The 72,089-nt window shown below is 32.6% G+C and overlaps 5 protein-coding genes across 6 annotated transcripts in view; 4 read left to right on the top strand and 1 right to left on the bottom strand.

The window, feature by feature from the left end:
* Positions 1–16,507: 16,507 nt before the first annotated feature.
* LOC107412816 (cysteine proteinase inhibitor 12) lies at positions 16,508–18,100 on the top strand. The gene is made up of 4 exons (XM_016020637.3): positions 16,508–16,722; positions 16,813–17,035; positions 17,469–17,614; positions 17,729–18,100. Exons 1-4 carry the CDS (start codon positions 16,552–16,554, stop codon positions 17,864–17,866), a joined length of 678 nt encoding a protein of 225 aa, XP_015876123.3. The 5' UTR covers positions 16,508–16,551; the 3' UTR covers positions 17,867–18,100.
* Positions 18,101–18,966: 866 nt separating this feature from the next.
* LOC107412815 (uncharacterized) lies at positions 18,967–25,548 on the bottom strand. 2 transcript variants are annotated; one of them, XM_048469848.2, is made up of 7 exons: positions 24,967–25,548; positions 22,950–23,106; positions 21,475–21,547; positions 21,262–21,355; positions 20,412–20,534; positions 20,195–20,252; positions 18,967–19,833 (listed from the first exon to the last, which is right to left on the bottom strand). In XM_048469848.2, exons 2-7 carry the CDS (start codon positions 22,959–22,961, stop codon positions 19,312–19,314), a joined length of 882 nt encoding a protein of 293 aa, XP_048325805.1. In that variant the 5' UTR covers positions 22,962–23,106; positions 24,967–25,548; the 3' UTR covers positions 18,967–19,311. The 2 variants fall into 2 exon arrangements, with proteins under 2 accessions (XP_048325805.1, XP_015876121.1); XM_016020635.4 differs by lacking the exon at positions 22,950–23,106 and having other exon boundaries at positions 24,967–25,544.
* Positions 25,549–28,668: 3,120 nt separating this feature from the next.
* Positions 28,669–29,700, top strand: LOC107412789 (zinc finger protein 3). The gene has a single exon (XM_016020610.3). The coding sequence runs from the start codon at positions 28,669–28,671 to the stop codon at positions 29,698–29,700; it is 1,032 nt and encodes a 343-aa protein (XP_015876096.3).
* An 8,793-nt stretch (positions 29,701–38,493) lies between these two features.
* Positions 38,494–39,102, top strand: LOC132804985 (uncharacterized). Its single transcript, XM_060819569.1, has one exon. It carries the CDS (start codon positions 38,494–38,496, stop codon positions 39,100–39,102), a length of 609 nt encoding a protein of 202 aa, XP_060675552.1.
* A 32,643-nt stretch (positions 39,103–71,745) lies between these two features.
* LOC107412814 (ankyrin repeat-containing protein ITN1-like) overlaps positions 71,746–72,089 on the top strand; it is a 7,377-nt gene continuing 7,033 nt past the window's right edge. The window contains exon 1 of the mRNA XM_048470465.2: positions 71,746–72,089. This exon is cut by the window's right edge and continues 258 nt beyond it. Coding sequence (XP_048326422.2) covers positions 71,774–72,089 — 316 coding nt within the window. The 5' untranslated portion in view covers positions 71,746–71,773.

The raw sequence follows: 72,089 nt of genomic DNA, 5'->3' as shown, positions 1-72,089 counted from the left end.
TTTTTTTTTTTTTTTTTTAAATTTAGGGTTTAGGCGACGCATAATCAGTATTATGCGTCGCCTAATACCTTTTTTTTTTTATTTTTCTTCTTTGAAAAAAACCATGGTTTTTAACAATTTGATTTTCTTCCATCATCAAATAAGCAGTGAAAATATTTAAACAACATAAATGAGTTTTGTTTTTTTATTTTTTTAATCAATCTGATGTTATCTCTGCATCAAATAACCAGTTAAAAGATTTAAACTAGTTAGAGAAGGTGTTTTTCTTAAAATCTTCCTGTTTAACAATTTGATTTTCTTCCAGCATCAAATGACCAGTGAAAATGTTTAAAGATGATAAACAGAGTTTGTTTTTTTTTTTTTGAATTTTAGTAATAGGCGACGCATAACCATGATTATGCGTCGCCTAATACCCTATATATATTTTTTTTAAACCTTCATTTTTAACAATTTGATTTTGTTGGAGCATTAAATAACCAGTGAAGATATTTAAACAAGATAAAGAGAGTTTTTTTTTTTTTTTGAATTTTAGTAATAGGCGACGCATAATCATGATTATGCGTCGCCTAATACCCTATCTATATATATTTTTTTTAAACCTTCATTTTTAACAATTGGATTTTAGTTGAGCATGAAATAACCAGTGAAGATATTGAAACAATATAAAGAGTGTTTTTTTTTTTTTTTTTTTTAAATTTAGGGTTTAGGCGACGCATAAGCAGTATTATGCGTCGCCTAGTACCCCATTTTTTTTTTTCTCTCAAAAAAATCATGGTTTTTAACAATTTGATTTTCTTCCATCATCAAATAAGCAGTGAAAATATTTATATTATTTTTAATTTGATTTTCAAAACTCTTAAAATTTATATTATTTTTAATTATTATAGGCGACGTATTTTATTCTTTATACGTCGCTTTGTCTGATTTATTTTTATTTATTTATTTTTTTTGTATTTCCATTTTTTCCTTTGTAAGTGTCTTTAAATATTTTTTTTGCCCCTAAAATATTTTTAATAACATATTTTTTATTCCCCAATATTAATGAAATATTATAAATAAAATGGCACGTTAATCTATGGGCTTTCTTTTCAACCATTAACCATTAGTACGGGAACTAGAGAGTTGGAAGCAATCTAGAGGGTATGAGAAGATTTTGAAGGATCACTCTCATTATGCATTCTTGTTTCTTTCAAGGGTTTGAAGGATTTTGTGGGTTTCTTTCCTAAATACCCAAAGTTCCTTCTTCTTCCTTCTTGCCGGTGGTTGGGTTGCAAGAACTTCACCTTCTCTCCGTCGCCGTCGCCGTGGCACTGGGTGGCTGGGGTTTTTGCCGTCTCGTCGCCGGGATTTGGTTGCTGGGTTGCTGCCGTGCCGTCGCCGTCGCTGCTGTGGTGGCTTGAACTTCCTCTTGATTGCTGGATTTGTAAAGGTGTGCTGTTTTTGTGTGCTGTTTTTCATCCCTTTTGGGGTTCGGTGGTGTATGTGTGCTGTTTTTGTGTGCTGTTTTTCATCCCTTTTGGGGTTCGGTTGTGTATGTGTTTGCTGGAAAGAAAATTATGTTTGCTGGTGTTTTTGTTTTTTTTTTTTAAATATTTGTTCGTTACTGTAATTTTGGTGGGGTTTTATGTTGTCAAAATCATGGCTTGTTGTCGACAATGGGTTAGCTAAATTTTTTTTGGAAAAATAGCTATATTTATTAAGTGGGGTTCGATTGTATGTAAAGCAAAATTATATGCTATTATTTGTATTATGTGTTTATATGGTTAAATTTGCGTGGGAAATGTCAGAGGTGCTCTGTTTTGGGTCTTAAAACGACGTCGTTTGTGCGACTCAAAATCCATAGTGATTTAGTCGCCGGTTGCAAAGTTTGAAAATGTTAATGACTGTTAAAGAGGATAGATGTTAAGAGAAGATACTATTACTGCATCACTTGGTAAATAAATTACATGAATTTATCGTTTATTATTGTTATTATTGGTTTATTCATTATACTACACCCTATATTGTTAGTAATATTAATTTGTGTTTATGTTTTTTGTATGTAGAATTATGGATTCTTTTAATGAACATGTCCTCTCGGATGGGGATGGCGCTGGATCACCATCTAGTGATATGGAAAGGCCGAATACATCATCCCCAAGGCGTAGAAAACGAGGGGCCACAACAATGAAAGGCCTTAGGAAGCATTTGGCGGGAAACAAAAGCTTGGAACCTCAATATAATGAGGTTGGAGTTGCTATTAACTCTGAGGCCGTTCGACTAAACAATTTGGAGGGCTCGTTGGCTAGGAGCACAATACCAATTAATATATCTAATTGGAGAGATGTGTCCGATAGGTTAAAAGATAACCTATGGGCATCAATAAAGGTACGGAGTGCATTATTGTTAGATATTGTTTATTATAAATAATATTTAATTGATGGAGATTTTATAATTCTTTTTTTGCATTTGCAGCTTGTATATATGCATTTTACTTGCATTTCTAACTTACCGCATTTACTTGTCAATCAATGTTACTAAATATATATATATATATATATTTTAATTTTGCAGCAATATACGGGTAAGGATGATAGTTTTAGGAAGGCAACTTTAAAAGATTGTTGTGACAAATGGAGAAAATTCAAGAATTACTTGTATAGATCTTTTGTTCGACCATATATTGACACACCCGAAAAGTTGAAGCATCGACCCTCAATTTATGAATTCATAAGCCAAGAGGTGTGGGATGATTTTGTACAACAAAGGTTGTCGGATAAATTCCAGGTATAGTTTATTTAACGCACGGTACTGTTGTATTAAATTGCGCTGGCATTATTTATATAAAAATTAAAATTTGTTATGGTGACTTATGTTATTTGGGTTTTCTAATATGTTTGTTTATAACTTTTGTAGGCATTAAGTCAAAAATATTCGGAAAAACGGCAATTAAACAAGTATCCGCATAGGATGGGTGCAATGGGCTACGCGAGATTAGAAAGAGCCATTGTATGCAATTTATTTTTATTTACATTTAACCATAATAATTTTGTCATTGTTACTTGATCAGTTGCATGCATTATTAAAATTAATTTATTTGTAATTTTGAAGCAACTTGAAAGAGGCACTGAAGATTATGTAGACCGAGATGACCTGTGGATACGGGCACGTATGGGGAAGGATGGAAAATATGCAAATGAAGAAACTGAACATGTAGCGGAAAAAATTGTGAGTATTGTATTTTATATGAATATTTGTTGCATATATTATTATTTAGTTCATTATTATATAAACTGATATATTCAATCATTTCAACAATATATTGTAGAATGACTTAAAGAAGAAGGCAACAGAAGGAGAAATTGGGCCTTCACCTCCTGTGGATATCCTAACACAAGCTTTGGGAAAAGAGGAGTATGGAGGTAGGCTTAGGGGTCGAGGCAAAGGATACACGGTGAATAACTTTTTCCATACTCCTAAGCCGAGTTCACAAAAAAAGACCAAGTCGGAGGGAAGTGGAAACAATTCAATGTATGAGACGCTGCTCAAAGGTCTAATGGCGATCGTCAGAAATTCAAGCAGCAGCAGCGCTGCCCAAGTTGATGCGCTCATATCGGCATGTGGTATTCAGATTCCGTCACTCGCTCATCTAGCCGATACTGTTGCTGCTCCTGGGACCCAAGTCGATGATGTTGCTGGTCTAGGGACCCCTCCAGCCGATGATGTTAATGCTCGTGGGACCCAAGTCGATGATGTTGCTGCTCATGGGACCCCCCCAGCCGATGATGTTGATGCTCTGGGCACCCAATTCGATGATGTTGCTGCTCATCGGACCCAATCTACATCTTGGATTGATGCTCCTCGGATCTATCCTGAGGTGATTATTGATTGATTGATTTATTTATTTATTTATTTATATATATTTATGTATGCATGTTTAAGTAGGTTATTACTATCTATATAGCTCCCATGGTTGAAGGGTCTTACCTACCGCCATGAGGTCATGGGATCGAGTCTTTAAGTTGAAGGAATATTGTCATGTGAACATATATATATTATTATTTTTTTTTTTTAACTTTGCAGGGTGTAAAATGCAATCTTGCACAAGGCAATGTTGGCCATATAGTAGCATGTGGCACTTTGGTACCTTCGCTGCCAACGGATATGTGCCATGGTGTGAAGCTAGGTGCAGCAAATTATAAGGTAACTGTTGATGATGTTATTGATGGATTTGCACCTTTGCCTATTCCGTCATTTGACATCATACGTGTCGGTGATGCTGAAGGTGCATTTGTTGCATGGCCAAGAGATCTTGTTATCTTGCCATCTGAGGAGGTATTGTTCGATGCAGCTATATATATTAATGAAGTTTAAAATAATTTCATTTTTGTTCTATTTTAAATGTTGTTTGTTGATATTTTGTAGGGAAGCTCGAACAGGTCAAATGTTGAGAATGATGAAGATGATAATGTTGATCCCTTAATCGTTACCCCAACGATCCGAGAGTTGCTACGTCGGATCAAGGACGTCGATAGCGATCATTTATGGTTTTTTAATATGAAAAAAGAGATCTTTGGGGAAGAACAACAGTTGGCCATAGCGAGTAGCGATATAAACGATTTTTGTTACATGCAAGAATTATCGTCCGAATGCATCTCATTCTACATAAGGTAAACTAAATTTGGATGTCTTTATAACTAATTCTTTAATTTAATTAATTAAACACTATAATTATTGGTAATCGGATTATGTAGGCATTTATGTGAGGGATTGACGGGCTCCTTCGAAGGGAAATATTGCTTTGTTCATCCGGATATTATTGCTTCGGTTGGTCATCAAAACCCTCATGAACGGATATCAAATATATTGAGTAGATGGCAAGATGCAAGAAATAATCAACTATGGTTATTTCCCTACTGTGCAAGGTAATATTGTGTTAGTTTTATTGAATTATGTTATGAAAATATTCATTTCGAGAAACATCATATTAACTAAAATATTTATTGGTGTTTTTAGGAATCATTGGATGCTATGTGTTGTTGATTTATACAAAGCAGTAGCATGGTTTTTTGATTCTTTGAAGACTCATAAGAATATAATTGATAAGGATCTAAAATCTTTGATCGACGAGTAAGTTAATTAATAACTCTAATATTTTTACTTAATTGTTCTTATATATATTGGATTTGTACTTTTGAAGCTATTGTATAATCGTATACAATATTTATATTTCTATATAGTTCCTTCGTTGCATGGAACCAAGGAAAGACATTTGAAAAGAAACTTCGGTGGCAAAATACTAAGGTAATTATTATATATAAAAACTTAGCATTATTAGTTGTTAGTTAATTTAAATACTTGTATATATTCGTATCTAATATTACACATAATTTACTGTTTGCAAATTTAGACACCGATGCAGCCCGGGAATACGGAATGCGGTTACTATATGATGATGATAATGCGAGATATCATTAGGCGCAAAGTTCCTCCCCGGGACTTAAGAGGAATGGTAAATTATTATTAATTTAATGATTTCATCATATTTCTATTATGTAATAATTAATATTTATGATTATTTTTATATGTATTAACATAAGTTTCTCATGTTCAGTACGAAGGTGTCACTTGGTTACAAGCTGAAAATGTCAACGAATTTAGAGATGAATGGGCAACAGCGATGATCACAAGTATCTCAAACCAATGAATATATATATATGCATGGTAGTGAAATAGCTAGATTTTGTTAATAGCTTTTGTTTGTACATATAAAATATCGTAGACAAATTTGTGAAAATCGCTCATAAGGTAGTATTTGTTTTGCATGAACTTTGGTTTCAAACATACCAATTTTACAAAATTTCAAACAATATTAAAAATAATTAAAATAAACGATGAACAGGCGACGCACAATATGCTTCAGAGTCGCCTGATACAAATAATGCAGAAAAAAAAAAAAAACCATCACAGTTATGTGCTTCAATATTTTAACAGATTATATGATGCCAAAAGTAAAACAGATTGATAAATATTTTCACAAAACCAAAGGAAAAAAAATATTCACAATAATAGGCGACGCATAATGGTATTTATGCGTCGCCATAATTCAAAAAAAATTTTGCTAAAAATTTATTTAAAAAAACAAAAAAATAAAATCACTGTGAAGCAGCTATAACATTTTCACTTTTTATTTAAAGTTGAAACAAATCAGAAAAAACACAAAAACAAAATTTTCACAATAATAGGCGACGCATAATGGTATTTATGCGTCGCCATAAATCTATAACATATTTTCTAAAACTTTATTTGAAAAAACAAAAAAACAGCACTGTGAAGCAGCTATAACATTTTCACTTGTTATTTTAGTAATAGGCGACGCATAAGCATGATTATGCGTCGCCTAATACCCTATTTTTTTTTTAAACCTTCATTTTTAACAGTTGGATTTTAGTTGAGCATCAAATAACCAGTGAAGATATTTAAACAAGATCAAGAGAGTTTTTTTTTTTGTTTGAATTTTAGTAATAGGCGACGTATAACCATGCTTATGCGTCGCCTAATACCCTATATATATTTTTTTTAAACCTTCATTTTTAACAATTTGATTTTGTTGGAGCATCAAATAACCAGTGAAGATATTTAAACAAGATAAAGAGAGTTTTTTTTTTTTTGAATTTTAGTAATAGGCGACGCATAATCATGATTATGCGTCGCCTAATACCCTATCTATATATATATTTTTTTAAACCTTCATTTTTAACAATTGGATTTTAGTTGAGCATGAAATAACCAGTGAATATATTGAAACAATATAAAGAGAGGTTTTTTTTTTTTAATTTAGGGTTTAGGCGACGCATAATCAGTATTATGCGTCGCCTAATACCCCATTTTTTTTTTCTTCTTTCAAAAAAACCATGGTTTTTAACAATTTGATTTTCTTCCATCATCAAATAAGCAGTGAAAATATTTAAACAACATAAATGAGCTTTGTTTTTTTATTTTTTTAATCAATCTGATTTTATCCCTGCATCATATAACCAGTTAAAAGATTTAAACTAGTTAGAAAATGTGTTTTTTTTTAAATCTTCCTGTTTAGCAATTTGATTTTCTTCCAGCATCAAATGACCAGTGAAAATATTTAAAGATGATAAACAGAGTTTGTTTTTTTTTTTTGAATTTTAGTAATAGGCGACGCATAACCATTCTTATGCGTCGCCTAATACCCTATATATATTTTTTTTAAACCTTCATTTTTAACAATTTGATTTTGTTGGAGCATCAAATAACCAGTGAAGATATTTAAACAAGATAAAGAGAGTTTTTTTTTTTTTTTGTATTTTAGTAATAGGCGACGCATAATCATGATTATGCGTCGCCTAATACCCTATCTATATATATTTTTTTTAAACCTTCATTTTTAACAATTGGATTTTAGTTGAGCATGAAATAATCAGTGAAGATATTGAAACAATATAAAGAGAGGTTTTTTTTTTTTTTTTTTTTTTATTTTTTTTTTTATAAATTTAGGGTTTAGGCGACGCATAAGCAGTATTATGCGTCGCCTAATACCCCATTTTTTTTTCTTCTTTCAAAAAAACCATGGTTTTTAACAATTTGATTTTCTTTCATCATCAAATAAGCAGTGAAAATATTTAAACAACATAAATGAGTTTTGTTTTTTTATTTTTTTAATCAATCTGATTTTATCCCTGCATCAAATAACCAGTTAAAAGATTTAAACTAGTTAGAGAAGGTGTTTTTTTTAAAATCTTCCTGTTTAACAATTTGATTTTCTTCCAGCATCAAATGACCAGTGAAAATATTTAAAGATGATAAACAGAGTTTGTTTTTTTTTTTTTGAATTTTAGTAATAGGCGACGCATAACCATGATTATGCGTCGCCTAATACCCTATATATATATATTTTTTAAACCTTCATTTTTAACAATTGGATTTTAGCTGAGCATGAAATAACCAGTGAAGATATTGAAACAATATAAAGAGAGGTTTTTTTTTTTTTTTTTTTTTTTTTTTTTTTTTTTTTTAAATTTAGGGTTTAGGCGACGCATAAGCAGTATTATGCGTCGCCTAATACCTTTTTTTTTTTTTTCTTCTTTCAAAAAAACCATGGTTTTTAACAATTTGATTTTCTTCCATCATCAAATAAGCAGTGAAAATATTTAAACAACATAAATGAGTTTTGTTTTTTTATTTTTTTAATCAATCTGATTTTATCCCTGCATCAAATAACGAGTTAAAAGATTTAAACTAGTTAGAGAAGGTGTTTTTTTTAAAATCTTCCTGTTTAACAATTTGATTTTCTTCCAGCATCAAATGACCAGTGAAAATATTTAAAGATGATAAACAGAGTTTGTTTTTTTTTTTTTTGAATTTTAGTAATAGGCGACGCATAACCATGATTATGCGTCGCCTAATACCCTATATATATATATTTTTTAAACCTTCATTTTTAACAATTGGATTTTAGCTGAGCATGAAATAACTAGTGAAGATATTGAAATAATATAAAGAGAGGTTTTTTTTTTTTTTTTTTTTTTTTTTTTTTTTTTTTTAAATTTAGGGTTTAGGCGACGCATAAGCAGTATTATGCGTCGCCTAGTACTCTTTTTTTTTTTTTCTTTCAAAAAAACCACGGTTTTTAACAATTTGATTTTCTTACATCATCAAATAAGCAGTGAAAATATTTAAACAACATAAATGAGTTTTATTTTTTTATTTTTTTAATCAATCTGATTTTATCCCTGCATCAAATAACCAGTTAAAAGATTTAAACTAGTTAGAGAAGGTGTTTTTTTTAAAATCTTCCTGTTTCACAATACTAGACGTCGCCATATATCAAGAAACTTTTTGGTAAAAATTTATTAAAAAAATCAAAAAAATTAAATCACTGTGAAGCAGCTATAACATTTTCACTTTTTATTTAAAGTGGAAACAAATCAGAAAAACACCAAAAAAAAAGTTTTTCACAATATTAGGCGACGCATAATGGTATTTATGCGTCGCCATATATAAATAAAATATTTGCTAAAAATTTATTTGACAAAACAAAAAAAAAATCACTGTGAAGCAGCTATAACATTTTCACTTTTTATTTAAAGTTGAAACAAATCAAAAAGACACAAAAAAAAAAAACTTTCACAATAATAGGCGACGCATAATGGTATTTATGCGTCGCCATAAATCAATAACATATTTTCTATAAATTTATTTGAAAAAACAAAAAAACAGCACTGTGAAGCAGCTATAACATTTTCACTTGTTATTTAAAGTTGAAAGAAATCAGAAAAACACAAAAAAAAAAAAAAAATTTCACCATAATAGGCGACGCATAATGGTATTTATGCGTCGCCATATATCAATAACATATTTGCTAAAAATGTATTTGAGAAAACAAAAAAAAAAAAAAAATCACTGTGAAGCAGCTATAACATTTTCACTTGTTATTTAAAGTTGAAAGAAATCAACTGTTTAATACTTACTAAAAATTTCAAAAAAAATTTATGATAATAGACTAATAGGCGACCCGCAATTCTTCTTGTCTCCTGATATCATTAATAAATCTTTTAAAATATTTTTTTCAAAAAAAAAAATGTCATGCTGCTTAAACATTTTCACTTGTTATTTAAAGTTAAAAGAATATCAACTGTTTAATACTTAGAAAAAACAACAAAAAATATAAATTTTTTCCCTAATGGGCGACGCATAATAGTGTATACGTCGCCTTATATCAATAAAATATTTTCCCAAATATTTAAACATTTTCACTTGTTATTTAAATTTGAAAGAACATCAACTATTACATACTTAAAAAAACGCAAAACAAAAAAAAAAAGAAAAAAACAATGTTACACTAATAGGCGACGCATAACTATGTTTATTCAGCGACTCTAAATATTATGCGTCGTGTGTGTTTGTTTCTCGCGACTTCTCGACGACACCTTTTTTTTTATGCGTCGTCGATTGGTCGAATTTTTACTGACGTATTAACCTCAGAGTCGCGGTATTATTTTTTTAGACGCATTTTTCTCGTAGCGTCGCTAATAATGTGTCGCTAGAGCTTATTTTTCGCGTAGTGAATGTATGAAGAAACAGAAACAACATGTTATTCGAGGGATTGAATCTCTCTCTTGTCAATCTCCTTGAGAGACATGCGAAGGAAACTCAAATTTTCATTTATATAAGTGTATCCTTTCACTTGAAGGTGACAATGGCATCATGATCCATTGCTATGTTGATGCGAACTTAGATAGAGCTTGAGCTTTCAGGAAAAAAACAGGTGGGAAAAAGAAAATCTTTTATGCAATTGTTTGTTCTTAATTTTTAGTTTCAACAAACTTTTTCTTATGGAATTTCTTAGTTTTTAACGTAATTGTATTGTTCTTAATTCTTAAAAGAATCTTTTAGGATTGTTATTATACAATTATTTGATTCAAATCAGATTATTCGTGTATAGTTATTGTAACAGTCCAGACCATCCGTATGAGATATTGTCCTTTTTGGATCCAGTCCTCAAGGTTTTAAAAAGTCTCTCAAGGGATACCCACTTATACCATCCGTATGAGATATTGTCTTATTTGGAAAGGAGTGTTTCGTTCCCCTTTCCAATTGATGTGGGACTTCACAATCCTCCCTCTTCAAGGTTTTAAAAGGCCTCTCAAGGGATACCCTGTCAGGACCCGTCCAGAATTCCTTCCCCGGAACCCTAGACAAGCCCTGATCCCAGGGAAATACCACCGAACCTTCCAACGGAAAATCCGACAGTACCTCCCCTAAGGGTAGAACTAACCAAAAATTTTCTGCACTGAAAACACACTTCTATAATTGTCCCCTTATTCCTCCCACAGTACTACAAGTTGATTCCACAAATTTCAGCACTTCAAAATAAATACAGTAATCCAGTGCATAATAAATACAACAAGAGTGAAAGAAATAGTACAATTGCAATAAAAGAAGAACAGGATACTTCACGAAGTAAAACAGCGATGAAGATCAAGTCCGCTCCGAATGAACACCGACAACCTGGTACCTAGAGGAACGGAATTTAAGAGTGTGAGATGCTAATCATCTCAGTGAGCGACCCTATCTACTATACAATATAATACCACGGTAATAGGTATATAAATAATAATTATTTGGAAATAATATTTTCTCTCAAAACCCTTACAATTCTCTCAGTTGGAAAGGTTCCCCTTTTAAAACCTTTTCACAAAACCCTTTATTCATATTCCTCGAAAACCAAGACATCAAATAAATATCCGAACAGTAATAGTAATTTTAATTCCAATACAGTTTTAAAACATTTTATTCTTAAAACACAGTTCCGAAATCAGTTGATGCACCCACTATATACCAGTGGCGCCAACAGTACCCAGCGTCCCAAGGTACCGCCAGACAGGAGGTTATAGAAAGAAACCGGCATACGGTCGCGTGGCGTCCCACTGCGCCGCTGCTAACCTGGTGTCCCGGCCAAAGGGGGGTGGCCACCCTCTCCGATGGCATCCACAGGACACCCTCATAATATCACCTGCGCGCTACTCACACCCACCTGCGCGCTAATCATATCCGTGTGCACAATATCCATATCACATATACCATATCACATAATCAGAACACCAGTACGTGCACGGTGCATCTAAAAATCATAAAATCCACAATTTAATTTATAAAACAAATTTCACATTTTTCATAAGTATAGCGGGCATAATCCATCCGCTTGAACCGGGAAATTCTCCACAATTTCTTTATAATCAATACCATAAATTCCATGATTTTCAAATCCACCAACTCCCAAATCCATCAATTCAAATATCCACATTTTCCCAAGCATAAATAATTCTCGAAATATAATAATTAAATCTCATAATATTCCATGGGTATATTTTATAAAAATTGAAATCACCAACATAACCCAATATTTTCCTTGAAATATTGGAAAATCAAATCGTGCCCAATTTACCATTAAAACCACACCAATTTCAAAATCCTCAAAACCATAAAATAATTTCACAAGGCATAAGTTTGTAAAATGCGCATTTTCTTAAATCCAATAAATTCATAAATAATCCCACAATAAATCCAATAAATATTGGGCATATAAAAATTAAATTCCAAATATTTAAATCACACATAATATATTTTATTCCAAATATTTAAATCCCACATAATATATTCACCAATTAAATTCCCAAAATTAATTTGAAGGTGGGTCACTCACCTTGTGCACGTATCTCAATCAAGATCCTCCGCAGGATCGACTCCGCTACTCGCACGTGCACCTAAAACATCCACAGTACCAAAACCACAAATATTAATATTTTATTCGGGTAATCCCCAAATGGGTACCCGAGGAGCGAACACCAAACGATAACTAAAATTTACAAATTATATACCGAATCGAAGCTCGAGTGATGCTAATCACAGATCCGGTCTTAATTTCCGATGATCGTACCCGACGGGGTCGGAATTTTATCGGGAAGCTTTTCGGGTTTCGGCTCCGCAATTCTCCCAAACCGTCGCGAATTGGCGGAAACGGAAGTCGTATTTGGGTTCAGGAGGTCGAACACTGCGGACTGGAGCTGGCCGGAATTTCGGGTACTCGCCGGAACAGTATTTTCCGGCGGACCGCCGCGGTCACCGGCAACCGTCGCCGGCGGCGCGTGCGTGCGGTGGCCGTTGGCTGTGAAATTTTGCAGACTTGTAGATCGTGAGGAGAGCAATCCAACGGGACCGACGGTGAGCAAAACGGAGGTCGGACGGCGAAGAAATCACCGTTTGAAGATTTCCGACCCCTCGCCGGAAAACGCTCCGATCACGGTGACTCTCTCTCTCTCTCCTCTCTCTTTCTCTCTCCTCTCTCTCTTTCTCTCTCTTCCCCGAGTGTTTTAACAAATAAAACCCCTGCATGACACTGTTCATGCCACGTGGACCAATCAGAAGCTGACACGTGGCATTTCACTGTTCACGACCCAAAAACATTAAAATAATATGGTATCCGGTAAACTTCAAACGTCCATAACTTTTTAACCGGATATCCGTTTTGAGCGTGCCGCTAGTCTGTGAGCTCGTATCGACGAGCACTTCACAACCATGCATGAGTCAAAGCTCAATTCCCCATAAACAAAAAGTCAACTCCGGCACCCCTTGGACAGTTTGGTCCGCAACTTGTTTCGTCCATAACTTTCAAACCGTAGCTCCGTTTTCGACGTGCTACTAGTCTACGAACTCAGGGCGTCATGCACTTCGCCACAGTACTCTGGTCAACTCGAAATTCCCACCGAGTCAAAAAGTCAACTTTTGACCCCTTCGGTCAACGGTCAACGGTCAACGTGCACGGATTCCGGTGCGATTCGGGACGGGGTGTTACATACCCACTTATACCATCCGTATGAGATATTGTTCTCTTTGGATCTAGCTCTCTCAAGGGATACCCACTTATACCATCTGTATGAGATATTGTCCTCTTTGGACCCAGACCTAAGAGTGTTTCGTTCCCCTTTCCAACCGATGTGAGACTTCACAATCCTCTCAAGGGATACCCACTTATACCATCTGTATGAGATATTGTCCTCTTTGGACCCAGACCTAAGAGTGTTTCGTTCCCCTTTCCAACCGATGTGAGACTTCACAATCCTCTCCCCTCAAGGTTAGTCTCACATCCTCTCCCCTCAAGGTTTTAAAAGGCCTCTCAAGGGATACTCACTTATACTATCAGTATGAGATATTGTCTTCTTTGGACCCTTCTTTGGACCCAGCCCTCTCAAGGGATATCCACTTATACCATCCGTATGAGATATTGTCCTCTTTAGACCCAGCTCATCCGTATGAGATATTGTCCTCTTTAGACCCAGCTCTCAAGGTTTTAAAAGGCCTTTCAAGGGATACCCACTTATAAGGAATATTTCGTTCTCCTTTCTAACCGATGTGGGACTTCACAATCCTTCCCCCTTGGGGCCCAGCGTTCTCGCTGGCACACCGATCCGGATATTGGCTCTAATACCATCTGTAACAGTCCAGACCACCCGCATGAGATATTATCCTCTATGGGCCTGGAGAATCCTCTTACAACCCAGCCCTTAAGGTTTTAAAAGATCTATCAAGAGAAAGGTATCCACACCCATTTATAAAGAGTATTTCGTTTCCCTTTCTAACCGATGTGGGACTTCATAGTTATTTTTAATTTTACTCTTCCTTCCTCTAATTTAGAGATGATATGCTTGCATACAGAAACTTAAAGGTTATTTTAACCAAACAATAATAAAGAATTATGACCTTAAAAATTAAGTCAAATGCAATATATTTTTAATTAGAAAAAATACTGAACATTGGTTGCGCCTAAAAAACGCGTGAGAAGTAGGGTAGGTGAAATGTATATTCTTCTAAAATTTTAAAATTAAATATAATTTTCTTAGGTATTATAATATTTTTTAAACCAAGTTAAATATAATTGGAAATAATTTTTTTATATTTATTTGTACCAAATATGCATATGAACATATATTAGGTATCTAGATAATAATATTTTTAAAAGTTTTGTGCTCTATACGTTTTGATAGTTGATTCATATTTTTGATAAAATCATATTTGTTTTAGTTTTTTCTTACAATAATTTTGAAAAAAAAATCTTAAACACTCAAATCTAGAAATTATGAACAACGATAACGATCATTACCGATTAAACTATAAAGACATTCAAAATATGCCTTACTTTTCACGATTTTGACAATAGCACATTGTAAGGCAACTCTGAGAATATCTATTTATTATTATTATTATTATTTTTGACTAAAGAGAATATCTACCTTGTGAAGTAATGAATTTAAAGCTGTATTTTAGTTTCTTGTACATCTTTTATTTATTTATTTTACTTTAGCTCATCTTTTACCAGAAAAAAGAAAAAAAGAAATCATTGTCTCCTTTATATTTACTCTTTTTTTTTTTCTTAACAAAATATAATATTTTTGTATACTTATAATATTAATAAGGGAAAACATCACTGACCCTTCAAGTTTGCTCAAATATCGTTGACCCCTAAAGTTCAGATTCATCACTTACCATCCCAACCGTTATTTACTTCTGTTTTATTTATTTCCGTTTTATTTAACACAAAAATAGTTAAATTGATAAATATATTTATATTTGATAATAAAAAATTGTCAATGATGAATTTGGAATAAAGTGCCATAAGTTGGCTTGATATGCAAGTTTTGCACTATTCTCAATGTATTTGACAACAACTTTTTAAATATTAAAAAAAATAAAAAAATAAAACTTTATTAAGCCAAACAAATCCATCTTTGGCTTTTTTGTTTTTTTTGCTATAATCCATCTTTGGCTTGCATGATGAAGAAGAGAAACGGCTTATGAGGGCTTAAAACCTTGAGCAGGAAGCCTCTAGACATCATACAATTCCACTTTGTTTACACTTTTGGCTTCTCTTTTTATATATAAATATTTTTTTTATTTTTTATTTTGAATATATAGGGGCTCCTAAAGAATTTATCTTAGCATTTTTTAAGGAAGAACTCGGAACATAATGTTGAAGGTGAAATTTTTGAGATTTTTTTTTTTTTTTTTTTGCTTTCTAATTTCTTCCATTTGATTAAAGAGTTATCAAAATTTTCAAAATTGGCTGTAGAATATTTTTTTAATATATATATATATATATAAGGTAATATATATCATAATTTGTGATATACATTATAAAAAAAATTTTAACATAATGATAAAACTGTAAAATATTAAATTAATATTAACTTTAATCTTATACAAAATAGATTTTTTATAATTTAAATAAATTAAAATATAAAAATTGTTAACAGATATTAATATCTAAAGAGATTAATGATGAATTAAATAATTTTGAAAAGGTAAATGATGTTTTTTTTTTTTTTTTGGATTAAAAAAAACAAGGGCCTCCTGATAATTGTTCACGGTCCAGGCTTTAGGAGCTGTAGATCATTAATAATTGTAACTTTACAATTATATAAGTGCCTACACTTGGCCAATCCATCACTGTACAGCTGTCCATATCATTTTCTCCCATAATGCTTGGTACTTAAAACTTCCATCATGTTCAGATGAGATTTATTGAGAATTGAATCCGCAACTTCTGTTAAAAAACAAAAATGATGAATTCGTTGGTTTCGGAGCATCTGATCCACCCGTTTTGTGTAGGTAAATGATGTTTTATTAAGACCGGAGGGTCCATGAAATTTTCCCGAATATATGATTACTCTTTATAGGATGAAGAAAAGCTTACAGATTAAGCAAACATGCAGAAGTAAGGAAACACCGTTGATGAGTCAAAAACACAAAAAAAAAAAAAAAAAGAAGAGGAAACACCGTTGATCTCGATGTGCCACGTGGAGGGAAGGAAAGCTTACAGATTAAGCAAACATGCAGAAGTAAGGAAACACCGTAGATCTCAATATGCCACGTGGATGACACGTGTCAAGTGCATATTAGGCTCAAATGCCAAGAAAAGTATAAATTCTGAATTAGAGTCCGTACAACAAAAAACCCAAAGCTTTAGGACGTTCCTCACTTCTTCGTATGAATTTGCAATCTTTATCAATTTTCTTCTTCGTCGTCGTCGTCTTCTTCCAATTCTGTCAATCTGAAATGACAACGCCCGGAGGCCTTAAACCCTCTCATGGATGCGAGAACAGCGCCGACCTCGAGCACTTGGCTCGCTTTGCCGTTGAAGAACACAATAAAAAAGAGGTTTTTTTTTTTTTTTTTTTTTTTTTGGTTGAAAATAAACAATTCGATTTCTATTATGTGTTATAGGGTTTTGGTGGGTTTTGTTTGTAGAATGCGTTGCTTGAATTTGTGAGGGTGGTGAAGGCACAAGAACAAGTTGTTGCGGGTACTCTGCATCATCTTACTCTGGAAGCCATTGATGCCGGAAAGAAGAAGCTTTACGAAGCCAAAGTGTGGGTTAAGCCATGGATGGACTTCAAAGAGCTCCAGGAGTTCAAGCACGCTGGTGATGCCTCCCCTTCCTTTACTTCTTCAGATCTTGGCGTCAAGCAAGGTGATTTTTTTGTTTTTACTCCCTTTTCATCTCTCTCTCTCTCTCTCTCAGAGTTTTGGGATAAAGTGTTTGTTCTTGATTTTTTCTTCAATGAGGATAAAAGCATGTTATGGTTTTGAGCTCTGGATCATTGGGTCTCGAGGGCTTTTAATCAAGGGTTGAAAGTGGGGCTGATGGAAGATGCTTATAATTGTAAATGGAGTCACTGTAATGAGAGTGAAAACCTTGGATTGGTCAAAATGGGTAAAGTTACAAATAAGCTTTGTGGTTAATAAACTCTGTTTTAAAACAATAGTTGAAAGTTGAAACAGCTAAATATTAATAAGAATTGATTGGGGTAGTGATTTCTATTGCCCTTTTGCATATTTGGATTTGGCCCAAATGGGTAGGGATTGAGATTTTGTTTTTGTGGTTAATTTGGTTTGTAAAACAGATGGGCATGGCCAAGGATGGAAATCAGTGCCAGCACACGATCCACAAGTTCAGGATGCTGCAAACCATGCTATCAACACCCTCCAGCAGAGGTCTAACTCATTATTCCCTTATGTTCTTCAAGAGGTAGTTCATGCTAAGGCAGAGGTCAGTCGTTGTTGCATTCATTTCCCATATCTCAACAATTCAGTTGGATTTTTCCTTTGTTTCTCTTTTTGAGTAGTTGGATCTTTTGGATATTTTCTTCTTGTGGGGAAGCAGGTGATTGATGATTCTGCCAAGTTTGATATACTGTTGAAAGTCAAGAGGGGAGACAAAGAGGAGAAGTATAAGGCTGAAGTGCATAAGAACATTGAAGGGAACTTCCATCTCAACCAGATAGCGCCAGACCACTCTTGATTGTGGCGTTTGCTCTTAGAATGGTGAATCTTGTATTGCAGAAACGATGCCCTTGTTGGTCTACTACTTTTTTAACTTTTACTTGGTGATGTTAATTAAGACGTAGTTATGATTTCAAAACTGATATATAATATGAGTGCTTTGTTTGTAATACATCATGCTTAAAATTGCCAGCGGTTTGCTTTGTAATTTTAAAGATTCTTATATATACATAATGCTCTCCTCTTTTCGCTACTTGTGTGTGTCTTATCTGTTATGCAATTGACATTTCCTTGTTCAAATTCATATGGTGCTCAAAGGTGGCAAATGGACATTTGAGGAAAACGGTTCTTGCATATAGTATTTTCCTTGTGAAGGGAAGAAAAAGACCATTTAATTTGCAGCGAAATTGCCTAGCCGAATTTCATATTTTTTAAAATTTTTATTTTTGGGTATTTTTCAGAAACCAGGTGATAGTTGACTTTCGTTGAATCAAAACTCTCGTTTTGGGTAACGCTCGGTTGTTTTCGTCTTCCAATAATCCATGGGTGTTTTCATATCTGAAGGTTGATGGTCTTTCTGCGGTCTTAGGAAGTTGAATACGTAATTGGCACTTTGTTTAGGTGCACAATTTCGCAATACGAGTTGGCTTTCCTTTGGCAATATAAATTGTGGAACTTTCTGGAGTCTCCAAAGGTTGGTTGATGTCCCTTTGGCAAGTACGAGGTGGCTGCCTATTAAGGTATACAAATTGATACTTAATTTGCATATCCTTGTGCCAAAACCATGAGAGTCCTGGCTAAGCGATTTACGACCTTTCCCTTTTGACTCTGCGTTCTAAAAAGTTTAGTTCTTTACCCTCTTTTGGGTCACAAATCATTTTCCCAACATGAGATTAACAAAAAGAAGGTAAATTGGCCAATCATCGTGGAATTGTTTAATTGGCATAAAGTCACATGATCATTTCCATACTGTACATAATGCTTCCATGAAACTCGTTTGGCTCTTGCTAAGGGAACAAAGAAAGGAATTCTGAAGCCGTCAGGCAAGGTTTTAATCATTTTACGCTAAGCTGAAAGGCAAGGCTAGTTAATTAGGAGAATTCAGAATTAGAAGGAAAATAAAGAAAAGAAGGAACATACAATGCTACCAACAACAAGGCTACCATACTCTTCTACACTGTTTTAAGACTTAAAGATGCAGAGACAGATCTCTACGTATGTCAGGACAAGCTAGCTGATGAAATGGTCGTTTCCACTTTGCTATTTTGACAGAAACATTTAAGGGGAAAGAAGAAAAAGAACCAAAAATAAAATAAAATAAAATAAAACAGAAGGAAAGATCTGCTCGGCACAATTTCCATCTTTCTAATAAGACTCTTTTATTTGTGCATTTTCTTCGTGACCTTCCCATCAAGTTCTCTGATACCAACACACTACTCCTTTATCTCTCTACTACTTGCATAACTACCCTTCCTCGTCGTAATCTTCGTCATCCTCATCTATCCTTGTGCCAAGATGTGCAAGCTGAAGAGGGTCGATGGCCATATGATCCATCTCTGAAAGTGACCAACCAGGATATTCTTCATGTTTAGTCTCGGAAGTGGGTTCAGTTGATGGGGCTTGGGATGATGCTGCTACTGATTTTGTCGCTGCCAATGCAGCCGCTGCAGCTGCTCCCTTTGCATCCTCCTTCTCGTTTGCTGACTCATTTACATCAGCATTCAGGTCAAAATTCCGAACCGCTGGATCAGCATCATCACCAATGTTCATATCTTCCTTTAATGACTCTTTTGTATCAGAAGCATTATGTGTAGAGACTCCAGGGTTCACATTATGTTTGGTGCTGCACGGAAGAGATGTACAGGGATCAGATTCAGTTTCTGGGTGAGAGGTGTCTCTTTCTGCTGCTCGAGCACCTCGTCCACGTCCTCGTCCCCTACCCCGGCCTCTTCCTCTCCCACTGCTACTGCCATGGCTTATCTCTAGCTGTAGAAAAGAAATCAAAATCACATCCCCTGTCAATGGATTTCTCAACATTCCAGATAATCATAATACAGATAACAACCAATAATAACAAGGAGTAAGATTTTGTAATAAGCTATTTATAATATATGATTTTACCATATAATCAAATTAACTTGGATTCTAGAAATCTCTAATTAAACAATATAGCAGCAGTTGAAAGTCATCTATCTTGAAGTTGTGGTTGATTTCACCAACAGAAGAGCTGGTTTCATAAAAGGGATATTACAAAATTCAAATGAATTATGCTATAATTAGCAGAAAAAGGAATGACATTCAGCTGGTCTGGGAGCTATTATATACATATGTAATATGTATATCTTACCATTTTGCTTCTTCTTAATTCTTCATCGCTTTCGATGCATTCATCACCTGCAGCTTTTCTGGCCATGTAAAATGTCAGTAAGCAAACATCTATATCACATGGAGCTGACGCAAGAATAACAGAAACAAAACTACATCAAATTTGTAAATTGATGACGTATTTAAGTGACTGAATACTGAAGTATCCCTCCATTAGAAACTATCTTTTTCTTTCTAACCTTCTCTTTGGAAGGGCTCGGTCATCACCACCTACATCAGAATGACCATGACTATAATCAGGAACTCTGCTGACAATATCCCTCAGAAAATCAAACACGTTGTAGCTCTGTACACAATGTTTCCTGAATAAGGCAGAAAAAAAGTAAGTTTTCGAAAGAAAAATATCACAAGAAGGAAAAAGAGGCAGGGGAAAATTTACATTATGATTTAAAAGAAATATAGACTTGTCACTTGAACTTTTAGCTTTATTTTGTATAGTATTTCTTGAAACCAATTTATCCTCGAGCGTTAATATCTGTTTTATTATAATCTTTTTCATTTCCTACTTTAACTGAACTTGAATTAGCCATCCTGTACATTCCCACTGTGTTAGTTTTTAAGAATTGATGTCGTAAATGAAGGGACGAGAACAGGAAATACATAAGTAAATGAAAGGACAACATAGATGCAGATAAAATAAATGAGATTTCACTTTGCACTTTTTGGGCAGAAACGGAAGCAAATGCATAAAACCAGAAATTACAGTAAACGAGGCGTAATGCATCAAAAGTGGAACAAGAGAATTGGTTAAACCACATAAGTAACACCATGAACAGCTTATAGCACCCCTAGGAAATCTAATTTGACAGAAGGCCCAGAACACATACAATGTCACAACATGTTATATCTTCCCTTCCAAAATTTACAGAGAAATCATATTGAATATATGTTTAGACACATCCTTAAAACAATATTTTTATCCAGGTTTCTGAATTTTGTCTTCAAAATTGTACTAATAGGTTCCATCAACACATTCAAACATATTAACAATCAGATATTTTGTACACAAGAACAAGATCATTCACTTACAAATGCAGTGAATTCATGGTCTTTGCTCCTCTTTGAAGGGTTATCTCATATGTTCGATCACAAAGATCTTGCAAAAATAGTTCCAATGCCTTAGCTGCAATAATATTAAGAAGCGCATAAATAACACAAAAATAAAAATAAAAACAAAACAAAAAGGTAGCAATGACAATAATAAACTCTGCAAACAAAGCATAGAAAGTCACAGCCACTCACAAACTAAAACAGGCACTGCCAAAGCTATCTTTCCAACATCCTCATCAGCTTGCATAATCTTTTTGATTCGAGCCTGCAACAATGGTATTATCTATCAGATGAGACATTATATACCAAACAACCACTCTTCTCAGGGCAAGTTGTGTAAAAATTTGAAATTCATACAATTATCATTAATCACTCTTTAACATTCTTGATAGTAATCATCGTTATATATGGCTTCTCAAACACATAAATTTTAGAAGGCATCTCTCAATGTAGGCCACTTAGTTACGCGATGACTCAAAGCATTAACCCAATTTCTTAGAGAACACTAAATAAAGAGGCCATTTAAAGAGAATAAGGACATGAGTTTGTGATCGCTAATAATGTACTTAATTCCACATATCTTTCACATGAAAGAGTTCATGTCCAGATTGACTGGAGTTTTAACTAGGAATTCAGAAATCAATACAACATAAAGAATAACAAGTGATAAATCCACTGAATAACTCCCTAATGGATTTCTTAAGACCCATATACTTCATGTCTTTTTCATTCTTCACTACCAAGTTTTGCTACAGGCACCATTCATTCTTGTATGGTGATGAGTGACCATGATTCCCAAGAGATTAAGTCATCAGGAGTTGCACATCGAAATATACAGAACCAATACACTGCAACCTGGCAATGCAGGACTAGGAAAAGAGACCAATAGAGGAGGAGAGGAGAGAGAAGATGGATAAAGGAGGAGGGACAACAATAAAGATGACAAGGTCTGAGGAAAAAATATATTGCTTGTAATTCATTCAACAGGCAATCCAAAAATAAGGTTATGACATGCCTACTTATATTATAGATTTCAAAACCAATAAGAAACAACATAAAATTTAAAAATTACAATTTTATATGAATATATACTTAAAAAAGCCCAATAACTTCTTTCTACACTAACACTTAAACTAAGCTTCCATGTCTAATCACAATCTCCGCTGCTAATACTTCTCTGACATGAAGGCCCACCTAATAATTGGAAACCAAATGGTGGGCCTTACATATCTTAACTGAAAAAAATATTAAGAGCATATTTTGACCCAAATATAACAAAACTACCAGCCTAGCACTCTTAACACCATGTTAAAAAACCACCATCCTATAAATTTAGGCTCTCAGAAGTACATTCAGCAACATAAGCTAGAGCAACACATCAAGCAATAATAGCCATTATCATCGCCATGTAGAGCACTTGCACTGCAAATACAATCAAGTTAAAAGTTGCTGTGTCTAATATTAACACCACCACAACGATCATGGACTCCAACATTGTCATAACAGGAACCCACAAGCATACCACTAGTACTAATCACCAATGACTCCCATCATATTTTCATATCCATTGCAACTGTAACTGATATACCCAACACCACCACCTTTCTATCTACCCCAAAAAAAAAAAAAAAAAAAAAAAAAAAAAAAAAAAAAAAAGAAACCACTACCTTTCTGCTCATTATGACACCATCAATACTCTCATCATCTTAACATTCCCACTATAATTGCCTCTGCTCACTTTCATCGTCAATCCACCAAAAGATAAAGAGTATTACTTCTGTCTCTTCCATCAACATTACTCCAAGTGCTATATGTTTTCAAGAACTACAAAAAATTCACAAATGAAATTTCAAGAAGAGAAAAAAAGGAAGTAGACAAATGAAACTCAGTGTTGGATCTCTAATTCCTAAGATGCATGATTATTTTATTGACAAACAAAATACTCCCTCACAAAAACCATCTCAAATAACATGAGCTATACTCGAGTTACACCTACGTGGAAGCATAGAGCAAATATCGTATGCAGTCTCATAGAAAAGGTTAGGTACCCTACTGCTAGCTAATTTTACACCAGCTTGTGGGCTAAAACTCTTGATTGGAACAAATACTCATACAGTTCCCTAGCATTAGACAACAACTACGTATTTGATACACAATTCATTAGCGAGCACTTCTCCACTCATGATTTTAAGTGGTAATCCCCCCAAAAAAGGACACCTAACGTGATATCAGTTAAACAGACCAAAAAGAACTCAAACTGTGATAATTGAAGAGGAGCTGAGGCAGGCCCGAAGACATGATGAGAAGTGATTAGAAAAGATTGTCTTCATATTAGATATATTTTGAAGTATACAGCTCTAGTTAGGATTCAATAGAAATAGAAAAAAATGTAGCAAAGTCTAACAATACAATTTCATTCACAATTTCTCCACAATTTCTCCACAATCAATCATCGAGCATTCCAACTTCTAACAAATAACTGATTAAAGGAGAACCCCAAAAAAATGATGAAATAATATATCTTCATTACTGTCAAAACATACAGAATTGAAAATCATCTATTTGAAGAAAATCTTTGCACCAAAATCTTCTCACCCAGAGACTTGAGAATCATGCAGTGATAATAAAAATTAACAAAGTATCAACCATGATTCTGATTACAAGACTATAGCACATAAATGAAGAAGGAGCTCAACAATGTAAATCTAGTCCATTTCATCATATCCTTGCTCTCTGTATGCTAGATTACATTTCAATTGCTCCCACAAGGCATATCTTCAACCAAGCTTAAAAACCTAAGCATAAAAACTAAGCAGGAATAAGCAGATAAAAATGAAACATAACAACTAGACCCAAGGTCACCGTAAAGTCAATAACATTTCAAGAAATCTATGTTATTGGCAACTGATTACCCAGACGTATTCGAGTCACAATGTTTCAGATCCTTAGGAACTAGATAATCTCTCTAATCAATACAACAAAGCAGAAATAAAGCAAATTACATAGTCTCAATGATATTGTTACTACAAAATCTTGCCGAGAACCATTATTAATAAGGAAGGCCCCAGGTCTAAAGATAATAAAAAATGCCATTTCCTAATAAGGAATTCCTTAAAGAAAACTTCAACAACCATCCTCAGTGCTAAGACAGGGAATTTTTAAGTCAGACTAATCATATAAAAACACCTAATTAGTTGCCTATAAACATGAATCTGTTAAGTATCATATAAAAAGAAGCGAACCTTACACAAAAGCTACATCATACGGATCCTAAAGCAAAAATCGTGGAAAAGAAACCAACCCTAGAGCCAATCATACAGTAGGCCAGGCCACATATCCACCTAAGATTTCTTGAAGAAAATATATTCATCAACATATCCACTGTACAAATCAGAATCGTGGCAAGAAAACAGTACAAAATCTGGAAAATTATTATGACCCAGATCGAATATCCCATTTATTCCACAGAAATGACTGACTAACCCAATAATCCAAATCGACAATTCAAAGTGAAGAAACCCAATTCACACTTGTGGGTATGCTCAAATATTGCGCTACGAAAAATAGGGCAAGAGGAGAGAAAATAAAAAAACAAAATTGTCTATTTTTCTTCGTTTTCCTGGAAACCAAACAGATTAAAAACCCATTAACACAAGAATTAGAAAACATAAACAAAGAACTTACAGCAGGAAACCGGGTATCGAGCTTCTTCCTCATGGTGTCAGATTTCGAATATTCAATTAAATAATGAAAAAAAAAAATCAACACTAAGCGTTCCAAAAAAAAAAAGAAAAAAAAAACAAAGAATCGAATTCTTTCAGAACAACAAAATGATTGCTATAATCATTTTCAGATAAAATCATTCAAACCCATCTCAGATCCGAAAGTATTTGCTTCCCAAAATTAAAAGAGTTTTTAGTTGCAGCGGAATATCCGTCCGTACGAGTTTGACGAAGAAAAAATAAAAATTTAAAAATATCAAAATAAAAAATAAAAAATAAAAAAAATACGAGATGACGATAGAGTGACTCGTCTGTAGACAAACCAATCATCTTCACTGCTGTAGAGACGAGTTCTAATTTTCATAGTAAATGGGGTCCATTTTGTACACGTGTCATACTCCGATTGGGCCGTTAGAATGAATTTGTATCAATGGCGTGTACTTTTGTAAGCTTTCAATAGACCTGAGTAACTTTTGTCCAAAAACACTAAAAATTAAAAATAGAGTACTTAAAAGAAAAAATAAATAACTAAATTGTGTTATGAGAAAGTGGACATGGATGAGGCCAGAGGGAGTTTGGCTCCCCTCCCGTCTCTAAATCTAAGACAAAAGTTGTTGGCGCTTTATTCCTAACGTGATCTAATTTTGAATAGTTTGGCCCCAAAAAACTCTTTTTCACTTTCTTTAAAATTTTCAATTCTATATCAATACCAGTTGGTTCAGTTGATTTGGTATCTGTTCATTTTAAGTAAAAGTTTGGATTTAAATTTTGTGAACGGAGAAAATAAACTTTGGAAGAGCTTTATATCTTTGTGGTCCGATACTGCTTAATCAGGATTAGTCGAGATTTAATGACCATCAGAAATATAGAATTATATGGCTTAATGATCTCGAAAAAGATGAAATCCACATTATACTGAAAGTCTAAGTCCTAAAAAAAAATTTCTCACTTCTATCTTTTACATTATGTGTTTAAATTTATGTTAATTTTGAATATTTGGTTCCAAAATAGTACTACTAATTTTTTTTCCTCCCTACATTCCTCATTCTATCTTCTGAATACCACCTACCAAAAAGTATACAGTTCATGTAATTTAAGAAGTGACTAAAAAAATTACAAGTTGGCTCAAGTCTATAGAGATTTATGAAGATTTATAAAGATTTAGCATTTTATTTTATAAGTTATTTTCTCTTTTGCTACATTTTTAATTCATCTATTTTGGCCAAAGAAGGATATTATATTTGATGAAAAATACACAAATATAGGTAGAATATATGTATATATATATATATATTTTTGCTTAAAAAAAGGTAGAATATTTTTATTATTATAATGAATCCACAACTTTATAGGTACGAATGTAAATAGTACCATTAACTAGATGTATAATATGATAACGACGTCACCAATAATATTCAATAATTTTAACAAGGTTCAATTAACAGCTAATAGTTTAAGTACCAACAAGTTTCACATACATTTTATGAGTTTTTCCTTCTTTATTTAGGGTTTATTTTTTTTCTTAAAAAAAATCTTTATATGATATATCATTATTAATTTGGCTGTCAAACTTGTTATATAATAAGTCTTTCCCATTGCCATCAACAAATTAATACTTACACGACGTATTTGAGCGGTGCAAGAATGTATATACTAACAGAGATTTTTCTGTAATTTACCAATAAGTCCAATGCACACAGATATTGTGGATAGCAACAAACATGATAATTTTTCCCCCAAAAAAAAGAAAAAAAAAAAAACAACAAACATGATAATTAATTACCGTATTTCTAATGAGAATTTAGTTAATTAATATTAATTTTATCAAAAAAATTAATTAATATTTATGTGTAATTTACTATAATAAACATTTTAATATATTGGTATGACAGATGTATAGATTGTCAGGACATCTGTATTACTATAAATTACAATATGATAATTGTTATATAAGCGAAAAATATTGTTTAAAAAAAAAAGTTGAAAATTAATAATGTTAAATTAGTACTTGCCATATAGCTTGAATAAAAAAAAATATTAAACTTACCATATCATTTATACTATTTTAAATAATTAACATTTTAGCTTTAGTAATTAACAAGATATCTAGCGTCGTGAATGAGTTGTATTTTAGTTCTTATGACCCTTTCTAATTATAATTTGCATGAAACTTTTTTATTTTTTTTGATAATTAATTTGCATGCCATTGATAGATATCTATAAACCAAGTCCTCTTATTAGGACTTCTATCAAGATTACGGAATATATGCACAGTTCATACAAACCATATAAGGTGTATAATATTGATATATTGCAATATATAATTTACAAAACTGATCCAATGTACAACAAACTAGGTTCGAGACCAATCTTTTTTGGTAACATATATATAATTCAATTGATATACATTTCTAGAAAATTTTCAATATAATGACCAGAATCTTGATTGAAATTTTATTCATTCCACTTGATATAAATTTGAATTAATATGGTTGTTTACATCTGTTTTTATTGGTGAAATCTAATTCCATTAAAAATTTAAATTAATATTAATATTTTTTTAAAAAAATAATATTAATATTATATATGGCGAATAAGATTTACAACACCATGCATGATATATATAACGCATGATATCCTTTCATGCTATGTAATTAAAGACTTTAATTCAACCAAATTTTGTGGATCAAAGATATCTTATTTGTGAGAATTCTAATTCTATATGGAATTTTAATTCGATTCTGTAAATATTAATTTTTTTGGTCAATATTCTGCACTATATAAATTGATCAATTTGAGATGCCACAATTAATTAGTATATTTAATTAGCAAAACACACCATGGTGTTAAAAATAAATTATATACATATAAATGCAATCCATATGTTTGAAGTATCATTTAATTAGAGTTAGTAGATATCACACATAATGATTTATATATGGTATTTACATATAAAACATTTAAAATAAGTATATCTCAATGCCTAAAAACCATGGGAAAATAAAGAAATAAATAACCAAACCATTTGTGGATCTTATAAAAACCATACGTTTGAGAATGATTCATTAAATCAGGGTGTTTTGAAATCTTGTGTACCAAAACTAGATGGAAGTCCAATAAAAAATTACTTGGACAAGAAATTAACATGAAAAGCTGATACATAGAATCAATATGATTAGGGTATTAAAATATTTATTTAATTATTCTTTCTTTACTATACTTAACCCAATTTCTTTCCATTTTTGAAATCAAATATGAAAGTACATAAAAGGTACCTTGTTACACTCATTGACCACCATATGTATCACGCGAACTGCTTATATAGAAGTTTGACTATTAAAGTAATTAGCCATAATCATAGAGTATTAACAATATACATACACATATAGGATATATAACATATTATTGCCACGTGCCATTATCTATATAAAAAAATATATATGGAAATATTGAAAGGGTGTTAAGACTTGGTTGCCATGGGAACAAATCTCAGCAACCTTAGTCATCACTTCAATCCTTTGCTAATATAATGCAAGTATTAACTGCAAAATGGGATTTCTTTCCAAACATGAAAGATAATGTATTAATTCAAACCCTCAATATAAACTACTATAATCTCTCCAAATCTCTTCCAAACCCACACAAGTTTTTATTTTTTTTTGCCATGGAAGAAATTGTTGGTGGAGAAACATGTCCCTCTGAGGCTTCAAGTATCTCTGCAGCCTCTGATGGAACTACTACTCCATGCCAAAATCACCATGCTCACAACAAGAAGATCATGAATAACATGAAACTCAAAGAAAAACTACTTGTCAAACCCTCCTCCGATATTAATGATCGAGTAGAACGCCAAAATCCCGAATTGAGTTCTCGAGTTCTACTCGATCTGAAGCTCTGCAATGATGAATCGCTTCGTGGTGGTTCATCGTCGAAGCTAGAACTCAATCTTTTCAACTCCATGAACAACCAACATGTTTCTTCCCATGCAAACAACAACGAGTCTTCGGACGAGACAACCCGAGAGAAGAGATCGGAATCTAGGGTTTTCTCATGCAACTTCTGCAAGAGAGAATTCTCTACCTCTCAAGCCTTGGGAGGCCATCAAAACGCACATAAACAAGAGCGTGCTTTAGCGAAACGACGCCAAGGAATGGATGTGGGTGCTTTTGGACATCCTCACTTTCCTTATTATCCATATTCAAGCATATCTAGCCACCCTCTTTTTGGATCTTTCAATAGGTCTATTGGTGTTAGGATGGAATCAATGATACATAACCCTAATGCTTATCAATGGCCAACACAGGCTGGATACCGGTTCAACAACCATAGTGGAGGTGGCGTTGGTGTTGGTGTCGGTGGTGTTGGGTGGGGGAGGCAGGCTATCACGAATCCACAACCTTCCATTGATAGACTAACCCTTGAGGGGTTTCAGAATAATCAAATTGGTGGTGGAGGATTGGGCCTTGCAGGAACTTCAGCCTCTAATAATTCTTCTTCTTCAAGGTTTGAAAACACTGGTGCAATTCGGAATTTGAGTGTTTCTACTACTACTATTACTACTACTAATAATAATATTGTTTCTGGTTCAAACATGGTGACCAATAGGTCGACAGGTTCTGATTTTATCCGGAGAAGTGAAGCTATGAAAACTGATCATGCTGATGTTCCAGAACTTGATTTGTCTCTTAAGCTTTAGTTTTAATTTATTTTCCTTTTTTCTTTTTTCTTTTTTTTTTCTTTAAAAAGATTATAGTATGATATTATGGGTGTTCTTGTCTAAAGTCTGTGTGTAACTTTTATTCAACTTCACATTATTTTTTAAATAAAAAAATTGTTTCTTTCCTTTTTAAGTTATTTTTGATATTCATGAACATGATAACAGAGCCAATCTTGCTCTCTCAATCCAAGATGATATGTGTTCATATTATGTTTCTTTCGTTTAATGTTTCTCTTTAAAAAGGGCAAAAAAAAAAAAAAACTGCTAATTTGGATAAAGAGTTGGTCAACTCTGACTTTTACTTATACCATGCTGGCCCTATGAAATTAAATGATATTATGATATATTATTAATCTGCCATACATAAAAAGATTGATTTTCATATTTGATGGCCTGGAGATATGAATCTGTATTTGATCATGAGAAAAATCAATGCAATGAATGAGATGTATTTAAATCTGTCAGGAATTAATTGAAAATTAATTATAAAATATATTTTCTGTATATTAATTAGCTCGAATTAGATACACCATCGGTTGTGGTTTAGAGAAAGTTCAAGGTCAATACCTGTGCATGAGATCGTTCATGCTTAGTCGGTATGCGTAGTAAAAATGGGTTTTGCAGAGTGAGTTTTTATATTCTCATATAGGAAGAGAAGGAAAAACGCCGAAAAGAGAAATAAATAAATAAATAAATAAATTTTGTTTTTTACTTTTGGAAATTTTGATTAAGCTGCTTACTGTTGACCGGTGAGAGCAAAAGGATTAATCGAGATAATTATTCAAAAGGAGAAAATAAGAAAGATAAACTTTTTTTTTGGAAGGATATGTCTTGTTCTCTAATTAAGTTCATAGTATATAATCTGCATATATTATTAGTTAATAATAGATTTTTGTTTTGATGAAATTAATTAATAATAGATCAATAAAAGTATTTTAAATCAAGTTATAATTTATAAGATATATACAATCTCATATTGATGATGAGGTACAGTAAGTGATGTTTAATTATGTCTTTTGTCATTATGTGATGGGTCCAATAAAAAAATGATAATAAAATTAATCTAATAATAATTTTCAAAAAAAAATAATTAATCTAATAATAGTCATTCAATAATGATCACATAAACTATCTTGTTATTAGTGATTATCACCAGATAAGGAATTAGAATATGTTTGAAAGAAATATTAGAAAAGGAAAGAAATTTGATAAAGTAGTGACAAGATTTTGTATCTTAGTATTCATGGTATGTGAATATTGAGTTTGATTTACTTCAAAAGTTGATTTTACGAAGTAATTGATATATATATATATATATATATATATATAGTGTACATATATAAAAATAAATAAAAATTAAATATCTTAATTAAAATAGTGATTATTACTAGAGGAGACGAATATCAAAACTCAAATATACATAAGTATGTTTCATTGTACATTATATTTTATTAACAAAGAGTATCCTTTTTACATTGGTAACTAATTAATTAATTATAACTTTTAAATTCAAGATATTAGATAATTATTTAATTTGCTATATATATACATTGTCTCGGACCTGGTTGTAGTCCAACTGTCCAAGGTAATAAATTATGTTTAAAATGCACACCTAGCACCTTTTATTACGCATACTAATTTAGGTATGATTTGCTACCTAAGCTAATTAATCATTTATATATTAGGTATTTTTCCTGTTTTTTATTGATAAATTAGCCTTCAATTATGTGAGCCATGCGTTTCATAAGTTTATGCAGAGTACATTCTTATTTTTTTTAATATGGTGCTTTGGGTATTTTGAAACAATGAAATAAACTCTATTTTAAAATTATATCCATAGTCAGAAAATTTTAGATTTTTAATCAAAATCTTCTCAACAGCATTATTTGGAGATTCTATTATTGCTGATTAGGAGATTCTAATTAATTTTGATCATAATCAGATAGAAACAATACTTAAAAAGGATATCGAACAATATTTGGTTAGTCAAGAAGATGAGGAGATTATTATATAGTGGGCTATTGACAAGTGCCATTGAAAAGTTAAAAGGTTCTAAAAGTTTCATTGTTAATGAGAAGAAAGAATTTGGATGCTACTATAAAAGTGTTACCACGGGTGGTTATTGTCATATTGGTTCTTTTAAGAAGATAATTTGACAATTTACTTGAGTAACATTGCCTATGTTGGTTAGGAGACAAGTATTTTAATTGTTTATAATCAAATAAATCCCTAAAGCAAAGCTACTGTGTCTGACCAGAGCAGTTATGTTTAAGCAATAATTACCATGTAGGGTGATGTGTGCACCGTTGAAACTCCCCTTTGGTATAATGTTTTATTTTGAACATAAAAACTTCAAGTCAATAACAACAAAACGGAGTAAAATTAAGTAAAAAGAACATCATATTGTCAATTCAAATTGATTCACATAAGATAATAGCAATCTTTTATTAAAAAAAAAAAAAACAAAAAAACAAAAATATACAACATTAGTAATAACTATACAATTTCTAAATCTAAAGACCGTACACATATATATTATAATTAATTGAAATTATATACGTGACCACATGTTCTCTTGACTTTCAAGGTGGTTTATTTTTGAATCAAAAGAGGAAAGGTATTCTAATCTAAATAGGATCCTTCTTTGGTTTTGGGTTTCTTATATTTTTATATATACATACATATATGTGTAACATATGCCAGTTCCAAATTAGTGTGTTCTTTTCTTGAGTACTTGCTTCTTTTCAGCTGTTTTTACAAATTAGTGTAATTCTCTACAATGGCTGTCTACCTTGAAGAGCTCCGATCCGGCGAAGGACTTGTTCCAGTTTCTTCTTCAAATCGCATTGCTCCACAGCTAATCATACCAATGTCATTCGCTCCCCAAGTGCTTCAAGACCCTTTGCTTTGCCGATTCCATATTCAGGATGAACTCATTAGAGTGTTAGGGTTTAGGCCTCGAATTACTGCCATTGCTAGGCTTGCCACACAATTAGTGGAGACTGCAGAGACAGATAGATTGAATGAGGACGATACTGTTGATGATGATAATGGTTTTGTTGCTAATTTTGGGATTGCTACTGTTGATGAGATTGAGATAGAAGATGGGGATATTATTATTGGAGAATATTTTGATGAAGAAGATGATTATTCGTTTAATGATGAGGAAGTAATTACGACTGGGACATCGAGAACCGCCATTGAAAAATTAAAGACTGAATGTTTTGTTGATGAGAAAGAAGAGTTGGGAAATTGCTGCGTATGTTTGGAAGAGATGTATCGTGGGAAAGAGCAGCTTGTGGGTTTGCCTTATTGCAAACATGTTTACCATGAAAACTGCATTCTTCAATGGTTGGAGAACAATAATTCTTGCCCTCTCTGCAGAACCCCATTAGAGGATTGATTCATACTCTGCTATAGTTTCTTCATTTTTCTTTGTTGTAGATGAAGTTTTGTTAAAACTAGCATAACATTTGAATATAATAACATATGTGGATCAAAAGTCCTTTTTTGTTCGTAAATGTATACACACTTTTTTCCCCCCCCATGTCCTTTACTATTGATTTAGCATTGGAAAAAACAATAAGCAAATACAATTAGGACTAGAGATATGATTTTCCTTAACTAATAAGAGATTTCTATATTATTGTTGCCTCTATATTATAATTTTTCATAGTAGTTTAATTTGACAATTTCATTAGATGAATTAATTGGACAAAATTATTTGAAAAATAGAAGCATAACACAATTAAAATATGAGACATATATTAAACAAATTTGGGAGGGAAAAAAGATAAAGAAAAATGAAACTCGACCGTCTAAGCTATTCAAGCATGTCCAAATTCTTGCCTTCCAAGCAAGAGGGTTTAAAACACACCCTAGCAGTTACATTTTAGATGAAACTGAATAAGCCAGAGATTGAATGATTGATTTATACGTAATGGTTATTACTTTATACTTTTTCTAATATTAATTGGGATTCTCTTTATATTAAATTAAAATAAAATTAACCTTCTGAATTTGTTTCTTTCTTGCGTAGTTCTTCTTCTTCCTGAAATCTGCTTTCATCAACAATGGCTATGAACCTCCATGTGCATGGACACCATGCCCTGCTTTCATTCCTGTACTTTCTTCGTAGCTCATTGCTCCGCCGCTCTACATTACATATCCATTTTATTTCCTTACGCAGATTCTTCTAGGCCTTTTGCTTTGCCTATTCCATATTCAGGATGAAGTATCGGCAATCTTGGTATTTATCCTTCCATTCATGGCCAATGATAAATTGAATAAGAAAGCCGTAAATAATGGTGACGGTGATAACTTGTATTTTAACATCACATCAAAATATTATGACTCTAATAAATTAGAATATAGTATAGTAGTCATTTACACTTCTTAATAATCAATTTTGGGTGGAAAAGAAAACAAGTTAAAATAAAAGAACCAATTTCTTTTGTTTCCTTTCCACCTCATTTTATCAATGCAAAATAAGGTATTTAAATATTTTCTTTTGTATTTCCTCTTATTCAGGGAAAAATAAATAAAGAAAAAAGAAACTCACTGAAGATATTCAAGCATTTCAAGATCTTTGCCTTCCAAGTAAGAGTGTGTAAAAGATACCGCAAGAGTTATCTAATATGAAATTGAATAGCCAAGTTTGATTGATTTATATTATTAATGGTTGTTTCTTTGTACTTTTTCTGATATTAATTGGGATTCTTTTTAGATTAAATTAAAATAAAACTTAGGGAATGATAGAAGTAGAGAGTTTCTTCTGCCAGCATTGGCTGATCATTTTTTCCAATTACTAGACAAATAATATTAGCTTGATTTGGACCAAAAAAAAAAAAAAAAAAAAAAAGCGCAGTTTATTTCTAAAAAATTCCTGTTATCATGCAAACCTGCTATGTTTTTAAAAACAGAGCAATGACGATTTTCAATATTTTGATAACATACGTACATCTTGACCACGGTCCTCAATGCATAAACTACCAAAATCTAAGATCGCATAGACTATAATTCTATGAACTAAAAATAGGATTAAATGGTTAATGCATTAAATATAAACCTCGTACATGTTCCAAACCATCCAAATAACAGAATGAAAGGAAAAATGTATAAAGAAAACAATAATATCTTAATTTCAGCAAACCCCTCCAGCTCCTTCATGTTTTTTTCCACAATTTTAGTACATTAACATCAATTTTAGTACATTTTTTCTTCATTTCAAAAATACATTGAGAATGCCGTGAATGGAATATTAAAAGAACCTTGTCCAGGAAAGAGTACTGCCTTTATGCCTTCCCGAAAAGCACACATCACAAAGGCAAGAGAAGCAGTGCTCAAGCAGGTTGTCAAAATCATTGCGAAGTAATGAGTTAAAATATTTCCAAATGCTGGAGATTAAATTGGATGACAATGGAGAAAGCGGACAAGAAAAATTCCAGTAAATCATAGACCATGGAATATGCGAATTGTGTCCTTCCCTTTAAAACTGCAATGCCTTGGTCATCGTATCCACTGGGGATTTGGATGGCGCTGCAAATATGGCGGTAAGGATGATTTGTTATATTTAATTTAATTTTTCAAAAGTCTAGAAATAAATAAGTATATTTGCAAGATTTAAAAATAAAAGTAATTTTATCATTTGAAATCTAAATCAAATTTAAAATTTAAATTTTTTATATCTTTTTAATAAGGTTTTTGGTTGGATAATGGATTATATAATAGTTTAATAAATGAGTTTGAATTTATCTATTTCCATATATAAGCTTATTAGGTCATATTTAGTATTACTAAATTTGACATGAAGTAGACATAATATGATATAAATACAATTTAACACAATACGTTGACAAATTTACGTAGATTGGTAACAAATTGACAAAGTATAATCTCTAAATTCAAGATATTAAATAATTATTTTCCACATATATATATATATATATATATATATATATATACATACATGGTAATGGACCCAGGCGTAGCAAAGCAGATTTAAGATCTCAATGTAGCACACCACACTAATTTAAGTACGAGAGGTCACTTGCACTAATTAATTACATATATGGTACACTTCCTATTTTTACTTGACAATTTTTTCTTCATAAATTAGCCCCCTTTCATGTCAACCATGCATGTCCTAGTAGACACTTGATTTTTTTTCTTTTTTTTTTTTTGGTTGAATTTTTTGTTTTTAATATTAAATTTTTTTTTTCCATTCTAATATTGTAATTTGGTGTATTTGAAATAAAGCAACAAGTCCCCTTAGGACAACCTAGTTGGTAATGACCACAGGTAACAATCCTAAATTCTGGGTTCAGGGCATGATGATGAAATCCATCTTCCCTATTTATTTACCAATAATAATAATAATAATAATAATAATGTGACAAAATATGCTTTTTTATTTTTGAGAAACAAAATATACGTATATAATTTGACAATATATTATCATATTGTTAGAAGACTTTGAGTAGCATTAGAATTTTGAATAATAATTTTTTTTAAAACTGTGATTTATTAATTTATTATCCATTCAAAACCGCTGCTCTATAATGCATGCGAACTTATTGATATCCAATTAATCCATATTTCTTCAAATGCAGTTCATTGTTTGTTTGACCTCCAATTCCCTACAGGAGTCAAAGGCTTGGCGATCAGATAGTAGTGCAAGCTGTCAAGTCAGTCTCAAAGACATATTAATTAACGAGACAACACGGAAGTTTCCTCTTTCTGAATCCTTGTCATTCCAGTTTCTTCGTTTCCCATTGTTCCACCACTCCAAGCATCATTTTATTTCCCTAAATAGATTCTTCTAGACCTTTTGCGTTGCCTATTCCATATTCAGATGAACTCACAGCAGTCTTAGGGTCTAGGCTTCCATCCATGACCAATGCTTCGCTCGCCGCCCATTTTAGTGTTGTGTGCAGGGAGATTGAATATTATGGAGTGGTAAATAATGGTGGTGATAATAATATGTTTAGCGGTGGGGTATTATTTTCATGCTGATATCGATATTATTAGTTAATCTTTGATCAAATAGTCAACACAGTTGTTAATGTTTATCAGATATTCGACTTCGAACTATTGGAAGATATTCTACATGACTTCTTTGTTGGAGAAGATGGATTGCTTGATGGTTCATTGGTACATCAAGGACTGCCACTGAAAAGTTGAAAGCTCAATGGTTCATTGGTGATGAGAAGGAAGAGTTGGGAAGCTGCTGTATATGTTTGGAAGAGATGCGTGGTGGAAATGGGAAAGAACAGCTTGTGGGTTTGCCTAAATGCATACATGTTTGTCATGAAAACTCTATTCTTCAACGGTTGGAGAACACCAATTCTTGTGCTCTCTGCAGAACCCCCATTGGAGGATTGACTTAGACTCTGAAATAATTTCTTTGCTTTTCTTTTTTTGGAGGTGAAAATTTTTATTAAAACTGAAACACATGCTTAGGATCGAAGTTTAAGTTCTTGTAAACTTGTTACCCCCTTTCTTTTATTTAACATATTATAAGGTCTATACATTAAGATATATTACACAAATACACAGGGAAAAAAAGAAAAAAATAGTGCGCAAGCTATTCATGCATTTCAAGATTATTGTCTTCCAAGTCAGAGTTAAAGGATATCACTAAAGTGGAATTTCAGCTGGCCAAGATTAATTGTTTCATTGAATTTTATATAATGAGTGTTAAATTGAACTTATTGCAAGATTAATTGGGACTTTGTTTATAATATTAAATTAAATAGAAACGTTTTTCTGAGATTAATCTGATCATTTTTAACTAGTTCCAAGAATTGATTGTGACCATAATTGTGATTGCAATGCTCAAAAGAAAATATTAAAGAAAGGAAAGAAATCTGATTAACTGCCTATTCACCTAGTTAGTACCTTGCCATGCATAAGCAGATGAAGATTGTTTTACTTCCAATATTCTTCATTCTGAAGAATAACGAATTAGGGATGATTGATTCGGAGCATTGGCTGATCATCTTTAAAATTACTATACAATTAATACTAGCATTTTTCAAATTACTATATAAATAATATTATCTTGATTAAGACAAAAACATGCTCTGTTTATTTTCTAAAGAGATCCTCTGTTTTTAGGCAAAGTTGCTCTGCTTTTAAAAACAGAAATAATGTAAAGGGATAGTAAAGGGGCGCTTACTGAGAATAATCTAAAACATGTTTTATATAAAACGTTTTAAAAACATGTGACCATATACTAAAAAATAATAAATAAGTATTTTAATTTATTTAGAAAAAAAAAGAAAAGAAAAGTACAAAATGTCTAGAAGTAGTGCTAAAATTAATTTTGTCGATTTGCTTAAGTAATAAAAGAAATCTGAAGTTTTTTAAATTTCTTTTCTTAAATGAAATCCATAGCAGCTAAGAAGTTCTATTTTTTTTGCAAAACAACATAAAGTAGAAAAATGTATTTACTTTTATTAAACAACAATAATCATAAAAGGACTTATGTTGGTGTTAAGTAAGTTATATAAAATCATAAAACGCCATTTATGCTGTTCCTTTTCAATTTCGAATTAAAATAGGATTCCTTCTCTAATGAAAATAGGAATCCTTTTAAATATCAAAATATATATAGGTTTCCTTTTCAAGTTTTAGTTTTCTTTATTATATATACACACATACACAATACGTATTACATATATATGCCAGTATCCGAAGTTTGAATCTACTCCAGTTCTTCTTTTTTCCTGAAAGTCTTTTACAGTTTGTTTTTCTTGGTTTACATTGACAATGGCTGTCAATTTCCATGTGCAGGGACACCGTCCTCGTACATTGTTTACACATCCAAATACAAGTCTCCTCAACATCTCTCTCAAGCAATATGGCATCAAAGAGATTCGATCGAGCCAAGGTCTTGTTTCATGTTCTTCACATCCCAATGCTCCACAGCTCAACATACCTATACGATTCCCTTCCCATGAAATACTTGAAGACCCTTTGTTTTTCCTAAACCGTATTTGGTATAAACTCACGGAAGAGTTAGGGTATAGCCCTCCATGTACGGAAGTTGGAAAGCTCGTTGAAGAAGTTGCGGCCATCGCAATGACATTGAATACGAATATAGGGTATGACTTTTTTGCTGATATGGAGATTCGTATTGTTGAACGGGTAGGCATAATCCGTGACGAAAACACTGAAAAGTTGACGAAAGCTCGAAGATTCATTGTTGTTAATGAGAAGAAAGAGTTGGGAAGTTGTTGCATATGTTTGGAAGAGATGCGCGGTTGGAAAGTGCTTTTTGGGTTGCCTTGCAAACATGTTTTCCATGAAGACTGTATTCTTCAATGGTTTCACAAGAACAATTCTTGTCCTCTCTGCAGAACCCCATTCGATGATTGACTCAACTCTGCTAAAGGTTTGTTTGAATTTTTTTTCTTTTTTTCTTTTGGATTAATTTTTGCAAAAATTGAAGCAGGTAATTCACATCACATAATTAAATATGATATATTTTAAGGTCTAATGTATTAAGATATATTCAAAACCGATTTACTGGAAAAAAAGAAAAAAAAAAAAAAAAGGGCCTAAGCTATTCACTGCTCACTAAGATTTTATGATTTTTGTTTACCAAGTCATAGTGCTTAAATTACAATATTTATTTATACTTTTTTTTTATAAGACTAATTGATTCTTATATTAAATTAAAATAAATAAAAAGATTAAATATTTTTCAGTGTAAAACTAGTGAATTTGGGAATGAGTGCCATTCCTATTGAAAACAGAGGAAGGCAATGTGTAAGAGTTAAATACAGAGCATGACAATGTGTAGAAGTTGCTCTGTTTTATAAACAGAGCACGGCAATGTGTAATTTTTTTTTTTAATTTTTTTTTTTTTTGCTAGAGTGGCTGGGCCCTAGACTCCCTACTCCTCAAGACGCGATCCCGAGCACACACAGGCTGGGATGTGGAAACTCTGCCACTTGAGCTCCACGGCGAGTCTATGGTAATGTGTAATTTTGACAACATACATGATCCTTATGAATATAAGTTTTCCAAATCTAAGATTACAGAGACTCTACGAAATAAACAAAAGGATCATATGGCACAATAAACAAGAGAATCATATGGTATTGGTAATTCCTCACATGTTCCAAATCATCCAAATAACAAAAAGAAAGAAATAACATAAAGAATCACAATCAATTTTACTAACAAAAAATATCTTAATTTCAACAAACCCGCTGGCTCCTTCATGTTATCTTTACAATTTTAGTACAATAGTATCGATTTTTAATACATGTTTCCTTTTACTACAAAAGCACATTGAAAATGTAACCAACATTGAGGTTACCGTGACAATGGCCATGAATGGAATATTAAAAAAAATTTGTGCTTGTCCAGGGGAGAGTACTGCCTTTATAACTTGCTCAAAAGCACACATCAAATTTTAATAAGCGTAGTATGCCCTTTCTTTTATTTACATATTAGCAAGACGTGTATTCCAGTTGAAATCAAAAAGCAAAGATTGATTGGTTTATATATCATGATAATGATTGTTATATAATTTGAGATTGTTATATAATTCATACTTTTTGCAAGATTAATTGGGATTTTCTTTATATTAAAGTAAATAAAAACTGGGTTATAAGATTTATCTGATGGCTTTTAGAGTTAGTTACGAGAAATTGATTGTGACCATAATAGATGATACGAATCTGATGGCTTTTAGAGTTAGTTACGAGAAATTGATTGTGACCATAATGGATGATACGAATCCTCAAAAGAAATACTGAAGAAAGGAGAGGAATTTGATCAACCACTTATTCACTTCTAGTAACTTGGCATGCATTACTTCATATGAATTAGGGACTGATTGAAACGGAGCATTGGATGATCATATTTTTCCAAATTAATAGGCAAACAATATTGGCTTGGTTAAGGCAAAAAAATGCTTTTTTATTTCTAATCATATTCAGTATTTTGTGAAAGTTGCTCATGACGACGTGTAGTCTCTGAGTAAAAGTTCTCCGAATCAGATTTCATAGACTATAATTCTATCAACAAAATAAACAAGCATTATGTGGTCAACACACTAGACGTGAACGTCTCAATAGATTTGACCCAAAAAAAAAAAAAAAATGAACTCTCAATGATCAATATCGTCCAAACAATTAAATGAAAGAAATACTACAAAGAAACCAAACAATTTTAGCAACAATAATATTTATAGTATTTCTTTCTATGAACTAAAAATAAAAATAAAAGAAAAAGTACTGCACTTGATATGGTATGTGGTTTTTGTTCAAACTTTATAGGGTATCATCCATCCTAAACAATTTTAGCAATAATAACATTTATAGTATTTCTTTCTATTAACTAAAAATTAAAATAAAAAAAAGTATTGCACCTTAGATGGTATGTGGTTTTTGTTAGGACTTCTTAGGAGATCATCCATCCTAGAAGTGCTTTAGTTGGTGCAATTTTAAGATGGATTGTCAGAACCCGTCCAAAATCTTTCACTGGAACTCCAGATAAATCCTAATCCCAGGGAAATCCTACCGGACCCTCCAATGGAAAATCCGATAGAACCTCCCCTAAGGGTTGAACTTACCATAATTTTCCTGCACTGAAAATACACTTCTATATACACCACCTTATTCCTCCAACCTTACTACAATTTACTTCCATAAGTTTGCAGGACTTCAAATAAATGACAGGAAACCAGTGCAGAATTAAATAAATAATCGTCTAAATAGTATACAGAGCGTTATCAGTACAATTGAATAAGAAATTTAATACAATACAAGATAAAAAGAAATAATACAAGATAGAAAGGAAAGGAAAAGCCTCTTGGACTTTCGGCAACGAACTAAGACATCGAGCTCCCCCCCAGACGATCAACGTCGACTAACCTGGGCCTAAGGGAACGGAATTTAAAAATATGAGATGCTAATCATTTTAGTGAGTAACCCAATCTACTATACAATAATAAAAATAAAAGGGTAAATAACTTAGTTAATTGATTAATAAGAAATAAGTAAATAAATTATAGATAGTTAAAAATAATATTTTCTCTTAAAACCATCGCAATTCACTCAGTTTGAAAAGTTCCCTTTTTAAAACATTTTCGCAAAACACAACATTTTATGTCCCAAAAATCCAGAAAATATTTAATTAAAAGTTTGTAAATAAAAGACAATAAATTAATAATCCAAAAATTTTAGTGAGAAATAATTATAAAAAAAAAGACTAATGATAAATATTAAATTGGGAATAAAGTATTATAAACAATTAATACGAAAACACAATAAAATTTACATTAACAAAAATGATCCAAGAAATATTTAAATAAATAAAATAAAACTAAATAATTAATATTAGAACTCAATTTAGATTACCAAAACAATTTAATTTATAAAACACTATTAAAAACATTTTAATTTAAATAAAATTCTAAAATATTGTATGATTAAAATTATATCGTGAAAACCATTTGATGCACCCACTATATACCAGTGGCGTCAACGGTACCCAGTCTCCCAAGCACCGCCAGACAGGAGGTTAAAGAGAGAAACCGATTTACGGTCGCGTGGCGTCCCATCGCGCCGCTACAAACAGGCATCCCGGCCATGGAGGGGCGGCCTACCCTCATCCGATGGCAACTACAGGACAACCCCATAATCACCTGTGCGCTACTCATACCCATCTGCGTGCTAATCATATCCATGTATAAAGAACACCAGTACGTGTATAGTGCATCTAAAAATCATAAAATTAACATATTTATTTTCAAATCTCAAAATCTCATAAATACCACCGGGTTTATTCCATCCAATTAAACCCATAAATTTTCCACAATTCCTTTATAAATCATCATCATAAATCCATCGCACAAATTCCATCAATTTCAAATCCATCAATGAAACTAACAATAATTTAAAATAAATATTTCTTCAATTCCTCAAAATTCAAAATATATTTAAATTCCACAATTCATCAATATATAAATACATTTTTATAAAATATAAATAAATTCACAATTAAATTCAACAACAATTCAAATAAAATTAAATTCACAATTTCTTTAAAATTGGATTTCATAAAAATAAAATCTCCATAATTTATCAAAATCAAATATGCTTAAATGCACATATACATTTCAATTTATTCAAAATGTGCCATCAAAATTTCAAATATAATTTTACTAAATATTTAACACATAAATATAATTTAACACCCAAAAATTAAGTTTGAAGGTGGGTCACTCAACTCGAGCACGCAATCCAACCAAGATCCTCCATAGGATTGATTCTACGACTCACACGTGCTCCTAAAACAACAATATTACACAGGGTCAAATAAATTAATATTTTATTCGGTAAATAATATCAGGTACCCGGGACATCTAATGCAAACGGTATTCAAAATTTGCAAATAAGGTATGAACAGAAAGCTAAAGGGATGAGGAATATGTTACCAATCTCCATTGGACTCAATTCGACCGGAAGTGGCCAGAAAGTGGACGGAAGCTTTCGGTTGAACTTCAACTTGTCGTGTCTCTCAAATGGCAGAGAATTGAGCTGAATGGACCTTAAAATCAAGCTCAGGAGGTCCAAACTAGGGGGAATAGGGTATGAAATCAGGCTGGATTGGCCAAAAAACAACGAAATCACCAGAAAATCAAAATGGGCTGCCGTCGGCTTCAGTCGACGATTGGGCTTCACCGGTGGCCGGTGCGTGTGGCTGTCTTGTGGCCGGAAAAGATGCAGCAAGGAGAGAGAGAGATTGACGGGAAGGAGAAATGAAGAGAGAAGGAGAAGAAGGAAGAAGAAGAAGAAAGGAAGAAGAAGCCCGTGGGGGCATTTTCTCACTTGGGGGAAAAGGAAAAAAAAATTATATATATATATATATATATAATAATATTAAAATAATACAGTATTAAAAAAAAACTTTACAGATCCATAACTTGTAAACCACATATCCATTTTGGGCGTGCCGCTATCTATGAACTCGTGTCAACGAGTACTTCACAACCGTGCATGAGTCAAAACTTAATTTTGCACGAACAAAAAGTCAACTTCGGCACCCCTTGGATAGTTTGGACCTCAACTTGTTTTCCTCGTAACTTTCAAGCCGTACCTCCATTTTTAATGTGCTACTAGTCTATGGACTAGGGTCGATGCATACTTTGCAACGATACCCCGGTCAAAGAGAAATTCCATCCGGATCAAAAAGTCAAATTTTGATCCCTCTCGGTCAACTGTGGTCAAACCCAGTCAACCGTGGTCAAACTCGGTCAACCTCGGTCAACGTGAAAAAAATTCTGATGTTGTTTGGGACAGGGTGTTACATGGATGACCTCCCATCAAAGCATTTCTAGGATAAGTGACCGCATGAAAAGTTTAAAAAAAAAAAAGCTAAAGTTCTTTAGACTTTTCAAGCGATCACTCATCATAAGAATGCATTGATGGGAGGTCATCAATCCTAGAATTGTTCCAACTAGATCAAGCTTAACTGTAGAGTTCTTTTCAATAATTACACTCCCCTTTACTTATTCTAGGAAGAAGCAGGTCTTTTGTAGGGATCACATTAGAAAGCATTCTCCACAAGAAAAGTTTGAGGTGTTCATGAATCTTAAGGCTCCAAAGATTTTCCAAATAGCCTCAGTTTCACTAATTTGCTCAGACACACACATGAGTTCATAACAATTTTTGACTGTAAACCTGCCTTCCTTATTTCCTTTCCATATGAGTTTATCTCTACAACTAACTTGTGGCCAAGCGATCTATAAAATGGCTTCAGCTGATTCCGAAGTAAAGAGATGACAAATTTCTGGTTCATTCCACTAATTGTTTCTCTCATCGCGAAGTTCAAACACTCTCCTCCAACTAGAAACATCTTCTTCGATTCTTACAATAGGGCTTTTGGATTCAAGATCTGGCCAGGGGTCTTTCCAAATATCTATAGCCGAACCATCTCCAATTTGGAAGCATGAGCCTTTTCTTATGAATTTCCTTGTTTTAATGATTCCTTGCCAAACCCATGAGGCCCTTTTTTTAAGCTTATATCCAAAGAAAGTCTCATTTCACAGATATTTCGCCTTCATTAACTTGATCCATACGCTATCTTATTCATAGGCCAATTTCCATCCAAGCTTAGTAGCAAGAGCCATATTTAGATCCTTGAATCTTCTGAAACCTAAGGCTCCCATCTCCTTTGGCTTATACAGGTCCTTCCAAGCCTTCACAGCCAAGAAACCTGAGGCATTCAGCTTAGATTCCCACCAAAGTTTTTGAACAATTGCATCCAAGTCTTCACATAAATTTGAAGGTAAAAGAAAGGTGGACATTGTATAGCTAGAGATTGCTTGAACTACTGATTTAATAAAAGCTGCCATTCCAGCCTTTGAAATTAAATGCTTATTCCATCCCTCATGTCTTCCTTTGATCCTTTCTTTGAGAAAATGCAATTCCTTTTATTTATTTCTCCCAAAGACAAAATAATTCCCTAAGTAGGTAGCTGTGGCACCCATATCCTTGAAGCCCAAAATTTCTTTGATATCCTTCTGAGGGGTGGATTTTGAAAAAAAGATGTTGGATTTCTCTTCATTAACTAATTGACCCAACCAGTTACAAAAATAAGACAAACATGCCATGACAAAAGTAGTATCTCCGGGGTTAGCAAGACATGAAATGATAAGATCGTCTGCATACATGAGGTGCGAGATTGCTGAAGCATTGCGATCCACCTTGATTCCATATATCCTACCTCGTTCTTCCTCTTTCAACAAAAGTCTGGACAAAATTTCAGAGCAAAGTATAAATAGGATAGGTGAAAGGGGTTCACCTTGCTGAATGCTTCTTTCGAGCTTGAAAGAACCACACACACTTCCATTAAGGAGCAGGGAAAAATGTGCCGAACTTAAACAGCTCTGAATCATCCATCTGAATTCTCTAGAAACACCCCATAATTCCAAAGCTTTATCGACGAAACTCCATTTGAGGTGATCGTATTCTTTAAGTCGATTTTGATCATCATTAGGCCTTTTTTTCCTTTGTGATTCCGAATTCGATGCACTAATTCCTGGGCAATCACTGTGCTCTCTGCTATCCATCTTCCTTTGATGAAAGCTCCTTGGTTAGGAGAGATAATCTTCTCAACAATGCTGCTAAGTCTTCCTGCTAATATCTTGGTCTAAATTAATTGAAATTTTGAGGTTGATTGATCTTTGAGATTAGCACAATGAAAGTTTTGTTCATCGAAGGGGGAATCCTCTTCAGTCGAAAACATTCCTGCATAAAGTTAATCACCTTATCTTGAACAATATTCCAATAAAATCGAAACAAAATACCTGGAAAGCCATCCAGTCCAGGACTTTTCAATGGATGCAAATTCCAGTTGCATCTCTCTATTTATATATATATATATATATATATATATATATATTGATATTTAGGGATAGGAGATTAAAATGTCCACTAGGCTCTCCCCACGAAAACCTTTATTTTATATAAATCCAGAATATCTCTTTTTTTTTTTTTTTTTTGGCTAAAATAAATCAAGAATATCAAGTTGGCAAGAAAATTGAATGTCATATATACACGTAATCAAATTTGGTACCGATATTTGCATAGTAAAATTTATATATATATATATCTATATATTGGCATATATAGAAATCTGTTTATTTATCAAAAAATACAGATCTGTTTCTTATTTAAATTTTTTTTTTGAATTTTCTATCAGCATTTTTTTTATAAGTAAGTTATTTGATTTGTTTAAAAGTTGAAATTTAAAAATATATTTAGAATTTATATGAATTTTAATAGAGTTTACTTTGTCGTTCTATAATTTTAATATTTTATTTAATTTATATAAAAATTCAAATACATTATTAAATTCCAATCATTAAAGATTTAAAGATTAATAAATAAAATTCTAACAAAAAGTCTAGTAATACGTCATCATGTGAGACTGATTGATAGCTATATATATACACATATAGCTGGGTTCCTTAATTAACTTTATCATTTGAGTAAAAAAAATTAATAACTTTCCTTGTTTGCCCTCACATTGAATATTTCTCATGTTTATATATAAGGTTAATAGAGTCCAAAAGCTTTTAGAATTTTGAGTTAGTGTATTTATGAATTTATTCATTGTATTTGTGGGCTTAGCATGGTGGTAAGAACTATTATGAATAAGACTTGCAGTGGAGCTCAAGTGACAGAGCATGCCACAATCCATGCTGTGATGTGGCGTTCGAGTCTTGGGGGGGATGGGGTGCTTGGGGCCTAGCCACACTAGCAAATTAAAAAAAAAAGAAAAAAGAAAAAAAAGAGAACTATTATGAGCACATCTCCATGTCTTTGTTTCAGCTTCTAAGTGAAATCCTTCCCCTTAAAACTTCCAATTTTTCTCCTTTTTGTCAATATATAATATTAAATCTACTCCCTAACCATTTGAAATTTTTGAAAAAAAAAAAAAAGGAATTATTTGAACTTAATTTGTAAACATTTTATTCCTTTATTTTCCCATATTACTCATGATCATGAATATTCATTACAAGACCAAAAATCAATCCTTCTTAACACTTGGGTAGAGTACACCTGCTAAGACAAATATTTAAAAAAAAAAAATTGCATAATTTAGAAAGGGGTTTATTTATTTTTTTGGGGTTCAAAATTTAGAAAAGGTTGCTTCACTAAACTTCTGTAATGTCTTTACCCAAAAAAAAAAAAAAAAAAAAAACTTGCGTTAGTGTTGTATTAAACTATAATATTAATATTATTCTTAATTATGTTATATTAGGAATATGCTCGAATGTAAGGTCACTATGATATCGATTAAAAAGGGTGTTATTTGAAATAATGATTTAAAAATAAAAAATCAATTCGATAAGTAGCAACTCTTAACACTTATCATATTAATATGTTCTCAACATAATTACGTGGGAAGTATGTTCACAACGTATCAAAATTCATCATGCCATGGAAAGATTTGTCAAAAACATAAGTCTACATAGAACAAATGCACTTCCTTCTGATTATATCATGTACATCAAAAGCCTAATGCTTTAAAATCTTTCAATTGGACCCTTGATTTTTAATTGGTTATATTTCATTTTGCTCTTAAAGGTTTTCACAAATTACATTTTAATCTTTATAATTTTAAAAATTACAACTTGTTCCTCTTATACGGGATGTACAAGATATCAAAGAGGTCTGAATGAAACAATAAGTAAAGAAAATTAATGACTTTTAAAACTAGAAGAGAGATTTATGATATATTTTTAAATAGATTAATGAATCAAATTAAAGCTTTGTTTTAAATATAGTAGGGGGCGTGAATGATATTAATTGCTATAGTGTGAATGAAACAATAAGAAACATAATGGCTTAAAGAGGAGATTTATGATATTTTTAAATTAGAAAGGATCAAATTGTATTTAAAATAAGCTTTAGTGAAGGTTAATGAAATTAAATCTTTTCAATTTTTTTGCAATATAGGAAATTGTAGGAAAAAGAATGAATTCCAGTTTGGAAACTGTTCTAATAAGTGAATACTTCTTTTATTATTCCAAAGGCAGCCAAAACAGATTTTTGTAATTAAAGGCAGCGCCCCAAGCCTTTTTTCATTTTTTTGACCACCACCTTCATGCAAGCATTTGAGCTTTCGCAATTAAAGGAGGAGAACATTTCTTTGATAAGGATAGAATCTAGTCATACTAATCCAAAAAAAGGGGAAATGGGTTTGTCTGTCATCTTTGTATCTTTGAGGCCGCAAAAATAGAATCTTCGGCTGCCATTTTTACCACCTATTTATATTTTATACAAAATAGTCCAAATGTGGGATGCATATGTATCCCTTTCAGTTGACCATTAAACAATTTTTTAGTTCACCAGCTGTAGCAAACAAAAATAAAAATTGAAGATCTCAATTGAACATTTAGCCTCCATTCAATTAAAACAATGTAGGTTAGATGGTAGTGAAGTGCATTTGAGTACATACGTTATATAAATATATACTTTCCTTAATTAATTTATTAGCCCTAATATAAAATTTGTCGATTCCTATGTAGATTTTGGGTTTCTGGTTCTGGAAAAAGTTAAGGCTTTAACACTAGAACAAGCTGATGATTTTGGATGGACTCCTTTTCACTATGCCGCACATATTGGCAACGAGGTGCTTGTTAAACGATTTTTGAACAAAGATAGGAAAAGCCTTCCTTTCTCTAGGAACAAAGAAGGTATGTCTGCCCTTCACATTGCAGCAAAGAAAGGACATAATGTTGTCATTAGAGTGCTAATGGAAAGTTGTCTAGAAGTTTGTGAGTTGTTGGATAAGAACGGTCGGACAGCTCTTCATATTGTGGTGGAAAATAGAGAGGAAATGGCTGTAAAAATTTTCCTAGAAGGGGCCATGGCATTTCAGGATCTTGTAAACCTGAAAGATAATAAAGGAAATACAGCTTTGCATGTAGCCGCTGCTGTAGGAGATTTCCAAATTTTAAGAATTCTTACAAATGACTCAAGAATTGACAAGGGAGCTACAAATGAGGACAAAAAGACATTTGTTGACATAATCCTATCAAACAAGGAGCTACAGGATACTGAAATTGTAAGTTTTCTAGCAAATAGAACTATATATGAAGGCATGGCTTACATCATTTAATTAATATGCATGTATGATACAATATGACCGAAATTGTAAGTTTTCTGGCACACATACAAAATAGAACTATATATGAATGCATGGCTTACATCATATAATTAAAATGCATATATGATACAATATGACTCAGATGTAAAATAGAGAATATTTGATGGTATACATAATACATCGTTAGCTAAGCATTAACTTTGAAAAAAAAAAATAGTTATTAGGTATGAGATTAAAAAATTTAAAAGAATAAACATAGAAGTGATCAAATAATAAATTTCATATATATATATATATATATATATTCATGTCGACTATATTTATAAAGAACAATTCGATTATTTGATTTATAATTGTTTATTTTTCAAAAGAAATACTATTATTCATGTAATTTTAAAGTGTTTTTTTTTTTCCTTTTTTATGGAAGAAATGTTATGATTTAGGGTTGTTTTTTATAATGTCAATATATAGTTAAAGTGTTTTATGTATGTATTTAACACCTGTAATTTAATCACGGTTTATCTATATATATACGGTGTATAGCCTGAGGACCGACCACATGGGTTATATGCGGACCAAACATGTGATGAAATTTCCTGCCCTTTGATTTGCACTGTTGGCATCTACGGCCCAACTTCAAAGCAAATCTCACGTGAGAATGGCTGGCCAAATTTCCCCTGAGCCCTTCCCGCTCACATTGCCGCTCTCACCAGCTTGAAAGGACTTTGCCAAAATTCCCAATCACACCAGCAGCAACCAGCATTGCCATCCTTGCAAACCCACTAGATCGCACCACCATTGCCATCTTGCAAATGCACCTGCTCGCACCACGATTGCCACCCTTCTCTGTACCCACCAGCTCATAATCTTTTACTCTGCATGTTTGTATTCTGGCTCTTCATATTTGTGAGTAAGTGAGTTTATGTGTCAGGACCCGTCCAGAATTCCTCCTCCGGAACCCTAGACAAGCCCTGATCCCAGGGAAACCCTACCGGACTCTCCAACGGAAAATCCGGCAGAGCCTCCCCTAAGGGATTTACTTACCACAAATCACCTGCACTGAAAACACACTTAAAAAAAAAAAAAAAACATCCCCTTATTCCTCCCACAACTACAAATTGGTTCCACAAATTTCAGTACTTCTCAAAAACAACACAGTCCAGTGCATAAATAAAACAGAAGTATCCCAATAGTATACAGAGCTTTAAGAAGTGCTAAACAATAGAAATACAACAAGGCTGAAAGAAATAATACACTGAAATGAAAGAGTACAGAAGTACTTCTCGAAACACAACAGCAGCGGAAAACTTGGTTCGCTCCGGAAGAACGTCTACCACCACTTGCACCTAAGGGAACGTAATTTAAGAGTGTGAGATGCTAATCATCTCCGTGAGTGACCCTAACTACTGAACACTTTTAATGATAATAAAATAATATTAATAGCAATTAAGGAATAGAACAAATACCAACAATTAATAAATAAATAATAATAACTTTTGGAAAATAATAATTTCCCTCAAAACTCTTACCAATCGCTCCGTTTGAAATGTTCCCTTTTTAAAACCTTTTTGCAAAACCCAATGTACATACCTCCCGAAAACCAAGGGATGAAATAATTTAACAAACAACAATTAAATAAATAAATACCCCAAATATAATTAAAATGTAATAATTTATAATAAACAACTTTGAGAACACCTTTGGGGTTTAAAACATTATTTGCAATTTACACCGACGCACCACACCATATACCGGTGATGCCCTCCGATACCCAGCGTCCCGAGCACCGACTGGCGGGGGGGTTAAAGAAAGAATCCTGCAACGGTCACTTCGGCGTCCCGACAGTACCGCTGCTAAAACCATCAACCCGGCCAAGGAGGAGGACGGCTGTGGCCAATAACAACTTGCCTGCCCACGGTCCAATGGCAACTCACGGGTGAAGTAATAACCGTGCGCTAAACCATATAATAACCGCGCACGACCACGTGTCCATACACCATACACCAGAACACCAATACTGTATGAGTGCGTCTAAAAATAAACATTAATAACCAACCGTACCGTTTTCCAAAATTACCGTGGGAAGTATACCAAATTTTCACAAAACACCATCCCACATATTTTTATTTAATAACCCGGTACGAAACATTGATAACCAACAAACCACAATTTTCTCGAAGTACGAGATGCAACCATAAAATACCGCGGGCATAATTTATAAAATTTAAACAAATATTTTCGTAAAATATTTAACCTAATTATGCCCGGAAAATAAATTTTAAAAACCACGTACAAATACTACCAAAATAGACCTTGCTCATGCATAATAAATTAAACCACAATATAATTCATAAATAAATCACACCACATGAGCATAATTTAAATACCAATTTAAATACCAATTAAATATAATTAATTGCCCAAAATAATTTTTGAAGGTGGGTCACTCACCTTGAGCACGCAAATCAACTAAGATCCTCCTCGGGATCAACTCCGCCACTCGTACGTGCACCTAAACAACCACAGTGCACCAACCAAAAATATTAATATTTTATTCGGGTAATTCCCAAATGGGTACCCGGGGAGCGAACACCAAACGATATCTAAGGGTTACGAGTTATATACCGAATCGAAGCTCGCGTGATGAGGATCACGGATTCGGTCTTACTTTCCGGTGATCCGACCCGACGGGGTCGGAATCTCGCCGGAAAACTTTTCGAGTTTCGGCTCCACAATTCTCCCAAACCATCGTGAATTGGAGGAAACGGAAGCCGGATTCGGGTTCAGGAGGTCGAACACAGCGGACTGGAGCCGGCTGGAAATTCGGGTACTCGCCGGAACAGTACTTTCCGGCGGCGGCGCGTGCGGTGGCCGTTGGTCGTGAAATTTTGCAGACTTGTAGATCGTGAGGAGAGCAACCCAACGGGACCGGCGGTGAGCAAAACGGAGGCCGGATGGCGGAGAAATCACTGTTTGAAGATTTCCGGCCCCTCGCCGGAAAACGCTCCGATCCCGGCGCGTCGGTGGTCCGATCCTGGCGCGTCGGCCGGACTTGAGGAGAGGATCAAGGGTGTATGGCGCGTGTGGCCGGAAAATGGCCGGAAGTGGGTCGATTTGCGGTGGCCGGCGGTGGAGGGAAAAAACTCGCCGCCGATCTTCGGACGTCTGATCCGGGCGTGTTCGGCGGTCGTTCGCCGTGAAATTTGGAGGTTTTGCTGGAAATGGGGAAGGGAAAATTTCTGGCCGGCATGTGCACAGTAACTCGGCCGGAACAGTTGAAAAATTCCGGCGGCCGGCGGACTCTCTCTCTCTTTCTCTCTCCTCTCTATCTTTCTCTTTCTTCCCCGAGAATTTTATCAAATAAAAACCCCTATATGATACTGTTCATGCCACGTGGACCAATCAGAAGCTGACACATGGCATTTCACTGTTCACCGATCCAAAAACATTAAAATATTACGGTATCCGGTAAACTTCAAACGTCCATAACTTTTTAACCGGATGTTCGTTTTAAGCGTGCCGCTAGTTTGTGAACTCGTATCGACGAGCACTTCACAACCATGCATGAGTCAAAGCTCATTTCCCCATAAATAAAAATTCAACTCCGACACCCCCTGGACAGTTTGGACCGCAACTTGTTTCGTCCATAACTTCCAAACCGTAGCTCCGTTTTCGACGTGCTACCAGTCTACGAACTCGGGGCATCGTGCACTTCGCCACGGTACCCTGGTCAACTCAAAATTCCCACCGAGTCAAAAAGTCAACTTTTGACCCTCTTCGGTCAATGGTCAACGGTCAACCTCGGTCAACGTGCACGGATTCCGGTGCGATTTGGGACGGGGTGTTACATTATGTTTTGTAATTTTTTTTTTCATTCTGTTTTTTATGTTGGCGATTTTATGTAGTCTTGCATAGTTGAAATTGTTAAATGTGGGATTGTGATTTGGGTTGAGAAATAACTTGAACGAAGGCCAATCTTCATGATGATTTTCAAAAATTTAGAAAATGATACTTTTCACAGAAAAAGCATGAATGTATACATGTTGTTTTTCTTTCCTGGTGTATAAATACCACTGTTCACGCATACTGTTTATTGTGTAATAATCAATTCACTTAGTCTATCATAATACTAACACGAAAGAGATATTTGCACCACTTGTTTTTGGAGTGTACGAATGGCCAATCCATGCATGCTATACAAGAGAAAATAAGTTTGTTATAATTGGAACACAAAGTAATTCTATTTTGTAATTCCTATATCTACACACACACGCGCACACACACAAAGAAATATGTATATATATCCTATTGTGTTCCGTTCCAAAACTGCTTACTTTAGTCTTGAATAAGAATTTTGAATAATTATAATCCCCTTAATATGCATGAAACATAGAGTTAATATATTAAATTGGTGTCATTGCTTTTTATTTTTATTCTTTTAATAGCCTTTGCGTAGATTGGTTAACCTCTCATTGATTAAAGAGTTGTGCATCAATATTTTTTTTTCTCTTTATCTAGCAAAGATGTAATTATTTCATTGTTTTGCAACTTATATTTTTCATTTTTATATGTACTATTAACCTTTTTGAACCCCATGATTCAGATTTATTTATTTATTTATTTTTTTCTGTTGATGCACGCATATTTGTTTCTTTCATTATAGAGTGTGCTGGATCAGCAACCATAATGCAAACTCGGTAGATTTTGGCTGAAGTGCCTTTTATTTTTGCAACATTTTTCTCTTCTATTTAGAAACTAAACTTTCTTAAAATATATATTTAGTGGTTGCTATTGCTATTGCTTTATAGTCATTGGTATTGCTAAGTTAGATTCATTCATTCATGTCGAAAGGTTGCTGGTGGTTTTTTATGTTTTTTATTTTTTATGTCTTTTGGTTTTTTATAGCGTATTAAATCCTGCCTTGTGTTCTTTAGAAGTCATAGCTGGAGATTAGTTGTGTAAGCATGTCAACAAGTACTAGGGATGTTCAACCGATCCGGATGTGCTCATGTGGGCAATATATGCATTTAAAAACATCAAGGATAGATAAGAATCCAAATCATCAATTCTGGAAATGCTTAGATGGAGAACAGGTTGTATACAATTTTTTATGTGTTAAATTTTTATTTGTTTTCATTTATAAAATAATTAAATTATATATGTTTACTTGCCACAGGAAAAAGAATGTGGTAAATTCATTTGGGCAAAAGAAAGGGAAGCTAAACTAGAAAAAATAGATGTACTTATCGGTAAAGTTCGTTGTTTATCTTTGCAAGTGGAGAAATCTAATAATATGCTTGAAGCAATTCAAAAAAATACCTAGAGGAGCGACCAATATGACATTAAGACTGTCATATTTCTTGTACTTTTATTATTTATTTTCTTTAAAATGTTAGCCTAGTAATGTAGTCAAGCAATATATATGTTTTTTCGGTTGGTAAACTAATTATGTAGCACCATATGTATCCTATTAAGCTCGCTGTATGTTTTGTTTCTATTAAGTTGATATTTAGATTCCTATTTTGGTGAAGCTTTATTTGTATCTCTTGCCGTACAGCCATGCCTCCCTCTCTCTCTCTCTCTCTCTCTCTCTCTTTTTCTCTCTATAATTCATTACAGCTTGCATGGCTTTGGAAAAAGCAAATAATATTAGTTTAGTTTATTCATTGTTACAGCTTGCATGGCTGTTGCTGGTGCTGCCGAGCTTACTGTGTTGCTGCTGTTCCTGTTGCTGGTGCTGCTGTATTGCTGCTGGTGTTGTTGCTGGTGCTGCTGAGCTTGCTGTGTTGCTGCTGGTGCTGGTGCTGTTGCTGGTGCTCCTGTATTGCTGCTGGTGCTGTTGCTGGTGCTGCCGAGCTTGTTGTTGCTGCTGCCGAGCTTGCTGTGTTGCTGCTGGTGCTGTTGTGGTGCTCCTGTATTGCTGCTGGTGCTGCCAAGTTTGTTGTTGCTGCTGCCGAGCTTGGTGTGTTGCTGCTGGTGCTGTTGCTGGTGCTGCTGTATTGCTGCCGAGCTTGTTTTTGCTGCTGCTGAGCTTGCTGTGTTGCTGCTAGTGCTGTTGCCGAGCTACTATGTTGCTACCGAGCTACTGTTTATGTGCACTGTTCACCTGTGTTTAAAAATCCTTTATTTATTTATTTATTTTTTTTTTGGCTAAAATACCCATGTATAAACATCAATCTCTAGCTTCTCCTTCCTGCTAACTGAAGTAAACCACATTGGTAAATAAATGGCAAACTAGACTAAAAGCATATTAGCATACATTTAGTCAAATAATCAAACAAGACTTCATGTTTCCAATACATGGCAATTTAAGGAGTCTATAATCATAACTCAAATATTTTTTAGTAACTAAGCTGATAGTTTTTGCAATATGACACAAAAAAAAAAAAAAATGTAAGAAAAAGAGGAATGTTTAAACACAGGTAAACAGTTCATGTGAACAGTAATCGTGAAGCTTGCTTTCTTAAGTTTTCTGTACTAGTTTGTACTATGGCTTTTTTATCCTAGTTAACAAATATACCAACCAATGACAGAATCCCATGAAAATAATCTAGTTTTCTACAAAACCAACGAACAAAATATCAGCTTTTTGTTCTCTGCAGAATTTACCATAGCATTGAGCATCCTATTCCTTAGAGCACTTTCCTTTTTCGTTTCGATTATTATTGTCCCATAGGATATTTCTATGTGCTTCATCTAGCTTAAGACGTTTTAGATCTTTTTTTGAGATGCCAATCTATCCATTGACAAAACACACCTAAGTAGAGGCCAAAAAATTCCTAATAAGCATAAGTCCAATAAACAGATATAGAAAAAACATGAGAAAGATGAAATAAACAGGCCAAAAGTCTTCTAACAAATAAACTAAGGTGGTGAAGTACAACGTGGCATTTTAGAAGTAAATCAATAACATGACAGATTAGAATATTGAAGTAGAGCAAAATGGCAGTGGTATGTTGAAGAACATAATCTATTGCAAAAATGGCTGCTACGAACAATAAACCCCGCCTCTTTTGCATATTTAATGTAGAACTCATGTGCCCCATCTATCGATTCAAACTCTTGTCCAACATTTGATTTGCAGTTTTCGGCCACTTGGGGAATGTAAACATCATCCACGGATTTTGAATGTGATAGCAAGGATATGTCTTCAACTCGTCTACAATCTGAATTTGCTTCCAACTGCTTTACACTCATGTTTCCAATCTGAATTTGCTTCCAACTATTCTACACTCAAACCAGCTTTCTATTGATCAATTTGTAACCTGGTAGATGGCAAAGCAAAACCATCATGAGAGGTGGTAATATCTTTTATTTTAAGAAACTTTAGTTTCTAAATAGAAGAGAAAAATGTTGCAAAAATAAAGGCACTTTAGCCAAAATCTGCTGAGTTTACATTATGGTTGCTGATCCAGCACACTTTGTAATGAAAGAAAAAAATATGCATGTATCAACAGAAAAAATAAATAAATAAATAAATTTGAATCATGGGGTTCAAAAAGGTTAATAGTACATATAAAAATGAAAAATATAAGTTGTAAAACAATGAAATAATTACATCTTTGCTAGATAAAGGGAAAAAAAAAATATTGATACATAACTCTTTAATCAATGAGAGGTTAACCAATCTACGCAAAGGCTATTAAAAGAATAAAAATAAAAAGCAAAGAGATCAATTTAATATATTAACTCTATGTTTCATGCATATTAAGGGGATTATAATTATTCAAAGTTCTTATTCAAGACTAAACTAAGTAGTTTTGGAACAGAACACAATAGGATATATATACATATGTCTTTATGTGTGTGTGTGTGTGTGTGTGTGTAGATATAGGAATTACAAAATAGAATTACTTTGTGTTCCAATTATAATAAACTTATTTTCTCTTGTATAGCATGCATGGATTGGCCATTCGTATACTCCAAAAACAAGTGGTGTAAATATCTCTTTCGTGTTAGTATTATGATAGACTAAGTGAATTGATTATTACACAATGAACAGTATGCGTGAACAGTGGTATTTATACACCAGGAAAGAAAAACAACATGCATACATTCATGCTTTTTCTGTGAAAAGTATCATTTTCTAAATTTTCAAAAATCATCATGAAGATTGGCCTTCGTTCAAGTTATTTCTCAACCTAAATCACAATCCCACATTTAACAATTTCAACTATGCAAGACTACATAAAATCACCAACATAAAAAACAGAATGAAAAAAAAATTACAAAGCATAAACTCACTCACTCACAGATACGAAGAGCCAGAATACAGACATGCAGAGTAGAAGATTATGAGCTGGTGGGTACAGAGAAGGGTGGCAATCGTGGTGCGAGCTGGTGCATTTGCAAGATGGCAATGCTGTGGCAATGGTGGTGCGATCTAGTGGGTTTGCAAGGATGGCAATGCTGGTTGCTGCTGGTGTGATTGGGAATTTTGGTTGGTTGCTGCTGGTGCGATTGGGAATTTTGGCAAAGTCCTTTCGAGCGGGAATGAGAGTGGGAAGGGCTCAGGGGAAATTTGGCCAGCCATTCTCACGTGAGAGTTGCTTTGAAGTTGGGCTGTAGATGCCAGCAGTGCAAATCGAAGGGCAGGAAATTTCATCACATGTTTGGTCTGCATATAACCCATGCGGTCGGTCCTCAGGCTAGCCTCTCTCTATATATATATATGTATGTATATGTTTATTATAGTACTTTTGTCTCTATGCTGATCTTCCTTTTTGAAACCAATTATAGTACTGGTTAATTTCATGCATCCAAAGACATGTGTGTTGGCATTAATAAATATCTTCAAGCTGATTGATATGATTGAAAAGTGCAATGGATTACATACATGCATGTGGTCCAGTTGAAGATGATGGTGAGTTTGGAGATAGAAATTGTTTTACCACCATGTTCCGAGTAGAAGGTGGATACAAGAAAAATGAATGAAGCAGAGAGTAGTAAGGAAAAGAAAAAATATGAAATTCACATTGAAGAACACGAAGCCGGCTGTAAATCAAAAACTAATGAAGCAGAGAGTAAGGAAAAGAAAAAAGATGAAATACAAGTTGAAGAAAATGAAGAAGCCGGCCGGAAACAGCTTGAAAAGATGGTAATGGTATCATCAGACAAGAAGAAGCCGTGTAAATGAAGGAGGATTTGGAAATATGATGAAGGATTTCACCAACCTTAATGTATTGGTAGCAACAATCATAGCTACAGCCACTTTTGCGGCCGCTTTTGCAATGCCTGGTGGTTACAACGACCAAAGGCTACCAGTTCTCTATGAAAGTAAAGAATTCATACGGTTTCTATGTTTTGATCAATGGCTTTTGTTCTATCTTTTGCATCCTTGTTGCCCCACTTTTTTATCATGCTACTTCAAAAAATATCCGCAGTAACTTTATTCCCAGTTGCTTGGACAGCATATCTTACAGTGATCTCACACTGCATGATGGTTTTTGCTTTTGACCATGGTATGAAGACAGTCATCCATGGAGCCAAAAAACACAGAATCTTCAAGAACGACTATTATATTACTGGCAATGGTATTCCCATCTTGTTTATTTGCTTCTTCCTATGTGTTATTTTGCCTTCTCTATTACCGGTCATCTTATACGAAACAGCTAGAAAATTTGAGCCTCGCAACAGTGTTAGAAGTCGTTTTAGACTCTGGAGTTGAAACATTATATTTAAATTCACATTGCATGTCAAGGGTGGAACTTCCCCATGTATTATATTAGCTGTGCTGGATATTGTTAAGTACTTCCGATGAACTCCACTATTAGTTTTATGACATAATGCGCTGCCTTCAATTTGATTTTAATTAATTAATAACTAGTTTTTCATTTTTTTTAAATTGCACTTTTGTACCTAGTTTGGAAAAAAAAATCATTACCATTTCATAGCAACTCCGATTAAGATCTCGGAAAAAAATTAGGGGGAAAAAAAAAACAAAGAGAAAAAGACTGAGAGGAAAGAAAAGTAAAGAAAAAAAGAAGTTTCTAAAAAGGGAATTAAAATTTATTAATAAATAAAAGCACCAAAAGATGTTGAAATTCATATTTGAGTAAATGCAAACGAGAGGGAACAAAGAGTAATATTGTATCAAATGAATACTTCACACTTGTATTGATGCTCTTGAGTCTTGATTGTTTACAATATTTATATACTGTAATATATGCATGATACATAACCGAAATTTATAGAATGTTCAAAACATTACACTTCGCTAATAACACTTTTGAAAGTGTTACTTCTTACCACCTTGTGTTGTTTTACATACACTTATCTACTAAAACTATTAGTTAGATAATGTTAGTATATAGTTAAGGTGCTTTATGTATGTATTTAACCCCCATAATTTAATCATAGTGTGTCTACATATATATATAATATATGCTTACTGTTGTAGTACTTTTTGTCTCTACGCGATCTTCTTTTTAGAAACCAATTAATGTACTGTTAATTTCAAGCATCCAAAGACATTTGTGTTGGCATCAATAAATATTTTCAAGGCTATTGATATAATTGAAAAATGTAATGTATTACATACAAGCATGTGGTCCAGTTGAAGATCATGATGAGTTTGGAGATAGAAATTGTTTTACCACATTCCGAACAAAAGGTGAATACAAGGAAAACGAACGAAGAAGAAAGTAAGGAAAAGAAAAAAGATGAAATACACATTGAAGAAGATGAAGCCGGCTATAAATAGTAAAATAACGAAGCAGAGAGTAAGGAAAATAAAAAAGATGAAATACAAGTTGAAGAAAATGAAGAAGCCGGCTGGAAACAACTTCAAAAGATGGTAATGGTATCGTCAAACAAGAAGAAGATGTAAAAAAAATGAAGGAGGATTTGAAAATATTAAGGATTTCTCTAAGGTCAATTTACTGGTAACAACAATCATAGCTGCTGCCACTTTTGCGGCCACTTTCACAATGCCCAGTGGTTACAACGACCAAGGGCTACTAGTTCTCCAGGGAAGTACAGGATTCAAAAACTTTCTAGTTTATGATCAATTCGCTTTTGTTGCATCTGCTGCGTCCTTGTTGCTTCACTTTATTCTCACGCTAAATGGAGATATATTCACAGTCACCATTTTTCAAGCTCCTTGGACAGGAATTTTAACAACGGCCCCACTTATCAGGATGGTATCAAGGCAGTCATCCTTAGCATAGAATTCCACAGCTCCTCCAAGGACAGATATTATATTAGTGTTGTCAACTAGTTTTCTTTGTTTCCACATCTTTTGTTCTTTTTTGCTATCTAGCAGTGAGCTTGTTATACGTAACAGCTAGAAGATTTGTGCCTCACAATAGTGTCAAAAGTCGTTTTGGACTGTGGAGTTGAAACATTATATTTAAATTCAAATTGCATTTCAATGTTGGAACTCCTTATGTACTATATTAGCTGTGCCAGATATTGTTACTTCCAATAAGCTCCACTATTAGTTTTATTATATAATGCACTGTGTAACAACCTGTCCCAAAGTACGTCGCAATTTTTGCACGTTGACCGAGGTTAACCGCTGACCGAGAGGGTCAAAATTTTGACTTTTTGTTCTGGATGGAATTTTTCGTTGATCGAAGTATCGTTTCAAAGTACGTATCATTCTGAGTTCATAGACCAGTAGCACGTCGAAATCGGAGCTATCGTTTGAAAGTTATGCGCAAGGTAAGTTGTGGTCCAAGCTGTCCAAAGGTGCCAAGTTTGACTTTTTATTTTTGTAGAATTTTGATTTGAATCTTGTATGATTGTAAAGTATTCGTTGATATGAGTCTATAGACCAGTGGCACGCCTAATTTGGACACCATGTTAAAAAGTTATGGACTTGCAAAGTTTTTCAGATACAGTATTATTTTATATTATTTTTTAATTAAATGGTGTTATTGTGAAAAATATGCGCCACGTGTCAAGCCCTCAGCCTGTCCCGTGAGTGCACAATGGCACCCATGGGATGGCATCTTATTGGCTCAAACCCATGTGTGAGCCGTGTGATCGGGGAGAGAGAGAGAGAGAGAGAGAGAGAAGCCACCACCCACGGCCACCCTCCATTCACTGTCCTTCGCCCCTTTCACCTGTACACATGCCCGACCACCACCTTGCCCCTTCCATTTCAGGCCAGCCCACCAAATCTCGCAGCCACCGGACCACCGACGTGCCCAGATCGGGGCATTTTCCGGCAGCGGCGTCGAAAATTTCCCACTTAGATTTCTCCCCGATTCGGCCTCCATTTGCCTCACCGTCGGTCCCATCTGTTCGCCCATCCTTTCCCACTATTTTTGACCCCCTGAACCTAGATCTGAGGTCAGTTTCCTCCAACTCGCGGCGGTTTGTGAGATCCAAGGATCCAAAACCCGACATCTTTCCGATGAGATTCCAGCCACCTCGGGTCTTATCTCCGGAAAGTAAGATCAGATTCGTAATCTTCGTTTCACAAGCTTAGATTCGGTATATCACTCGTAAATTTTGGTTGTCGTTTGTGTTCGCTCCCCGGGTACCCATTTAAGAGTTACCCGATCAAAATATTAAAATAATTAGTTTTGTGTATTGGGGATATTTTAGTTACACGTGTGGGTACTGGAGTTTATCCTGCATAGGATCTCGATTGATACACGTGCTTGAGGTGAGTGACCTACCTTTAAAACTATTTTGGGGTGATTAATTATATTTATTTTGCGTTAATTTAATATTTAGAAAATATGTTCTTATGGTGGAATTTATTTATAACTGTGGTAAATTTTATTATTAATTTTGGTGATTTCTTTTATATATATATATATATATATATATATATATGCTTATTAATGCTAAATGAGAGTTTGGTTTATTAAGAAATTCTTGATTATTATTATTATTGTGATTTAATTGAATTTATTATGCATGAGCAAGGTGTTTTCATTTTATTAATTGTATTTGGATTTTTAATATTACTTTTGGGCATGATTCGATTTTAAATATTTAAAGAAAAATATCGGTTTAAGTTTGGTGCTTTCAAATTATATAATTATGCCCTTGAAATATTATATGGTGGATTTTATGATATGGGAAAAATGATATATTATCGATGGATTTATGCTGGTGATATTTAAGAAAAATGTGGGATTGTGAATTTGAAAAATGATATGATTCCCACGGTGAGTTTTGGAAAAATTGTTATTTTTAAAATAATATAGTTCTTTGTTTTAGATGCACTCATATAGTACTGGTGTTCTGTACTGTGTATGTAGATGAGCACGCAAGTTATAATGTCTCCCGTGAGTTGTCATCGGACTAAGGGCAGGTAAGTTTAATATTGGCCATAAGCCACCCCCTCCATGGCCGGGTTGACTGTTTAAGCAGCGGTGCTGTCGGGATGCCAAAGCGACCGTATGCAAGTTTCTTTCTTTAACCTCCTGCCGGACGGTGCTCGGGACGCTGGGTATCGTAGGGCATTACTGGTATATAGTGTGGTATGTCAAGTATTATTTTTCAGATATAAATTTCAAATCCTAAAGTTTTAAAGCAGCATTTAAATTAAATGTATTTAAATTTTTTTATCAACTATTTCCAATTAGTATTTTCTAAAATGTATTTATTCATATTTTATGTCACTTATTTTAAATTAATGTTTTTTTAAAAAAAAATGCATCTTGCCATATTTTTATTATATAGATTGATTGAATATATCAAAATGAATTTTATAATTTTTTTTAACCACTTATTTTACATGATTATTTGTAATTATTTAAATTATGTTTTTGACACTGTTTATTTTGATTTAGTAAATCAAATTTAATGAACTATATATCGAATTTCACTTTTATGTTATATTTTCTTAATGCAAGTATTTTAAATTATTTTATTATATTTATTCGTATTTAGATTATTTAATTAATTATTTCTTGATTTTTGGGGCATAAAAGATTGGGTTTGCGAAAATGTTTTAAAAGGGGAACCTTTCCAACTAAGTGAATGATGAGGGTTTTAAGAGAAAATATTATTTTCAATTAATTATTATTTATTTACTTATTTATTCTTTATTATTCAAATGTACTATGACTATCGTTGCTATTATAATTGTATAGTAGATAGGGTCACTCACTGAAATGATTAGCATCTCATATTTTTTAAATCCATTTCCCTAGGTACAAAGATTGGTAGACATTCGTTCGGAACGAGCTAGACCTTAATTGCTGTTGTATTTCGAGGAGTTCTCTTTCTTTTTATTTATTTCTATTGTAATATTTTTTTCCATCCATTATTGTATAACTTTCATACTTAATTGTATCCTATGATGCTTTGTATACTGTATTGGATATATTTTATATAAATTGTAGTAAGGTGGAGGAATAAGGCGGTACATATATAGAAGTGTGTTTTCAGTACAGGGAATTTGTGGTAAGTCCAACCCTTAGGGGAGATTCTGTTGAATTTTCCATTGGAAGGTACGGTAGGGTTTTCCTGGGATCATGGCTTGTCTAGGGTTCTAGTGAGGGATCTTGGACGGGTCCTAACAATTGCCTTCAATTTGATTTTAATTAATAAATAACGAGTTTTTCTTTTTTTTTTTTTAAAAAAAAGGATTGCACTTTTGTACCTCGTTTGGAAAAAAAATATTTATTACAATTTCGTAGCAACTCCGACTAAGATCTTGGACCAAAAAAAAAAAAAAAAAAAAAAAAACAAGAAACCAAAAAAAAAAAAAAAGAAAAAAACAAAAACAAAGTGAAAAAGATCGAGAGGAAAGAAAATTAAAGAAGAAATGAAGTTTCTAAAAGAGAACTAAAATTTATTAATAAATAAAAGCACCAGAAGATGTTGAAATTCATATTTGAGTAAATGCAAAAGAGAGTGAATGAATAGTAATATTGTATAGAATGAATACTTCACACTTGTACTCTTGAGTCTTGATTGTTTACAACATTTATATCTTGTAATATATACATGATACATAATTGAGGCTTATAGAATATTCAAAACGTTACACTTAGGTAACAAAAAGTGTTACTTCGTGATCCTTGGCTAGGGATATAGTAAAAATATCTCCTATATATTTGCCGATTCGATGGAACATAATAGGTCACAATTGATCCAGAAGTTACTTTCTCTGAATAAAATGATAATCAATAAGAATATGTTTAGTTTTGGCATGAAAAACTGGAGTTATGTACATACTTAGAGCATCTAAATCATCACAAAATAGTTGGACTGGTTTAGATGAATTAATACCGGTATCTTGCAACAAACAAGTAATCCATGTGAGCTGCGATGCTGCTATTGCCATAGCATGGTACTTAGATTTTGTGCTCGATCTTACAACTGTAGGTTGCTTTTCCAAAGACAATGAGATACAATTAACAAGAAAATAAACAGATAATTAATGGGACACCCTCCCCAATCCATTGTTCCCCATAACTTTGACAGTAGTAGGAGTTGAAATTGATGAAGGATGCAGCATATAGGCCTAACTTAGAAAGTCATCAGTATACTTATTTGATTGCAGAAATAATCCTCCCTTAAAGAATTTGGCTTCAAGACCAAGAATGGAGTTTTCCCAAGTCTTTTAATGCAAAAGTGATGCCCAACTGAACAATAGTTCTCTATACAAGAGAAAAGTAACCTGTGATAAGAACATCATCAACATAGATCAACAATAGAATAACAGACTTATTATCCTAGTAAACAAATAGAGATGAGTCTGTATACTACAGCAAAACCAATCTAAATTAACTGATGTGCAAGCTTGTCAAACTAGGCTTTTGGTGCTTGTTTCAATCCATAAAAAGGCTTGTGAAGATGAAAAACATAATCTGGATTTTCTTTGTCAACAAATTCAGAAGGCTTTTCCATGAATACCATTTCCCTTAAATTACCATGTAGGAAAGCATTTTTAACATCCATTTGCCTGATTTTCTAATCCAATGAAACAGCAAGAGAGATGATTAACCTGATCATTGTGGGTTTAACAACAGGACTAAAAAAGTCTCATCATAGTCTAGTTCTTCATTTGAGGATATAGCTTAATGCTACCAACCTTGCCTTATACTGATCTGAGCTGCCATCCTTTTTATATTTTGTTCCAAAGACCTATTTTGTTTACAGGGCATGGTACAAATGTCCACGTCTTGTTAGGAGAGCACATAACTCCTCCTTCATTGCTGCGGTCCACTGAGGTGATTTGAGCACTGCAAACAAGGCCGTGTTTAAGCATAACTCCTCCTTCATTGCTGTGATCCACTGAGGTGATTCGAGCACTGCAAACAAGGCCGTGTTTAAGTTATAGTAAAGTTCAACTTGTTCAAGATGATGTTTAAGTTTAGGATGTGAGCATTAGATGTGTAAGAGTCGGTTCATTTGGCTGAAGTATGGGTAAATCAATATTCAATTGAATTTGGTTTGATGTGATCCTCATTTGTGCGGATGGCATGTCTGAAGGACATGCTGCTATGTGCATCGAAGATGACAAGGAGTTGCATCACTCATTCTTCTGTCCATAACAGCTAGTTCTCTCTCTCTCAGCTAGTTCATCTTCGATCAATATTTATCTTCACTGGGAGACCAGCGCTCTGTTTATTTTTTAAGCAGATTCTTATTATCAGGGAAAGTTAGCTCTGTTTTTAAAAAACAGAGGATGGCAATGCGTGAAATTTGCTCTGTTTTTTTAAAAACAGAGGATGGCAATTTGTGAAAGTTGCTCTGTTTTTAATAAACGGAGCGTGGCAATGTGTAAGCTCTTGACAACATTCATCTTGACCATGGTCCTAATGAACATAAGTTTTCCAAATCTAAAATTATACATACGATAAGTCTATTAAATAAATAATAAGATCATATGGCACTGGGTATGAACCTATCACATGTTCCAAATTATCCAAGTAACAAAAAGAAAGAAATAATATAAAGAAACACAATCAATTTAAGTAACAATAATATCTTAATTTCAACAACCCCTTTGGCTCCTTCATGTTTTCTTCACAATTCTAGTACAATAATATCAATTTTTAGAAATTTCTTTTTACTAAAAAAGCACATTGAAAATGTAACCAACATTGAGGTTTCTGTGACGATGGCCATGAATGGAATATTAAAAATACTTTGTGCTTGTCAAGGGAAGAGTATTGCCTTTATACCTTGCTTAAAAGCACACATCATAAAGACAAGAAAAGCATATGTAAACTGGTTTTCAAAATCATTGTGAAATAACGGGTAAATAATTTTCCAAATGCTGGTGAACTAAATTGGATGAGAACGGAGAAAGTGGACAAGAAAAAGGCCAGTAAATCATAGACCATGAAAATTGTGAATTGCGTTCTCCCTTTAAAACCGCAATTTCCCTTAACTTCAAGCAATTTCTAGACTATCCCAAGTAGTATTATAGGTACTAAAATATTTATAAAACTTATTTATTAAATAACACTTTCAAATGATATTAATGGGTATATTTATATAATCCATATATATAAAAATAAAATTTTAAATAAATAAATGAATTAAAAAATTAAATTAATAAAATATTATCACATCATCTGTTATGTCGTTACATAAATATATATAATAAATATTTTGATATCTCCCTAAATATTATTGTGTATATATATATATATATATAAGGTATTGGCACGGTTGCATTTTCCATATTGCATCATCAATAATTTTTGTTTTAACATTTTACATCCTAAATTCTTGCACCATTGACGGTTTTATCAAAATCCTAAACGGAACCTATCATATGCCTCTCACGTGAGACTAGAACTGGGGTAATTAATGTTATCTTATATATATATATATATATATTTTTTTTATCCTTTCTCTCTCTGAAATTTTCATCAAACCGTAAAACTATAGATTTGGCATTACAAAGATTAGAGATCCGGGAAATTTGTAGGAAGAGATTTGGTGTTTATCAAGATTTCATTATGATGAGCTTGTGGTACTGGGTCTTGATCTAGGTTTGTGTCTGGTATTGGTTTGGGTTGAAGCTTAACGAGAAGAAGAAGGGGGAATGATTCTCTATGAAATGCAGTGAACGTACTGGGTTTGAACCTATTGAAGGGTTGCTGCAGCAAAAGAAAGGGGCCATTCTTGGAATTTGACTCTGGTAGCTCCAATTTTTAGGAGATTGAAGATTGAGAAGATGAAATCCGCTAATTAAGCAAAGCATCCCTTTAATTTTAATTCTTAAATCCCAAATCCCTTATTTCTATAATTCATAATCTGTCATGATTTTTTTAATAGCATTTTGACTCTCGTTCTCACGATTAATTTATGGTAAAACAACACGCATGATTTATCAGTGCCTCCTTAAATGTCCACTACCGTTGCCGGCACCCCACGACTCTCTGCCTATTGTTTTATTTTTTTTTATTTCTTATATATTTTTTTTGGTCGTTGTTGGTAATTGGGAAACGGGTTTTTAGTTTTAGTAAATGTAATGGTAAGTTAATATATAAATAAAAACAAAAAACTAAAAAAAGAGAAGGGTGGGGCCAAATGCACTGACCTTGGCATCCATGCCCTTCCCTTTTGGTCATGGTCATGTTTTATCTGCAATACTCTCCAAGATTAAAGAATAACCCTACTTTGATCCTAAAGCTTTAAATTGCTTAGATTCTCTTTGCTTTCCGTTAAGTGAAAATGAATGAAACTCTTATTATTTTTTTTTCCTATTTAGATATGTTTGGATAACAGAAAAGTTAGTGAGAATTTAATTTTTTTGAAAAAGTAATGATTTTTTTTATTTGGATATTTATTGTGAAATGGAAAAGTATGACCTAAAAAATTAAATTCCTAACAACATAGGAAAGTATGTAGGAAAGTTATTTTCACCTATAAATGTGTCATTTTAAGAATTCCAGAGAAAATAGTTTTAAAATACATATTTATCCTTAATTTATTATACAAAATTAAATTTAATTACTTATAATTTTTAACTTTCGTATAACTCACCAAACATATCAAGAGAAAAATTAATCCTTAGAAAACTAAATTTTGAAAATTAATTTCTTTCAACTTTGACACTTCCCAAACGGGATCTTATTAAAAAGGTAAATGGCAAGCAAAGGGAGAATAAGTTCGTACAAAGAGAAAATAAAAGTAAAGGAGTGGTTTGGTTTCAGGGAATGAAGTGTAACTTCGAAGAACGATCTGCAACAATAACATTAGTGAGAACGTGAGAGAGAAAAAAGAAAAATGGTTAATTACTATTAGTATCTAAAGTTTGAGGGTTATGTGAATTCAATCTTAAAATTTAAAACTGCTTAAATTGAATTTTAAAATTTTAAATTTAATGCAAATTAGTCCAATCAACTAATAGTATTAATTTTACTATTGGATGAAATCAATATACTAGTATTATAGTTTATTTTCCATAAAAAAGTTTAAAAAATTGAAAAAAATGATTTTTTTATTTTTCATTTTATATTTGTGGTTATTATTTAAAAAATTCTATCCATTCTTACTTTATTTAAATTAAAATTTGTAAAAAATTAAATATTTTTGGACCTCAAATTAAGATCAAAAAAGAAAAATAAAAATTAAAATTAAAATTTTAATAGAATAAAAAAAAATTACTAGACCAAAGCTTAAAGAAAATAATTTAATTAGACCAAAAATTAATAGTATATATTTTTTACACCCAAACCATAAAAAGATTAGACCAAAATTACAAAAATAAAAATAAAACTGCAATTGGAATTTTGCTCTAGTAAAAATATTTTTAGTAGGCCAAAAATTAAATAAAACAATTTTAGAACAAAATTTATAATATTTTTTTAAGATCAAACCGTAAAAAAATAAAAATCAGACAAAAAATAAAAATAAAAATAAATTTTAATTTTTATGCTTTGTTTATTTTGGTGTAATATAAAAAATAAAAATAAATTTATTATTATTGATTTGATTTATTTTTATTTTTATTTTTATTTTTATTTGGCCTAATAATTCATTTTTATTATTTTTGGATCCTTATCGTTTTAAGTAAAGGTGGTTCATTCTATTTCTAATTTTTCTATACTTATTCATTCTTTATATAATCTAGTGATTTGCAAGTGAATAGAGATAGATCTACCGTCTTTTTTTTCTAAGATCAAAATAAAAAAACATAAAAATTAAATTTCATTTTATTTTTTGTCTAATTTTTATTTTTTATTTTGGATTAATTTTTTTGGTTTGGGCATAAAAAATTGTTATTAATTTTTGGTCTATAAAAATTATTTTTGGTCTAATAAAAATATTTTGAATAAATTGAAGTTCCAATTTTATTTTAAATTTTCTATTTTTGTTTCAACGATGCAAACCATTAAAACTATTCATTTTTTAATTTATTTTGTTTATATTTTTATAAATATGTTTTAAATATAGAGATTTTGAATATAAAAAAGAAATAGTGAAAAATATTGAATAGAGATAAGAGAAAGTAAGCTCTAATTTTAGGTCCAAAAATATTTTATTTCTTTGGAGTTTGTCAGTTTTTTTAATTATGCTTCCAAATCTCCTCATGAATACTATCAACTTTGGAGTGAAAAACTAGTGTATGTTGTAAAATGTATTTGTTTTGGCATGTATCAATTTTAGTATTGTATGCTATGAATTTTTTTTCATTGTGTCACACCCACCTATTAAGAATAGGCTGTGAATTCCTTTCTTAAAAAAAAAGACAAGCGTGGGGCCAAATGCATTCACCTGGGCAACCATGCACTTCCCTTTTTGCCATGTTTTATCTGCAATACTCCCAAAGATTAGATAACAACCTTACTTTTATCTTAAAGTTTCAAATTGTTTGGAAATTTGAATTCATTCTCTCTACTTTCAGTTCAGTGAAAATGAATGAAACCATTATTATTTTCCTTTGATTCTTTCTATTTTATTGAAAAAGTAAAAGGCAAGTGGATGGAGAATAAGTTCCTACAAAGAGAAAATGAAAAGGAAAGGAGTGCTTTGGTTTAGGGAATGGAGTGTAAGTTTGGAGAAAGATCTGCAACAATAACGCTAGTGAGAATGTGAGAAAGAAAAAAGAAAAATTGTTAATTGTTGATTAGGACTTGAAGTTTCAGAATTATACTAATTAAATTTTAAAATTTGATATTACCTAAATTGAACATTACAGTTTCAAATTTGTTGCAAATCAATCTAAATAACTAACATTGTTCATTTTGCCATTGGATGATGTTAGCATGCTAACGTCATAATTAATTTTTTAGCCAAAAAATTTTTTAAAAAAATTGACAAAGTTAATTACTTATTTTTGATTTTCTATTTGTGTTTATTTATTTAAAAAATTCTATCCATTTCTATTTTATTTAAATTAAAATTCCAAAGAAATTAGATCTTTTTGATCTCAAAAATTGGAAAAAAAATAAAAACAAAATTGAATTTTTTGATCTAATAAAATTTTTTTATTAGAACAAAAGTAAGTGAAAATAATTTTATTAGACCAAAAATTAATAATATCTTTTTAAACTTAAACCAGAAAAAAATTAGGCCAAAATTATGAAAATAGAAATTAGATAAAGATACAAATAAAAATAAAATTGGAATTTTAATTCCTCTAGTAAAAATATTTTTAGTTGACTAAAAATTAAATAAAATAATTTTAGACCAACAAGTTATGATAATTTTTGACGACCAAACGATATAAAACAATACAAGGCAGACAAAAAATTTTAAATTTTTTTTTTTTTTTGTATTTTGGTTTAATATAAAAAAATAAATTTATTACTATTCATTTTATTTATATTTATATTTACTTGGTCTAATAGTTTACTTTTATTATTGTTAGATTCTTATATTTTTAGATAAAAGTGGTTCATTATATTTTTTATTTTTTTATGGTTATTCAATCCTTGAAAAATTCAGTGATGCAAAGTGAGTGTAAGTAGATCAAACATTTTTTTCTTCTTAAACCAAAATAAAAAACCATAAAAATTAAAATTAATTTTTATTCCTTGTCTAATTTTTATTTTTTTATTTTGGAATAAATTTTTTTATGGTTTGAACATAAAAAATTATTATTAATTTTTGTTCTATTAAAATTATTTTATTTAATTTTTGGTCTAATAAAATTTTTAATCAGATCAAAATTTTAATTTTATTTAAAATTTTTCTTTCTGGTCTAATTTTCGGTCCAAAAACATTTAATTTATTTGGAGTTTTAGTTTAAATAAAATAGAATGAGATACAATTATTTAAGTAAAAACCATAAACATAAAATGAAAAAATAAGAATTTTTTTAATTTTTTTTTTATTCTTTTGTAAAAAAATAATTCTTAAAATTTGAGAGTATTAATCAATAATTAATAAAAAATAAAAGGGCAAACGTACATTCACCACTCAACACTCAAAGTTCCTATTCTCCTTTATATATACACAATAAGATGCAAGATAAGATTAAGATAAGATACAGAGAGAGTGAGAGTTGAGATTGGATTGAAAGTATCTAGCAATGTGGCTTACGATGGATAGTGAATTGTATAATGCTGCAATTGATGAACTAAGCGACCACAATCTGTTTGGTAATATGGACAACATCAGATCTCGGGGCCAAAAAAACACTGTTCTTCATATAGCAGCTAAATCTGGGAAGTTGCGGCAACTTAATATAAAAAAAGATCATCTGCTGCGTTTTCTTTACGAGCAAAACAATGAAGGAAACACTCCACTCCACATTGCAGCAAAGTTAGGGCATCTGGAAATTGTAAGAATTCTAGTAGAAATGGCAAAAAAGACAGATGTTGAGCAAAACAAGAGGCTATTGACCA

The sequence above is a fragment of the Ziziphus jujuba genome, chromosome 8 (genome assembly GCF_031755915.1).
Source record: "Ziziphus jujuba cultivar Dongzao chromosome 8, ASM3175591v1".
Classification (NCBI taxonomy): Eukaryota; Viridiplantae; Streptophyta; class Magnoliopsida; order Rosales; family Rhamnaceae; genus Ziziphus; species Ziziphus jujuba.
This window is presented reverse-complemented; position numbering and strand designations above follow the sequence as displayed.

What these genes read in the sequence shown, in the direction of transcription:
- LOC107412816 (XM_016020637.3), top strand. Translation starts at nt 16,552, where the DNA reads ATGAATTTGCAATCTTTATCAATTTTCTTCTTCGTCGTCGTCGTCTTC. An exon ending in AAGAACACAATAAAAAAGAG is followed by an intron (nt 16,723 to 16,812) that starts GTTTTTTTTTTT and finishes TTTTGTTTGTAG; the next exon opens with AATGCGTTGCTTGAATTTGT. An exon ending in AGATCTTGGCGTCAAGCAAG is followed by an intron (nt 17,036 to 17,468) that starts GTGATTTTTTTG and finishes TTTGTAAAACAG; the next exon opens with ATGGGCATGGCCAAGGATGG.
- LOC107412815 (XM_016020635.4), bottom strand. Translation starts at nt 24,999, where the DNA reads ATGAGGAAGAAGCTCGATACCCGGTTTCCTGCT. An exon ending in ACCATGAATTCACTGCATTT is followed by an intron (nt 20,535 to 21,261) that starts GTAAGTGAATGA and finishes TGCCTTATTCAG; the next exon opens with GAAACATTGTGTACAGAGCT. An exon ending in AATTAAGAAGAAGCAAAATG is followed by an intron (nt 19,834 to 20,194) that starts GTAAGATATACA and finishes TCTTTTCTACAG; the next exon opens with CTAGAGATAAGCCATGGCAG.
- LOC107412789 (XM_016020610.3), top strand. Translation starts at nt 28,669, where the DNA reads ATGGAAGAAATTGTTGGTGGAGAAACATGTCCCTCTGAGGCTTCAAGT.
- LOC132804985 (XM_060819569.1), top strand. Translation starts at nt 38,494, where the DNA reads ATGGCTGTCAATTTCCATGTGCAGGGACACCGTCCTCGTACATTGTTT.